This window comes from Pseudophryne corroboree, chromosome 10, assembly GCF_028390025.1.
Source record: "Pseudophryne corroboree isolate aPseCor3 chromosome 10, aPseCor3.hap2, whole genome shotgun sequence".
In the NCBI taxonomy this organism is placed as follows: Eukaryota; Metazoa; Chordata; class Amphibia; order Anura; family Myobatrachidae; genus Pseudophryne; species Pseudophryne corroboree.
Window position 1 is genome coordinate 18,026,590 of NC_086453.1, and position 72,089 is coordinate 18,098,678.

The following is a 72,089-nucleotide window of genomic DNA, read 5'->3' on the forward strand; positions in this document are numbered from 1 at the left end:
GATTTATTAATAATGATTATTAGTTATTGATTATTAAAAATTAATTGTTTATTTTGGGACCTTACATTGGGAGAAGTGGATGTTCATTGAACTCATATGATACTTATGATAGTGTCTGACATGCAATGTGTGTGAACATTCTTCTCTCCTCCTTATTTTAGATTGGTATAGAAATAAAGGTTAGGTTTTAACATTTAATCACTAATTCTCAATATATCATATTATATATTATTTATTTATTATTTCAAAAGAGTGCTCCAAAAAAGGAATTTTCTTTGAGGCTAGTCCTCACAATAGTTCTGATCATTGTTATTTCCAATTATAAAGCGCAACGGAATTTGCGGCGCTATATATACATGCACTAACTCCATTCTGCAGAACTGTGCTATGGGTGAGGTCACTAACTCCATTCTGCAGAACTGTGCTATGTGTGACGTCACTATCTCCATTCTGCATAACTGTACTATGGGTGACGTCACTAACTCCATTTTGCAGAACTGTGCTATGGGTGAGGTCACTAACTCCATTCTGCAAAACTGTGCTACAGATGAGGTCACTAACTCCATTCTGCAAAACTGTGCTATGGGTGAGGTCACTAACTCCATCCTGCAGATCTGTGCTATGTGTGACGTCACTATCTCCATTCTGCATAACTGTACTATGGGTGATGTCACTAACTCCATTCTGCAGAACTGTGCTATGGGTGACGTCACTATCTCCATTCTGCAGAACTGTACTATGGGTGACGTCACTAACTCCATTCTTCAGAACTGTGCTACGGGTGAGGTCATTAACTCAATTCTTCAGAACTGTGCTATGGGTGAGGTCACTAACTCCATTCTGCAGAACTGTGCAACGGGTGAGGTCACTTACTCCATTCTGCAGAACTGTGCGACGGGTGACGTCACTAACTCCATTCTGCAGAACTGTGCTATCGGTGAGGTCACTAACTCCATTCTGCATAAATGTGCTACGGGTGATGTCACTAACTCCATTCTGCAGAACTGTGCTATGGGTGAGGTCACTAACTCCATTCTGCAAAATTGTGCTACAGGTGAGGTCACTAACTCCATTTTGCAGAACTGTGCTACAGGTGACGACACTAATTCCATTCTGCAGAACTGTGCTGTGGGTGTGGTCACTAACTCCATTCCGCAGAACTGTGCTATGGGTGAGGTCACTAACTCCATTCTGCAAGACTGTGTTACAGATGAGGTCACTAACTCCATTCTGCAGAACTGTGCTACAGGTGAGGTCACTAACTCCATTTTGCAGAACTGTGCTATGGGTGTGGTCACTAACTCCATTCTGCAGAACTGTGCTATGGGTGTGTCCACTAACTCCATTCTGCAGAACTATGCTATGGGTGATGTCATTAACTCCATTCTGCAGAACTGTGCTACAGGTGAGGTCATTAACTCAATTCTTCAGAACTGTGCTATGGGTGAGGTCACTAACTCCATTCTGCAGAACTGTGCAACGGGTGAGGTCACTAACTCCATTCTGCAGAACTGTGCAACGGGTGACGTCACTAACTCCATTCTGCAGAACTGTGCTATCGGTGAGGTCACTGACTCTATTCTGCATAAATGTGCTACGGGTGATGTCACTAACTCCATTCTGCAGAACTGTGCTATGGGTGAGGTCACTAACTCCATTCTGCAAAATTGTGCTACAGGTGAGGTCACTAACTCCATTTTGCAGAACTGTGCTACAGGTGACGACACTAACTCCATTCTGCAGAACTGTGCTGTGGTCACTAACTCCATTCCGCAGAACTGTGCTATGGGTGAGGTCACTAACTCCATTCTGCAAGACTGTGTTACAGATGAGGTCACTAACTCCATTCTGCAGAACTGTGCTACAGGTGAGGTCACTAACTCCATTTTGCAGAACTGTGCTATGGGTGTAGTCACTAACTCCATTCTGCAGAACTGTGCTATGGGTGTGTCCACTAACTCCATTCTGCAGAACTATGCTATGGGTGATGTCATTAACTCCATTCTGCAGAACTGTGCTACAGGTGAGGTCACTAACTCCATTCTGCAGAACTGTGCTATGGGTGAGGTCACTAACTCCATTCTGCAGAACTGTGCTACAGGTGAGGTCACTAACTCCATTCGGCAGAACTGTGCTACAGGTGAGGTCACTAACTCCATTCTGCAGAACTGTGCTATGGGTGAGGTCACTAACTCCATTTTGCAGAACTGTGCTATGGGTGATGTCATTAACTCCATTCTGCAGAACTGTGCTACAGGTGAGGTCACTAACTCCATTCTGCAGAACTGTGCTATGGGTGATGTCATTAACTCCATTCTGCAGAACTGTGCTATGGGTGTGGTCACTAACTCCATTCTGTAGAACTGTGCTATATGTGACGTCACTAACTCCATTCTGCATAACTTTACTGTGGGTGACATCACTGACTACATTCTGCAGAACTGTGCTATGGGTGAGGTCACTAACTCCATTCTGCAGAACTGTGCTATAGGTGAGGTCACTAACTACATTTTGCAGAACTGTGCTATGGGTGAGGTCACTAACTCCATTCTGCAGAACTGTGCTACGGGTGAGGTCACTAACTCCATTCTGCAGAACTGTGCTACGGGTGAGGTCACTAATTCCATTCCGCAGAACTGTGCTACGGGTGAGGTCACTAACTCCATTCCGCAGAACTGTGCTATGGGTGATGTCACTAACTCCATTTTGTAGAACTGTGCTATGGGTGACGACACTAACTCCATTTTGCAGAACTGTGCTATGGGTGACGACACTAACTCCATTTTGCAGAACTGTGCTATGGGTGACGACACTAACTCTATTCTGCAGAACTGTGCTATGGGTGTGGTCACTAACTCCATTCTGCAGAACTGTGCTATGGGTGACGACACTAACTCCATTCTGTAGAACTGTGCTATGGGTGACATCACTAACTCCATTCTGCAGACCCTAAATTCTTTTTCAATACAGCTATTTAAAGTTATAGCTCATTGATTTTAAATAAATAACAGTGTCTGCCAAATCTAAGTCTCCGTGTCGTTATTTTATTTACAGTTAAAGTGTTATCACTGATTCATGCACAGACCATCCTCAGCCGTCAGGAGGTTTATGGTTTCCCAGCTGGATTTCTGCCCTTTTAGCAATGAGTTTGGGCATTTTCTGTTAGCAGACAGAACGTGAGGGTTTGTATTCATAGCTGCAGTTTATTCCCTCATCATTTCTCCGTAGCAGCGTAACATGCCAGGGATAGAATTTCTTCCCCGAGGAAACTCCACCTCCACCCATACACAGCCAGACCAGTGATTCCACTACAACGTTCCCGGAGCTCCTGTGCGGGAAAGCTGAGTCAGGGCATGGAGAGCGAAAATAAAAACATGTACCAACCAAACGTGGTGACCATGCAGCCTATGCCAATGTCCGACCAGCCCCGGCCAAAGGATTACTTGGTGTTCTCCATTTTTAACCTGGTCTGTTGCTGCATGCCCATTGGGATCGCTGCCCTCATCTTCTCCATCAAGGTAGCCTCAAAAATAATTTCTTACTTGTTTTCTGTTACCCATGTTTTTTTGGGGTTTTTTTGTTTTTGTTTTTTTCTTTTATATTTTTCTTTTTTTTTCTTTTATATTGTTATTATTTCAGCAGCCTCCTTGTGCGTCCTTAATGTTGTTTTTGTTTTCTGATGCTTCCTTACGGAGGCTTACAACCATTGATGGTATATGACAGATGACAAATGTTTCAATCATCGATGGCGTACCATCGGTAGCGCCGGGCACACGATATCCAGCAAACATCGGCACACCGGTCCGATGGCTGAGGTCTGAGCATGTACAGCGGTCAACCATCTATGGATAAAAACATCGATGGTATATGTTGATGGTTTAGACCATCCATGGTATTGCCTTCAATATCCATCAGTAGGCTAACTTAAAGATTCGCTGTAACTTGTTTACATTTGTTTTTTCAACTTTATTGTTAAATGAAATGACTAGTATATTCAGCGTCAGGCACTGACTGTGCGTATGGCGGTTCTGCTGCGTGACCCATATAACACGGTTACAGGGAGAGTGGCGTGGCACCAGGTTGCATTTTCTAAGTGTGTCACATTTATGAGAAAATGTCTGGGAGTCTGACAAGCATAAAGAAACCCTTGTTGGGGGGAGAGAAACTGTAGAGGGACGAAGGGGGGCAAGGATATACAGGCCAGCCCCTCGGAACCTCGGCAGGGCCCTAGAAGGTAAGCCTAGCAAAATAAAATATATATATATAAATAGACAGTCACATTTCGATAGGCAAATGTGTCAGATACGATGCAGCAATTACAGGGGAAGGTCTGGAAGCTTGCCATTGGTATTTATCTGCTCATAAGTGGTACTAGATCACTTTACTTGTGACTTTTCAGAAGTGCCTTTTGCACAGTGACGCCCTGATTTCCAGCGGGACAGGAGAAGTGATTCCCCGGTCAGTCAGGAGACTTGTAAGTCGGTGACAGCCGAACTCGGTATCAAACAAATGCTTTACAGCCGCTGCTGTTGTTTTTTTATAACTAGACTTTAAGTACTGTCCCTTTAACCCGGGGCACTCATGAATTACACAGGTTCTGGGGCGTGCTGGTTTTAATCAGCCACAGAACCTGTGTAATTCATGAGTGTCCCGGGTTAAAGGGACAGTATGGCAAGCCTATATATAAGGCACGGCTAGAATAGTACACGGCGTCCACTTATCAGAGGATGAAAAGATTCTGCTGGCTTCTAACGAGCAACGTTTTTCCTTCCCGTCATTCCCACAATTGCATATGTCTTGCATTATCCCGACTGCTCGTGGAACAATAGTCAGTCTGTGTCCCTGCTGGCATTTTCAGGGTGGGAGATTGTCCTGCACACACGATGACAGCAGCTCACAATGGGGACTGTGTCGGGTGAGAATGGGAAGCGATCTCCAGGAACTTACTGCAGGTGGGGAATTAAAGGGTTGACGTTTCAAGCGGTGAAAAAGAGTGGAGAAGTTGCCATAGCAACCAATCAGATTTGGGGTAGCATTTAAAAAGTACATTTTATAAAATGAGAGATAGATGCTCATTGGTTGCTATGGTAACGCCACTCTTTTTACATGCCTCCTGATGGTATTGCATGATGGATAATTGATGCTGTTTTGAAGACAAAGGGCGGTCACAGCAAATACTGATTTGATTTCGATTTCTCTTCTGTTCTTTCACTTTGCATTTTGTTGATTGATTAAAATAAACTATTAACACTTCTATTTTTTAAAGCATTCTTACTTTGCACCATTTTTTTCCACGCCTGCCTAAAACTTTTGCACACTGCTGTAAGTAGAGATGTGCGATTCAGTTCTCCAGAAATCCAAATACACCCACATTTTTTGGATCCAAACAGAACCAAAACCCGGTCTGGATCTCCCGAGGAGATCCGATCTGAGTGCCGCTCCAGATCTTCCTGCAATTCGGAATTCAGATTTTTAATCCAAATTTTGTTTTTTTGGATTGTAAAAACTACATTAGTTTAGCTGTTTTTATAGATATTTGTCGATTTTTATCAAGAATTATCAATTTTTTTATACACTTTTTTTTAACTGAACCAAAAACCGAATCCGAACCAAAACTTAGAGATAGTACAATACAGGGTTAGGTGCGCCAAATGGACAATTTCTTTTGGTGCAAAAAGGATGATGTTGTTATAATAACACTCGGACTAATTGTTTTAAATGTCAATAATGTCTTTTATTTAGGCTAAAAATATGTCTTCATTTACTGCACGCACTAAGAACTTATGCAGTTCTATGAAGGGTTGTGATTTAGAGATTGGGGAAAGGGACTGGATGGTGAAGGATGTTGGAGGGGGGGGGGGGGAGAAAGAAATATCCGTGTGCTTTGGATATATAACAAGTCTGTTGCTGTAAAGGAGTGGAGACACTCAGGTCGGTGGCGTCCCACCTCTGTAGTGCCTGTAGTCCTGTTGGAATGTCCAGAGCCTATGATCAGTATTTATGATATGTCCAATTGGAAGAGGTTCGAAACAAAAGGGGTACCCCCAGAGGGTCGGTGCGGCAAGGGATCCTAATGGTTGCTAATAGTCAGGTAGTGAGGGCTCCGGACATACCGTCCACCCCTGTGCTCTGACAGTTCACGGTGTCGTTCTTCTGAGCGCACCGTGGTTATCTGTGCGAATGGGGAAGCGGTCACCGTCTTGGAGAGGGAGAAAGACAACTGCTTCTAGCCCTGCTGGGCTGTCTGCCGTGTCGCACAGACAACCACGGTGCGCTCCACTCCTTTACAGCAACAGACTTGTTATATATCCAAAGCACACGGATATTTCTTTCTTCCCCCCCCCCCCCCCCCCCCCCCAAATACATGAGCGCTGGATAACCTTCCTTCAAAACTTAGAGATGTGCGCCGAATACTTTTTCAGGTTTTGGACTTTGGTTTTGGATCTGGATCCACATTCGTGTTCTGGATCTGGATTGGTTTTGCCAAAACCACCCTTTCGGGTTTTGGTTTTGGATCTGGATTTTTTTGAAAAACAAAACGTAAAAACAGCTAAAATCACAGAATTTTTTTTATTTTTTATTACCCAGCATTATTATTAACCTCAATAACATTAATTTCCAGTCTATTCTGAACACCTCACACCTCACAATATTTGTTTTTAGGCCAAAAGGTTGCACCGAGGTAGCTGGATAAGTAAGCTAAGCGACACAAGTGGGCGGCACAAAAACGTGTTCCATCTAGGAGAGGCACTGCAGTGGCACACAAGATGGCAGTTTTAAAAACTAAGCCCCAAAGAGCACATAATGCAAAGAAAAAAAAGAGGTGCAATATGGAAGTGTCCTTGGGCCCTCCCACCCACCCTTATGTTGTATAAACAGGACATGCACCATTTTAACAAACCAATCATTTCAGCGACAGGGTCTGCCACACGACTGTGGCTGAAATGATTGGTTTGTTTGGGCCCTCAACAAAAATAAAAACTCTGTGAGAATGAGGCTGTAAACACTGAAATGGGTGAGGAATCGGAGGATGAGGACGACATCTTGCCTCGGTAGAGCCAGTTTGTGCAAGGAGAGATTAATTGCTTCTTTCATCCCCACTGGAATCCACCATCACAGGTCCCTGTGTCGCTGAAAAGGTTACCGGCTGCACTAAACACTCTTCGGAGTACACACTGGAGGGGGGCAACTTAGGTAAAATAAAGCCAGTTTGTGCAAGGGCATCCAAATTGCTTCTTTTTCCTGCCAGTATACATACGGACTGTCGGACATGCCTACTTGGATGCTGTCACCGATATAATCCTCTACCATTCTTTTAATGGTGACAGTATCATATGCAGTGACAGTAGGCATGTCAGTAATTGTTTTCAGCTTCTTTGGTCTGGACCAGATGTCAACACTTGCTCCTGACTGCCCTGCATCACCGCCAGCGGGTGGGCTAGGAAATTTTATTCTTTTCCTCGCATGCCCAGATGCGGGAGAAAATGAAGGAGGAGCTGTTGACGGGTCATCTTCCGCTTGAGCTGACAATTTTCTCACCAGCAGGTCTTTGCACCTCTGCAGACTTGTGTCTGCCGGAAAGAGAGATACAACTTAGGTTTTAAACCTAGGATCGAGCACGGTGGCCAAAATGTAGTGCTCTGATATCAACAGATTGACCACTCTTGAATCCTGGCAAAGCGAATGAAGGGCTCCATCCACAAGTCCCACATACTTAGCGGAATTGTTCCGTCTTAGCTCTTCCTTCAATTTCTCCAGCTGCTTCTGCAAAAGCCTGATGAAGGGAATGACCTGACTCAAACTGGCAGTGTCTGAACTGACTTCACGTGTGGCAAGTTCGAAGGGTTGGAGAACCTTGCACAACATGGAAATCATTCTCCACTGTGCTTGAGTCAGGTGCATTCCCCCTCCTTTGCCTATATCGTAGGTGGATGTATAGGCTTGAATGGCCTTTTGCTGCTATTCCATTCTCTGAAGCATATAGAGTGCTGAATTCCACCTCGTTACCACTTCTTGCTTCAGATGATGGCAGGGCAGGTTCAGGAGTGTTTGCTGGTGCTCCAGTCTTCAGCACGCAGTGGCTGAATGTCGAAAGTGGCCCACACTTTTTCGGGCCACTGACAGCTTCTCTTGCACGCCCCTGTTATTTTTCAAAAAATTCTGCACCACCAAATTAATTGTATGTGCAAAACATGGGACGTGCTGGAATTTGCCCATATGTAATGCGGTATCCGTTCACATGGTCGACCATGTTATGGTCGACAGTCATTAGGTCGACCACTATTGGTCGACATTGACATGGTCGACATGGACACATGGTCGACACATGAAAATGGTCGACACATGAAAGGTCGACACATGAAAAGGTCGACATGAGTTTTTTAACTTTTTTTTCTTTTGGGGAACTTTTCCATACTTTACGATCCACGTGGACTACGATTGGAACGGTAATCTGTGCCGAGCGAAGCGGTAGCGGAGCGAAGGCACCATGTCCGAAGCATGGCGAGCGAAGCGAGCCATGCGAGGGGACGCGGTGCACTAATTGGGGTTCCCAGTCACTTTACGCAAAAAACGACACCAAAAAAAGTTAAAAAAACACATGTCGACCTTTTCATGTGTCGACCTTTCATGTGTCGACCATTTTCATGTGTCGACCATGTGTCCATGTCGACCATGTCAATGTCGACCAATGGTGGTCGACCTAATGACTGTCGACCATAACATGGTCGACCATTCATACCGGAACCATGTAATGCACGCACAATATTGGTTACATTGGGGGTCATTCCGAGTTGATCGCTAGCTGCCGTTGTTCGCAGCGCAGCGATCAGGCAAAAAAGTGGCACTTCCGCGCATGCGTATGGGACGCAATGCGCACGCGCGACGTACTTTCACAACAAACGATGCAGTTTCACATAAGGTCTAGCGACGTTTTTCAGTCGCACTGCTGATCGCTGAGTGATTGACAGGAAGTGGGTGTTTCTGGGAGGTAACTGATCGTTTTCAGGGAGTGTGCTGAAAAACGCAGGCGTGTCAGATACAAATGCAGGCATGCCTGGGGAAACGCGGGTGTGGCTGGCCGAACGCAGGGCGTGTTTGTGACGTCAAAACAGGAACTAAACAGTCTGAAGTGATCGCAAGTTTGGAGTAGGTCTGGAGCTACTCAGAAACTGCTCGAAAATATTTTGTAGCCGCTCTGCGATCCTTTCGTTCGCACTTCTGCTGAGCTAAGATACACTCCCAGAGGGCGGCGGCATAGCGTTTGCACAGCTGCTAAAAGCAGCTAGCGAGCGAACAACTCAGAATGAGGGCCCTTGTACGATATCACAAATCCCCAGGAGAGTCTAAGTGGGGTAAGCCATTGCGCAATGATGTCCCTCAGTTTCCGTAAGAGGTTGTCAGCGGTGCGCCTCTTACGGAAAGCGGTGATACATAGTGTAGCCTGTCTAGGAACGAGTTGGCGTTTGTAAAAAAGCTGGTACTGGCGCAGCTGCTGTTGTTGCTGCGGGAGGCAATACATCTACCCAGTGGGCTGTCACAGTCATATAGTCCTTAGTTTGCCCTGCTCCACTTGTCCACAGGTCCGTGGTTAAGTGGTGATAGAGTCAGTTTTCTACCTTTTAACACAAGCTATTTACTAATACCTTCAAGCCGTAATGGCCGCTAAACCACGTGCACGTGCTACGCACTCCGTACGCTATTTGCGTACAAAGACCTCGCACGTGGTACGCAAGTTACGTACACACGCTGCGCTGAGTGTACGGAATACACACAGCGAGCGTACACACAGATAATAACCTTTTAAACCTTAAACACAGAGTATGATTATACTGTAAGTCTTAGTATTGAGATACTGTAATGATATACCACTGGTTAACCTGGATATTTAAGCAAGCTGTTTGAGTGATTGAGATACTCAGAAACCCTTTGTACTAGCTAGAGAAACACAGACACCTTGCTGAGGTTCCAACACCTTTACTAACGAGATTTAGCTATGTAAAAAGGAAAAATACAGTTAACAGCTTATACACTACAGCACTAACATAAAACACCTAAACAGAATACTAGACATAAATATACAATAGCGTCTTAATCCTAAACAATAACAGTGAGAGAGAGAGAGAGAGTATGGCAAATACAGACAGAGAATAAGATGATCACAGAGAAACTTACACACGTGGGAATGAATCGCCTGCGCTATCTGGAAATCCAGCTCTCAGTTAATCAATGATGAAAACTTTGTGGAGAGAAGTGAGAGAGCTGGCCCAGGCTGGCTGCCTTATATACACAACATACAGTACACTACAAAGGGCCCTACAATCTTATTGTTCATTGGACACAGGAATGCCTCTCTGCACTGTAACAAAAGGTCATAGGTTTGTTTGAACAGGTGGGCTGTGACTATTTCAAACTGCTCAAGTGGGAGGAATCCTCAGGACTCACACCACATGTGTAATAAAACAGCAAATACTTTTAAAGTCCATAAACTACTTTTACATATAACTACACGCTGTAGCGACCGATCTCTTCCTAACCAACACCGGAATGTTTCTAATAAAATACTCTTCGGTTAGGTACTAAACACCACTGCTCAGACCCTGTCTGACCCTTCGTATCATGCAAAGAGGAATTCCCTTGTCCATGAACCAGTTACACTAAACATACTTACAGATATTATAAAAGGGAATATTACCTGCAAAACACATTATATTGGTTAAATATGTAGCGATCGAGTCGCTCGCTAGTCGCACACAAACACCGCCGTAAATACACATCCCGGAGCGCAGGCGACGCCGGAGTGTCCCCTACGCAACCTGAGGGGATGCGTACGCACAGGGGAGTCGGTGCACGAGCAGCGGGCACGTGCATTGGGGTTAGTACAAGGCAATGGTGAATCATGATATTTTTCGACTCTGACAGTCCACCCTTTGGCAGTCACCAATAACTGCCACTTCCTAAACAAAACAGAAAAATATATGTCATCATGTAAATACCTTTTTATGATTGGGTAAGGGAGGAGAGGAGAAGGTGAGAAAGATATGACCTAGTGAGATAGTAAAGCATGTGTGTATGAATCCATGTCTGAGGGGTCATGTATCATCGTGCCGTACGTGTTTTAAATCAAGCTTCGAGGTAGTGCGTAGTATACATTTGAATCCTTCTTATCCCGTATTAAGGGTCTGTGGATGGGCTGTCAAACTCTACCGAGCTCTTATCGGCTTTTGGTTGTAACAAATGGGGTGCACATTAGTTGATGATACATGAAGGGGGAGAATATGTGGATGCTAATATGTGAGAATCACCTGTCGACTATGTGAGATACTACCTGGAGGTTGTAGGGATGAAGATAAGAAACAATCGTTATAAATGCAGTCATAAACTATGTGAGTTTTAATGTACAGTCGCCGATTGAGGTCTTGCTGATGTCTTGTCTTGATGTACATGTTGTCTGATGTCTCTCGGTGCTTTTGCTGTAAGTGGCGAACAAAAGCTGTTCCAGTGTCCATAAAATTACAGTTTCTAGAGTATTGGGTTTCCCGTAGATAGTTAAAGTCACTAAAAGTATTGGGTGTCTGTGACACAGTTCATCAATGGTCTGTATAAAAGAGGTTGTCAAATTCTTCTTCCAAGCGGATGTCTTTGTACCTTGGAGGAAAACAAAGGAGAAACGGGTGAAAGAAACGGACCGTGGAATCACATTTTCATCACAATATTGTCTCTATCGTTGGGTCATAAATTAAATTAGTTGTTGTTATTACAGTGTCCTCGCTCCTCAGACTCATCACTCTGGTACTACCTTTACACTTCGTTAAAGTCCGAACGCATCTAAATATCAGACAAACCAATATGACGACTCCCAGAATACACAAAAGAAATTTCCCTACATCCATTATAATGCCTTGGGCCCATTCTCCTAAACCAGAGAACCAATTTCGCGGGTTTAACCATGATACCCAACTGGTCAGCTCATTACTCACAGCAGCGAGAGTGAGATTGTGTCTCCTTCGAAACTCCCACTTCAATTGCAAAATGTCATCCATCTTTTGGTCTATGACCTCGGCCGGGTCCTCAGTGCTGTTTGTAATATACGTGCAGCACTTTATACCATACTGAGTTGCTAGGGTAACACAATACCCACCTGTCACTGCCGTGAGGTAATTGAGAATCATCCTATGCTGAACCAGCTCTGTTTTGTAGGCTTGTAACTCTCTCCCAGTGTACCTGAACGTGTCGTCATACATTTCGGTGATATTGTCTAACAAGTTTGCTAGCGCAGATATATACCTATAATTTATCACTCCTCTGGCGGTACGAGTGATATCTAACGCGAGTAGGAATTGAATCCCGGTGGATTCATGGATCAAATCAGAGGCCGGATGCTCTGTCCTTTCTATCAGGTGCAGTTTAACGACGTGCTCGTAGTGAGTGTGAGTATAAGGAGCTTGGGCACCGCGGTGAATGTCTTTCATTTTGATATGGGATACAGTCATTACTTCAGGCAGTACTTTTCCAATGTAACACAATCCCTCTGAGTTTGGGGCAAGTCACTTATACGCCTTCCTCCCGTATATGAAATATGCATCATCAGGGAGAACATATGGGACGGAGTATGACATAACCATGTTACAAACTTTCCATGTGAAATCTCCTAACCCTTATTCTCCCATCTGTCTAGCACACGTATCCGGTTGTACGATAAGTGCACAGTATCCTCGTGATACTTCTCCAACTCGCATGGTTCTACTTCCTAGAGTGTATCTATACCGGAAAAATCTTCCACTGTCGGCTATGTGGCGTATAAGCTCTGAATCTATGGGCATTCTATCGGCTCTATGTGAAAATGTCATGGTTTGATTACTCCATGACACTTCCCAATTTCCCGGCTTTCGGGGATTGGAAATGTTAAAGCATACTAAGGACCTATCCACATGATATTGGTGGAGCTTCAAACTAGGAGGACTAGAGATATTAAACCTCTTGTCCACCGGCCTCCCACCGCTTAACTCAAGTACCTCTCCTACAGTTAAAGGGAATGGTACTAGTCCTGATTTGCTATGACCTTGAGGTACTTGAGAGCATACCCAACAGTCTGTCTGGTTTAACACTTTGCCCACTAAGGAGTGATAGTCACTCAATGGATGCCGGTCCATGTGGATATTAAAACTGGACTGACATTTCTTGATGCACCCATCCTCAACTATATTGTCACAATGCCTACAGATGCAGTTCTCTTCAGCTAACAATCCTTCACAATTCCTTCTATTGTCAATGCTACCAGATCGTTTTCTGATACTCGCCTTTACTCGGTGATTGTGTTGCTCTTGGAAATCTACGCCTCCTCCTGGTCATCATAACCCATTCCAGATCCTTTCTCGACCTCCATGGTACTCTCACCGAAACAGACTGCTCTGGTCAACAACAGGGTCAACAGGAAAATCCGGATCACAGTCTCTTGGGGCGGGTCCATCTTACAGGAGGAGAAAGAGAAATTTGTAATGGGGGTACAGAAAATAATTGAGGGGAAAGAAAAATGTTACGATGTCTTCTAGTCTTGTTGTTCTTCTTGCTCTGTCGTCATCTCAAAGGTGCTGTCTCTCAGTCTTCCAAACGAACATTTCGGTGATACAATATTCCTTCCAAATCTGCTATCTTTGTCAATGCTACCAGATCGTTTTCTGATACTCGCCTTTACTCTGTGATTGTGTTGCTCTTGGAAATCTACGCCTCCTCCTGGTCATCATAACCCATTCCAGATCCTTTCTCGACCTCCATGGTACTCTCACCGAAACAGACTGCTCTGGTCAACAACAGGGTCAACAGGAAAATCCGGATCACAGTCTCTTGGGGCGGGTCCATCTTACAGGAGGAGAAAGATAAATTTGTAATGGGGGTACAGAAAATAATTGAGGGGAAAGAAAAATGTTACGATGTCTTCTAGTCTTGTTGTTCTTCTTGCTCTGTCGTCATCTCAAAGGTGCTGTCTCTCAGTCTTCCAAACGAACATTTCGGTGATACAATATTCCTTCCAAATCTGCTATCTTTCTGTAAGGAGCAAAAAATCTTGCATTACCATTTGTCTAACTGATGTGTGACATACCATCTGTAAAGCATGAGAACATGAAAGAGAAGAACAAAAAAAACAAAAACAAACGAGAGAGAGAACAATTCATATATATGTTACAGAAAACAACAACAAAAAAAAAACATTGTCAGATCTTCCGTTCACCATCAGGCTGTCACACCAACACGTCCATTGGTATCTTTGCGCAGTCTCCCCCACCAGTATTTCCACACTCCACCCTTTTGTGCCTGGCCAGGACACACCGATGTCGGTAGGTCACACTGGGGTTAGGTAGACTTCTGCAAAGACCAAGTGGCTATGTGATGTTTGAGTTCTGCCGATGAACGTCAGAGATGGGGAAAAAGAAACATTTACAGATAAATTACAAAGTTTACCCGGCCGTTCCTGTGTCTACAAGGAACTGACCTCCCAATATTATTAACTGTAACCTCAGGTTTACTACCAGGTCTAATGATCAACTTTCCTGACTGCATATTATAGGTGCGGCCCAAACTTCTTCCTAGGTGATTCCTGATTACAATTTCGTGTATCATGACTTTGCTCATGTTTTTGTCTAGGGGGTTTATCTACCTTGTGTGTATCTTCAAAACCTACAATTTCGTGCAAAATGACCTTCCCTCTGGCAATTATAACATCTTATCACCTTTGACTTACCCACAGGGATCTGAGGCTTCTTACCTCCCTGTGCTTCCCTGTTTCTTTGGATATCATGGTCATGTCGTTGTCTAGGGGGTTGATATGACTTTTGTATATTTCTTGATCTACATTCCCGTGCAAAATGTCCCTCTTTGTGACAATGATAACAAACTATCACATTTGAATTTCTCACAGGGGTTTGGGGCTTAAGCTGGTGTGGCTTCGTTGTCAGGGCTTGTCTACTGATTGTCATTTGCTTACTGCCCTGTGACTCCAGGTGTCTTTTGATGTTCCATTCATGGTTAATAGCAGACTCTCTCAAAACTGCCACCGAGATACCTCTCCAGTTAGGAAGAGAGGTTTGTAACCTTGTTCTCAACACTCCCTGTAAACCATCCATTAATACCTTAACCGCTATATCTCTATGCTGTGCATTTCTCTCAATGTCCGTGATCCCAGTGTCTCTAGCCATTACTTGCAGTGCTCGATTGAAATAATTAGAAGTACTTTCCCCCTCTCTTTGTCTTTGTCAGGTTCGGTTTTGCTTGTGTCCCCGGAGGTAGGATGGAAGAAGTGAGGAGGCTGGATTGGGTTTCTGCGCATCAGCGCAATGGTGTTTTATTAACATAAAAGTTCACACAATAAGGCAGCAGAATAACGTGCAGGAATAAACAATAAAAAGTATGCAATGGAAATGGTGCAGCTTGAAAGCTGAGAGTCTATGGAGGAAATGGTAATGATGGATAAGTTCACTGGTGTGAGAACCAGAATGGTTTAAAACGTGGAGCCAGCAGAGATGGTAATAAACATGTAGCAAACCTGGTAGCAGATGCAGGAGACTCAGGTGGAAGTTTACAGAGCAGTTCGTTAAGCACAGGCAGCTAGCAAGCTGCTTCACAGGTGAGGTGATGGAATGCACCTGGAGAGAGTCTCTACTGCAGAGGCTGAAGCACACTGCGGTTGTAGTTAGGTGTGGAGCCAAATACAGATGCAGGGGTTGCTGATGCTTGTAGTTCCACGGAGATGTAGGAAGGTAACCAGGAACACGGAGGAACAGGTAGGTAACCAGGAACACGGAGGATCCAGGAAGGTAACCAGGAACACGGAGAATCCAGGCACATGGGTCGCAGGAGTGACACAAAGTTCAGGACAACCACAGGCTCACCCTGCAGCTCCTGATATACCCCCTGGTGTGCAGACATTGGTTGGAGTGGGAAAAGGAGGTGCGGCCAAGCTCCGGATTGGCCGCCGTACTCTGACCGATGGAGACTGTCATGGCGGCGCCCATGCCGCGGCCCGGCGGGAATGCGGCGTGCTCACACGCCCGCTGTTACAGGAGCGTTCCTAGGCCCAGGAGGACGTCTGGCGGCAGAGGAGCGGACGACAGCAGAACGTAGGGACCCCGGACGGAGTCCGCACCGACGGACAGATGTGGCTGTGGTGAGTCGATTCCTGACAGTCTTATGGAGAAGATTTTGTTCCACTCGACAACAGATGGGAAATATACTCCCAACTGTCGGTTGATCTGCTTAATACATTCCTGATTGTGGTCCTCCGTACGAGGTACTTCTGTGTCTAATTTACAATCAGTAATACATTTCGCAGAGTCAACACTGGAGGGCAAACATGCCCTCAGCACTGTCCGCCAACCTTTGTTGGTGGGTTCGACGGAGTTTCCTAGTTCTTTAATAAACCTCTGACATGCAACTAGATCTTTCCTAGGATCAGGGAATTCAGACATAATTGCTCCCAATTCTGTCCGGGACCAGGGACGGCGCATTGCACTGTCCCTGGCGGGAATGATTCCCTGAGCGTCAGTCTTCCCATTGGGGACTGTGATCACCCTAACAGGATTAAATTCAACCACATCATCTTGTGTTGGTTCTACAATATGAGATACATTTGTTTGTGCGTGATATATAACACCGTACTTACCTGTGGACACGACCTCACCTGACCCTCCGTTAGGGGGTTTGACTACTGCCTTTACCGATTGGGTCGCGTCCACCTGGATGTCTTGTATGATGGCTGCTGGAAAAGGTGCCGACATCGTGCTGGGCTCACTTTCTTGCTTGTAATCCTGAGGGAAGTTTAACATGGGGTGCAACTTGCACGGGTTAAAATTTGTACATTTATCAGTTTTCCTTCTATCTGTCAAACTGAGGGCCTGAGCTGACGGAAGGCAGCCTCAGTTGTAGGGGCTGAGATGTACCGGAACCTGGGAGGTTGTATCAGACCCCTGGACATGTAAGTAACATGAAGAGAAACCGCCCGAAGGCGTGACCACGACAACTTGAGTAAAAGTCAATGATATTTATTTATGACAAACTCCATGCATCACAGTAGCAGTAAAAAGTAACATAAAAATCAGCAGAGAAATAATAATACAGTTCCTGGGTACTACAGGGTGGCAGGGGCCACAGGGCTCTGGTGGTATGAGACAGTTCTTATTATCTGCAAGTTGGAAAGTCCTTACCAGGCTCAACTGTAGCAATGAGGAAAGCCCAGGGTCGTACCAGCTGGTGTTCCAGGGAAAGCTGGACTGCTGTAGATAAAATGCTGCTGTGGGTACTGGTTAGAACCAGACAGGTGTTGGCACGGAGTGGATACTGGCTGGAACCAGTTAAATAATAAATAAAGCTTGAGAGCGATGCAATGTAGATGAAATGTAGAATTTGAGAGCGGAGAAATAATAATACCGGTGGAGAGTGGTAAACTGCAGAAAGGACACCGGCCCTTTAAGAGAAGCTGTACACTGCTGGAAGCAGGTGATGTTGTAGCTGGAAACAGGTGAGTCCAGAATGGATCGGAGAGTCAGGCTACACCGCAGATGGAATGCTGGTGCGGGTCTCTATAGCAGAAGTCTGAAGACAGGAGCTGGAACCTGAAAGACATTCACAGAAGAGAGACAAACTGGAACTAGGTTTGACAACCAAAGCACTGACGCCTTCCTTGCTCAGGCACAACCTATTTATACCTGCAGCAAGGAAGGCATTGGCTAGGCAATTATGCAAATTAATAATACTGACAACGGATTGGTAGGAATGATCAGCTGACAGAATCCAAGATGGCTGCGCCCATGCAGACACTTGGAGGGAAGTTTGGATTGTAATCCATGTGGTCTGGAAAACAGTAATGGCGGCGGCGGCCACCGGAGACAGGAGACGCCAGGCTGACAGATGCACATCCGACCACGCGGACACAGCGGAGGCCGCGGCTGACGTAATCGCCACTCTGAATGCAGAAGCTCAGGGACGGCGGCGGAGGCCGCGGGAGACGCCATGCCAGATGTATAAGGCGTTACTGTGACTGCGTCCAGAGAGACAGGAGAGGATGCGGGAATGTGCACATCAGGATAACAGATGGGATCCGGTCCTGGAGCGCTGAGCCAGCCTTAGGAGGCATCTGATAGGTAAGAAATGGCGTCCAGATACCCGGATCGTGACAGCACCCCCCCCTTTAGGAGTGGCCCCAGGACACTTCTTTGGCTTTTGAGGAAACTTGGAATGGAATCTCCGGACCAAGGCAGGAGCATGGACATCAGAAGCATTGGTCCATGAACGTTCCTCAGGGCCATAACCCTTCCAGTCAATAAGATACTGAAGTTGACCGTAACGGTGACGTGAGTCCAGGATCTTGGCTACTTCATACTCAACGCCTCGTTGAGTTTGGACTTTCGGAGTTGGAGGAAGTGAGGAATGAAACCGATTCAAGATTAGCGGTTTCAACAGGGAAACATGGAATGTCCTGGGTATCTTTAAGAAGGGAGGCAACTGGAGTCTGTAAGCAACAGGATTGATGACTTGATCAATTTTAAAAGGACCGATGTAGCGAGGTGCAAACTTCATACTGGGAACTCTTAACCTCAAATTCTTCGTGGATAACCATACCCGATCACCCACCTTGAGAGCAGGAACTGCTCGACGCTTCTTATCCGCAAACTTCTTGTACCTGAACGATGCCTTGAGCAGAGCTGATCGTACGCTCTTCCAGATATTGGCAAACTGATGCAAGGTGATATCCACTGCGGGAACAGAAGTTGCTGGAAGCGGTTGGAACTCAGGGACTTTAGGGTGGAATCCAAAGTTGGTGAAGAATGGTGTTGAAGAAGATGAAGAATGATACTGGTTGTTATGACAGAACTCGGCCCAGGGAAGTAATTGAACCCAGTCATCTTGAGAGGAGGACACATAGATGCGGAGGAAGGACTCCAAGTCCTGATTCACCCTCTCAGTTTGACCATTGGTCTGAGGATGGTAAGCCGTGGAAAACTTTAGCTTGACTTGGAGGGCTTGACATAAACTTCGCCAGAATTTGGCTGTGAATTGAACTCCTCGATCTGAGATAATTTCTTCTGGAAGACCGTGGAGTCGAAAGATCTCTTGTATGAATACTTGAGCCAACTTGGAAGCTGACGGAAGACCGGTGAGAGGAATGAAGTGTGCCATCTTGGTGAACCGGTCAACTACCACCCAGATGGTATTAAACTTGTTGCACATGGGCAAATCTGTAATAAAATCCATCGACAAATGGGTCCATGGTCGACGGGGAACAGATAGTGGAACCAGTTGCCCTGCAGGCGACTGGCGGGATACTTTATGTTGAACACACTTTGGGCAAGATGCAATAAACTCCAAAACGTCCTTTTTCAGAGTTGGCCACCAATAGGACCTAGAGATAAACTCCAGGGTTTTTTGGATACCTGTATGTCCGGCAAAGCGGGAAGCATGGGCCCAATGCATGAGCTTCTTCCTTAGTGTCGGCTTCACAAAACTTTTCCCTGATGGGGGCGTAGAGTCCATCCCTACCGTGGAGAATGCCAACGGACTTATAATAGGATGCTTGTCTGAAGACTCTGACTCATTTTCTTGCTCCCATGAGCGGGAAAGGGCATCGGCCTTGCGATTCTGAGAGCCCGGACAGAACTGGAGTTTAAAGTCGAACCTGGAAAAGAAAAGTGCCCATCTGGCCTGACGAGGGTTGAGACATTGTGCGCCTTTCAGATATAGAAGGTTCTTGTGGTCTGTAAGGATGGTGATTGAATGAGAAGCTCCCTCCAACAGATATCTCCACTCCTCTAGAGCGAGCTTGATGGCTAGCAACTCCTGGTCGCCAATGGCATAGTTGCGCTCCGCTGGGGAGAACTTCCGTGAGAAGAAACTGCAAGGATGTAAATGGCCATCTTTAGCCCTCTGAGATAACACCGCTCCTACTCCAACGGAGGAGGCATCCACCTCTAGGATGAAAGGAGAGTCGATGTCAGGCTGTTTCAGGACAGGCGCAGAGATGAACCTCTGTTTTAAAAGATGAAAAGCTTGCATGTCTTCTTCAGACCACTTGGACGGGTTAGCACCCTTCTTGGTGAAAGCAGTAATAGGCGCCACAATGGTGGAAAAGTCTCGTATAAACTTTCGGTAATAATTGGCGAACCCTAAGAACCTCTGGACCCCTTTGAGGGTTAAGGGTACCGGCCAATTCTGGATTGCTTGTAGTTTCTCACGATCCATCTCTAGTCCGGAACCGGACACAATGTACCCTAGAAACGGAATGGACTTGACTTCAAAGACGCATTTCTCTAATTTGCAATAGAGATGATTGACACGGAGACGGGACAGAACCTCCTTTACCCAAAAACGATGTTCCTCTAAATTGTTGGCAAAAATGAGGATATCATCTAGATAGACCACGACATGACGGTATAGAATGTCTCTGAAGATCTCATTGACGAAATGCTGGAAGACAGCTGGAGCATTGCTCAATCCGAAGGGCATGACGAGGTACTCATAATGTCCGTCACGGGTGTTAAATGCGGTCTTCCACTCGTCACCCTCACGGATCCGGATGAGATTGTATGCACCTCTCAAGTCCAGCTTTGTAAAGATGGTAGCTCCGCTAACTCTGTCAAAGAGCTCAGTAATCAGGGGTAAAGGATAGCGGTTCTTGATGGTAATGTCGTTCAAACCTCTGTAGTCGATGCACGGCCGCAGACCACCATCTTTCTTTTTTACAAAAAAGAAGCCTGCGCCGGCTGGAGAAGAAGAAGGTCGAATGAACCCCTTTGCTAGGTTCTCTTTAATGTATTCCTCCATAGAATGCGTCTCGGGCAGAGACAACGGATAAGTTCGGCCTCGAGGTGGAACCTTCCCTGGAACGAGATCAATCGGGCAGTCCCATTCTCTATGAGGAGGAAGGATATCAGCAGAAGCTTTACTGAACACATCCGTGAAATCTTGATATGGAGGAGGTGGAACATCAGACGACCTGGGGGAGGAAGAACAGACAGGCAACACTTTAAACAAACATGTCTCAGCACAGGAGGGACCCCATGCCAGGATTTGCGTAGTCGTCCAATCAATTGTAGGATTGTGAAGACGGAGCCATGGAAGGCCCAGGACCACAGGATGTGTGGCTCTTGGAACCACTAAAAGTGAAATAAGTTCGGAATGAAGAACTCCTACTCTCAGACGAACTGGTAGAGTCCTTAGAGCAATAACTGTATCAAAAATTTTACTGCCATCCACGGCAGTTAAGGAAAAGTAGGAAGGAAGTCTCTCGGTGGGTAGGGACCACCGTTTAACATAGGCTTCGGTAATAAAGTTCCCAGCTGCTCCGGAATCAAGGAGGGCAATGACGTTCCGATAACGTTGAGCAATTTGGAGCGACACTGGGAGATTACAATCATGAGGAGATGGAGAGGAGATCATTACTCCTAGCCGGCCCTCTCCTGGGCGAGCTAGGGTTTGGAGTTTTCCCGGACGTTTGGGACAGGCATGAATAGTGTGAGACGGGGCTGCACAATACAGACAGAGAGACTCAGAGAGACGTCTTCGGCGCTCAGCAGGAGTTAAACGGGAACGGCCAATTTGCATGGGTTCATCTTTAGTTGGTGACAGTTGGCGAGGAGGAGGAGCAGAAGATTTTGGAGCAGATGATCTTCCACGCTCAGTTGCTCTCTCTCTGAAACGTAAGTCAACTTTTGTACAAAGTGAGATTAGCTCATCTAACTTGGAGGGTAAGTCTCTGGTAGCTAACTCATCTTTAATACGCTCGGATAAACCATGCCAGAATGCAGCATATAGGGCCTCGTCGTTCCATGCCAGTTCAGATGCCAGGATCTGGAACTGTATAAGATATTGTCCTACAGTATGTGATCCCTGGCGTAAACGGAGAATCTCAGACGAAGCTGAAGTTACCCGGCCTGGCTCGTCGAAGATGCGCCTGAATGTTGACACGAATGCAGTGTAAGAAGATAGCAGGGTGTCGGACCTCTCCCATAACGGTGATGCCCAATCAAGGGCTGAGCCACTGAGAAGAGAGATAATGTAGGCAATTTTTGTACGGTCACTGGGAAAATTGCCAGGTTGTAGCTCAAACTGAATCTCACACTGGTTGAGAAATCCCCTGCAGAATCTTGGAGATCCGTCAAATTTTGCTGGCGTTGGAAGATGAAGACGTGGAGCAGAAATGGGTAAGGTGGGTGGGGTTATAACTCGAGTCACTGTGGTTGACGCACCGGACGCTTCTGATCCACGGAGAGTTGTCTGAATCCCATCCAGCCGAGTAGAGAAATCCTGGAGACAGCGGATGATGTGGCCCTGTGCAGCCTCCTGATGTTCAAGTCGGGCTGCCAGTTCTTGCATCGGCCTGGCCGCTTGATCCTGGTCTCCGGCTGGATTCATTTGGTCAGTGCTTACTGTCACAACTGAGGGCCTGAGCTGACGGAAGGCAGCCTCAGTTGTAGGGGCTGAGATGTACCGGAACCTGGGAGGTTGTATCAGACCCCTGGACATGTAAGTAACATGAAGAGAAACCGCCCGAAGGCGTGACCACGACAACTTGAGTAAAAGTCAATGATATTTATTTATGACAAACTCCATGCATCACAGTAGCAGTAAAAAGTAACATAAAAATCAGCAGAGAAATAATAATACAGTTCCTGGGTACTACAGGGTGGCAGGGGCCACAGGGCTCTGGTGGTATGAGACAGTTCTTATTATCTGCAAGTTGGAAAGTCCTTACCAGGCTCAACTGTAGCAATGAGGAAAGCCCAGGGTCGTACCAGCTGGTGTTCCAGGGAAAGCTGGACTGCTGTAGATAAAATGCTGCTGTGGGTACTGGTTAGAACCAGACAGGTGTTGGCACGGAGTGGATACTGGCTGGAACCAGTTAAATAATAAATAAAGCTTGAGAGCGATGCAATGTAGATGAAATGTAGAATTTGAGAGCGGAGAAATAATAATACCAGTGGAGAGTGGTAAACTGCAGAAAGGACACCGGCCCTTTAAGAGAAGCTGTACACTGCTGGAAGCAGGTGATGTTGTAGCTGGAAACAGGTGAGTCCAGAATGGATCGGAGAGTCAGGCTACACCGCAGATGTAATGCTGGTGCGGGTCTCTATAGCAGAAGTCTGAAGACAGGAGCTGGAACCTGAAAGACATTCACAGAAGAGAGACAAACTGGAACTAGGTTTGACAACCAAAGCACTGACGCCTTCCTTGCTCAGGCACAACCTATTTATACCTGCAGCAAGGAAGGCATTGGCTAGGCAATTATGCAAATTAATAATACTGACAACGGATTGGTAGGAATGATCAGCTGACAGAATCCAAGATGGCTGCGCCCATGCAGACACTTGGAGGGAAGTTTGGATTGTAATCCATGTGGTCTGGAAAACAGTAATGGCGGCGCCGGCCACCGGAGACAGGAGACGCCAGGCTGACAGATGCACATCCGACCACGCGGACACAGCGGAGGCCGCGGCTGACGTAATCGCCACTCTGAATGCAGAAGCTCAGGGACGGCGGCGGAGGCCGCGGGAGACGCCATGCCAGATGTATAAGGCGTTACTGTGACTGCGTCCAGAGAGACAGGAGAGGATGCGGGAATGTGCACATCAGGATAACAGATGGGATCCGGTCCTGGAGCGCTGAGCCAGCCTTAGGAGGCATCTGATAGGTAAGAAATGGCGTCCAGATACCCGGATCGTGACACTATCATTATTATATTTGTTACAATTATTCTTATCATCAATAATACAGTTGCTAAGTGCACAATTATCATATACCAGTGTGCCATTCTCTGTAACCACTTTCTCTCTTGTTGCCATATTTTTCTTACCAAAGTGGGAGTCAGCTGTGTGAGCTAATCCTCCTTGTATTTCACTTTCCCGTTGCCATAACTGTAAACAATCATAATGTCGGATCCGCCTCTTCGCGGACTTAATTAGACATATCCTTCTCCTTAGATTTTGTAACACCTCGGGACTAAAACTGCCTACCCGTGGGAACTTTTCCCATTCATTGAAAACCTTTGTGTGTGATTCATCTCGGACCTCCTGGTCTGTATCACACGTTATATACCTTGCCGACCTTATGGGCCGGTTTACTAAATCAACCTGAACCAGGGTTGATCGCCCCCTACCTGAACAACTGGCCCCCATCTTTGTAGGTGTTGCTTTCACTACCTCTGACCTTCAAATCAGGGTCTTCAGCGAACCCTTACAAAAACCAAGATGTCCGGGGTAGGCCGACGGTGAAAGTTTACCGAGTACCTTCACACACTCGCCCACGTCGACCAATACGCCCACACACTGCCTTAGCGCTGGCGTACTCAACCCAGGGCCCCTGCGACCTGAACCTCTATTTACTGGAACATGTGGGTGTGATCCGAAGAGCACTTACCCTTCCCAGTAAATATCAGTTACTGGAGAATTTCTGAGTGACCAGCAAACCTCCCTTAAAATAAAAATTTTTTTACACAAATCACGTTAGAATGTACAAATAGCGTTTATGAACCCTCTAGCGTACGCAAACGGTACTGGGTCAAGTTACAAACTAATGCACACAATTACATGCGGTACAATCGTACTGCACATAAGCAACTAATCTTATGTGCGGAACGACCAACGGAATCGATAATTTCGACTGCGAATTCCTTCAGCCAGAGCGTAATGGCCTATATGGGTACCGCACCAACCCTCCTGGGGTTGTGCTTCTTGACTCTATCTATAGCTATACTCTAATGCTCTTATTTCAATATTTAACAAGGGATGCCTCCCAAGCCACCGCGCTGTCACTTTCACGGATGTACCTCACGAGAACTCGACTTCCGGGGCTTCCAACAAAAATGAGAAACTTATATATATATACACACTCTTTCACCTCATATACTCTTTACTTTCTTTTCTGTACAGAAAATTCCTTTCATGCAGTATCACAGGCTAGTCCCAGAGGAGTTGCAACTAGAGAAGGATTTTAAATTTTGGACACTGAGATTAACTTGCGCTATTATCGCGTTGCTTCCGTATCGCCTACTAAACTATCGTGTGATTTGTATTAAGTGGGCGTACCCATACGCTTCGTTGCGTAATATACGCTACGTGTGTCGACCCTTGCGTCGCGTACGCTTGTCCCGCCCTTTGTTAGGGACACGTGTACACAGGCCAGACACGTCCACAGTAACACAAGTAACACGTTTCTATCAATGCAAATGATATTTAACTGTAATCATTTACCGAGCACCACACAGATCTCCCTTGTATCTTAGGCAAAGCCGTGTGCGTGTTTTACAAATTACTCCCTTACGTATTAATTTTACTTTTAACTACCAATAGCAACAAATCTTTCTCAGCACGTTATCAATGATAAATGGCAAACAGGAAAGTGAGATATGTGAAAATACACAGATGAAAATGCAATTCTAAATTAATCTAATAACATACATTAATGTAAACACACACATATAATATTACATATATGTACTAATCACTATTACATCTATGAGACCTTATTCAGTGCTTCTAATTTGCATATGAATGTGCTTTTAACTATCTGTGAAGGCGATTTCTTTCACTGCTGGGAGAAAAAAAAACCAGTTGAGAAGTATCACCAGTTACACAGGTTAATTTGCATCTCAATGGCCCATCTCACAAGTAGCAGAGTTAAACAGACTCTTGAAGGGAGACAGAGAAGAAAAAAAAAAAACAACTTTGTTTTATTTGTGTATTTCCTAAATCAAAATATTCATTTTACTATTAACTTACATTAAACTCTATCTAAACTATTTATAATTAATTATGATATGGATTAAATAAATGCATTGGAAACTCATAAATGGTGATTTCTTTTTGACAATGGATGGCTTATTATTCCCAAAATGGCCGCTGCTCCTCCCCCTTCCACATCCATGAGGGTTACACAAAATGGAGGACAGACCATGCGGCTTCTTTTGTCACAAATAAAAAAATCACCATGCAAGCCCCTGATGTTATTTTAGGCCTGGGTTAAAAATAAAATTATCAAGCTATGCAGAGCAATTAAAAATACTTTTAAACCTATTTAAACAGACAAGCAATCCAATCTGCGTGTGCAGTTGGCACCACAATAGAAATTAAAACCAGATTTAAAAAGACAATAGCTTAATGTTCTTACCTTCTTCGGATTCCACCAACATCCCTACAAACCAAGAGAATCAGACGCAGACGCTCATCTGATCAGCACTACAAGATACCACCTTCCGCCCTTTGCTGATCGATAAAGTCTGCGCGTTTTCGCCTGACTGCGGATATGAGGTGGACCGGACTTGCCCCCAATTAATAGAGTCAGTTTTCTACCTTTTAACACAAGCTATTTACTAATACCTTCAAGCCGTAATGGCCGCTAAACCACGTGCACGTGCTAAGCACTCCGTACGCTATTTGCGTACAAAGACCTCGCACGTGGTACGCAAGTTACGTACACACGCTGCGCTGAGTGTACGGAATACACACAGCGAGCGTACACACAGATAATAACCTTTTAAACCTTAAACACAGAGTATGATTATACTGTAAGTCTTAGTATTGAGATACTGTAATGATATACCACTGGTTAACCTGGATATTTAAGCAAGCTGTTTGAGTGATTGAGATACTCAGAAACCCTTTGTACTAGCTAGAGAAACACAGACACCTTGCTGAGGTTCCAACACCTTTACTAACGAGATTTAGCTATGTAAAAAGGAAAAATACAGTTTTCAGCTTATACACTACAGCACTAACATAAAACACCTAAACAGAATACTAGACATAAATATACAATAGCGTCTTAATCCTAAACAATAACAATGAGAGAGAGAGAGTATGGCAAATACAGACAGAGAATAAGATGATCACAGAGAAACTTACACACGTGGGAATGAATCGCCTGCGCTATCTGGAAATCCAGCTCTCAGTTAATCAATGATGAAAACTTTGTGGAGAGAAGTGAGAGAGCTGGCCCAGGCTGGCTGCCTTATATACACAACATACAGTACACTACAAAGGGCCCTACAATCTTATTGTTCATTGGACACAGGAATGCCTCTCTGCACTGTAACAAAAGGTCTTAGGTTTGTTTGAACAGGTGGGCTGTGACTATTTCAAACTGCTCAAGTGGGAGGAATCCTCAGGACTCACACCACATGTGTAATAAAACAGCAAATACTTTTAAAGTCCATAAACTACTTTTACATATAACTACACGCTGGAGCGACCGATCTCTTCCTAACCAACACCGGAATGTTTCTAATAAAATACTCTTCGGTTAGGTACTAAACACCACCGCTCAGACCCTGTCTGACCCTTCGTATCATGCAAAGAGGAATTCCCTTGTCCATGAACCAGTTACACTAAACATACTTACAGATATTATAAAAGGGAATATTACCTACAAAACACATTATATTGGTTAAATATGTAGCGATCGAGTCGCTCGCTAGTCGAACACAAACACCGCCGTAAATACACATCCCGGAGCGCAGGCGACGCCGGAGCGTCCCCTACGCAACCTGAGGGGATGCGTACGCACGGGGGAGTCGGTGCACGAGCAGCGGGCACGTGCATTGGGGTTAGTACAAGGCAATGGTGAATCATGATATTTTTCGACTCTGACAGTGGACACTGGGTACAACCGCATTTTTCAGGACACTGAGGACACTTTTCTTAATGTCCCTGTACAGTCCGGGAATCGCTTGCCTAGTGAAGTGGAATCTAGATGGGATTTGGTACTGGGGACACAGTACGTCCATCAAGTGTCTAAATCCCACTGCACTAATGGCGGATACTGGACGCATGTCTAACACCAACATAAGTGTCAAGGCCTCAGTTATCCGCTTTGCAACAGGATGACTGCTGTGATATTTCATCTTCCTCACAAAGGACTGTTGGACAGTCAATTGCTTACTGGAAGTAGTACAAGTGGTCTTCCGACTTCCCCTCTGGGATGACGATCGATTCCCAGCAGCAACAACAGCAGCGGCAGCAAACAGCAGGTGTACCACTCAAGGATCCTCCAGAGGAATCCTGGTTAGGAAAGGACTCGTCAGTCATGCCAGTGACATGGCCTGCAGGTAGGCCTGGCGCTACCCGCTCAGCAAAGGGATGCAGTGCAGGTAGGCGCCGGACCGGACAGGCGCTCTGCTTGCCCTGCATTCCTTAACTGCACAGCCATGTCTCCCCCTGCTGCTGCCGGCTGCTGTGCCTGTCACACTGTACAGGCAGCAGTGCTGGCAGCAAGAAGCCTCCCCCTACTCCCCCTGCAGTGTCCGCAGCCTGGCCGAAAAGGGGGCGGAGCTATACGGAACTGCCTGGCGGGGCTACACAGGACCAGGCTGCAGCCTGTTCACAGGATGATGAGCGGCTCCAGCAGCCTGACTTCTTTAGATGAGTGAATGGAAAGAGAGTGAGCAAGAGAATGTGTGTGTGTGTGTGTGTGTGTGTGTGTGTGTGTGTGTGTGTGTGTGTGTGTGTGTGTGTGTGTGTGTGTGTGTATGACTGGGCAGTGTGTAAGCATCACTACTACTAGAGGGCGTTGTGTGTAAGCATCACTACTACAGGGGGCGTTGTGTGTAAGCATCACTACAACAGGGGACATTGTGTGTAAGCATCACTACTGCAGGGGGCGTTGTGTGTAAGCGTCACTACTACAGGGGGCATTGTGTGTAAGCATCACTACTACAGGGGGCGTTGTGTGTAAGCATCACTACTACAGGGGGCGTTGTGTGTAAGCGTCACTACTACAGGGGGCATTGTGTGTAAGCATCACTACTACAGGGGGCGTTGTGTGTAAGCATCACTACTACAGGGGGCGTTGTGTGTAAGCATCACTACTACAGGGGGCATTGTGTGTAAGCATCACTACTGCAGGGGCCGATGTGTGTAAGCGTCACTACTACAGGGGGCATTGTGTGTAAGCATCACTACTGCAGGGGGCGTTGAGTGTAAGCGTCACTACAACAGGGGGCATTGTGTGTCAGCATCACTACTACAGGGGGCGTTGTGTGTAAGCGTCACTACTACAGGGGGCATTGTGTGTAAGCATCACTACTACAGGGGGCGTTGTGTGTAAGCGTCACTACTACAGGGGGCATTGTGTGTAAGCATCACTACTGCAGGGGGCGTTGTGTGTAAGCGTCACTACTACAGGGGGCATTGTGTGTAAGCATCACTACTACAGGGGGCGTTGTGTGTAAGCGTCACTACTACAGGGGTCATTGTGTGTAAGCATCACTACTACAGGGGGCGTTGTGTGTAAGCGTCACTACTACAGGGGGCATTGTGTGTAAGCATCACTACTGCAGGGGGCGTTGTGTGTAAGCGTCACTACTACAGGGGGCATTGTGTGTAAGCATCACTACTGCAGGGGGCGTTGTGTGTAAGCATCACTACTACTAGGGGGCGTTGTGTGTCAGCATCACTACTACAGGGGGCATTGTGTGTAAGCATCACTACTACAGGGGGCGTTGTGTGTAAGCATCACTACTACTAGGGGGCGTTGTGTGTCAGCATCACTACTACAGGGGGCGTTGTGTGTAAGCGTCACTACTACAGGGGGCGTTGTGTGTAAGCGCCACTACTACAGGGGGCGTTGTGTGTAAGTGTCACTACTACAGGGGGCATTGTATGCGTAAGCATCACTACTACTTAGTGATGAGCGGGTTCGGTTCCTCGAGATCCGAACCCCCCCGAACTTCAGCCATTTTACACGGGTCCGAGGCAGCCTTGGATCTTCCCGCCTTGCTCGGTTAACCCGAGCGCGCCCGTACGTCATCATCCCGCTGTCGTATTCTCGCGAGATTCGTATTCTATATAAGGAGCCGCGCGTCGCCGCCATTTTCACTCGTGCTTTGGAGATGATAACGAGAGGACGTGTCTGCGTCCTCTCAGTTCTTACTTTGTACAGTGTGCTGCAAATTTCTGTGCTCTGTGTTCTGCAAATATCTGTGCTCAGTGTGCTGCAAATATCTGTGCTCAGTGTGCTGCAAATATCTACGTTCTCTGCCTGGAAAACGCTCCATATCTGTGCTGCATTGTAGGAGGACAGTGCAGAATTTTGCTGACCACCAGTTTATATAGCAGTGCGGTACAGTAGTCCACTGCTCTACCTACCTCTGTGTCGTCAAGTATACTATCCATCCATACCTGTGGTGCATTTTAGTTGTGCGCAGTATATATAGTAGGAGGACAGTGCAGAATTTTGCTGACCACCAGTATATAATATATAGCAGTACGGTACAGTAGTCCACTGCTCTACCTACCTCAGTGTCGTCAAGTATACTATCCATCCATACCTGTGGTGCATTTTAGTTGTGCGCAGTATATATAGTAGGAGGACAGTGCAGAATTTTGCTGACTACCAGTATATAATATATAGCAGTACGGTACAGTAGTCCACTGCTCTACCTACCTCTGTGTCGTCAAGTATACTATTCATCCATACCTGTGGTGCATTTTAGTTGTGCGCAGTATATATAGTAGGAGGACAGTGCAGAATTTTGCTGACCACCAGTATATAATATATAGCAGTACGGTACAGTAGTCCACTGCTCTATCTACCTCTGTGTCATCAAGTATACTATCCATCCATACCTGTGGTGCATTTTAGTTGTGTGCAGTATATATAGTAGGAGGACAGTGCAGAATGTTGCTGTGACCACCAGTATATATATAGCAGTACGGTACAGTAGTCCATTGCTCTACCTCTGTGTCGTCAAGTATACTACAAAAGTTCAGTAAAATGACCCAAAAATCAAAATTAAAAGCATGTGATGAGAAGCGTAAACTTGCCAATATGCCATTTATGACACGGAGTGGCAAGGAACGGCTGAGCCCCTGGCCTATGTTCATGGCTAGTGGTTCAGCTTCACATGAGGATGGAAGCACTCATTCTCTCGCTAGAAAACTGCAGTGCCACTCCTAGATGGGCAAGGTGTTTGTGTCGGCCACTTGGGTCGCTTAGCTTAGTCACACAGCTAACTCATTGCACCTCTTTTTTTCTTTGCATCATGTGCTGTTTGGGGCCAATTTTTTTAAGTGCCATCCTGTCTGACACTGCAGTGACACTCCTAGATGGGCCAGGTGTTTGTGTCGGCCACTTGGGTCGCTTAGCTTAGTCACACAGCTACCTCATTGCACCTCTTTTTTTCTTTGCATCATGTGCTGTTTGGGGCCAATTTTTTTAAGTGCCATCCTGTCTGACACTGCAGTGACACTCCTAGATGGGCCAGGTGTTTGTGTCGGCCGCTTGGGTCGCTTAGCTTAGTCACACAGCTACCTCATTGCACCTCTTTTTTTCTTTGCATCATGTGCTGTTTGGGGACAATTTTTTAAATCTGCCATCCTGTCTGACACTGCAGTGCCACTCCTACATGGGCCAGGTGTTTGTGTCGGCCACTTGGGTCGCTTAGCTTAGTCATCCAGCGACCTCGGTGCAAATTATAGGACTAAAAATAATATTGTGAGGTGTGAGGTGTTCAGAATAGACTGTAAATGAGTGGAAATTCTGGTTATTGAGGTTAATAATACTATGGGATCAAAATTACCCCCAAATTCTATGATTTAAGCTGTTTTTGAGGGTTTTTTGTATAAAAAAAACCGAATCCAAAACACACCCGAATCCGACAAAAAATTTTCAGGGAGGTTTTGCCAAAACGCGTCCGAATCCAAAACACGGCCGCGGAACCGAATCCAAAACCAAAACACAAAACCCGAAAAATGTCCAGTGCACATCACTACGTACTACTACAGGGGCGTTGTGTGTAAGCATCACTACTACAGGGGGCGTTGTGTGTAAGCGTCACTACTACAGGGGGCGTTGTATGCGTAAGCATCACTACTACTAGGGGACGTTGTGTGTAAGCGTCACTACTACAGGGGGCGTTGTATGCGTAAGCATCACTACTACTAGGGGACGTTGTGTGTAAGCGTCACTACTACAGGGGGCGTTGTATGCGTAAGCATCACTACTACTACAGGGGGCGTTGTGCGTAAGCATCACTACTACTAGGGGGCGTTGTGTGTAAGCGTCACTACTACTAGGGGGCGTTGTGTGTAAGCGTCACTACTACTAGGGGGCATTGTGTGTAAGCGTCACTACTACTAGGGGGTGTTGTGTGTAAGCGTCACTACTACTAGGGGGCGTTGTGTGTAAGCGTCACTACTACTAGGGGGCATTGTGTGTAAGCGTCACTACTACTAGGTGGCGTTGTGTGTAAGCGTCACTACTACTAGGGGGCATTGTGTGTAAGCGTCACTACTACTAGGGGGCATTGTGTGTAAGCGTCACTACTACTAGGGGGTGTTGTGTGCAAGCGTCACTCCTACAGGGGGCGTTGTGTGTAAGCATCACTACTACTAGGGGGCGTTGTATGTAAGCATCACTACTACAGGGGGCATTGTGTGTAAGCATTACTACTACAACAGGGGGCGTTGTGTGTAAGCATCACTACTACTAGGGGGCATTGTGTGTAAGCATCACTACTACAGGGGGCGTTGTGTGTAAGCATCACTACTACTAGGGGGCGTTGTATGTAAGCATCACTACTACAGGGGGCATTGTGTGTAAGCATTACTACTACAACAGGGGGCGTTGTGTGTAAGCATCACTACTACTAGGGGGCATTGTGTGTAAGCATCACTACTACAGGGGGCGTTGTGTGTAAGCATCACTACTACAGGGGGTGTTGTGTGTAAGCATCACTACTACTAGGGGGCGTTGTATGTAAGCATCACTACTACTAGGGGGCATTGTGTGTAAGCATCACTACTACAGGGGGCGTTGTGTGTAAGCATCACTACTACTAGGGGGGCGTTGTATGTAAGCATCACTACTACTAGGGGGCGTTGTGTGTAAGCGTCACTACTACAGGGGGCGTTGTGTGTAAGCGTCACTACTACTAGGGGGCATTGTGTGTAAGCATCACTACTACTAGGGGGCATTGTGTGTAAGCATCACTACTACAACAGGGGGCGTTGTCTGTAAGCATCACTACTACTAGGGGGGCGTTGTATGTAAGCATCACTACTACTAGGGGGCGTTGTGTGTAAGCGTCACTACTACAGGGGGCGTTGTGTGTAAGCATCACTACTACAGGGGGCGTTGTTTGTAAGCATCACTACTACTAGGGGGAGTTGTGTGTAAGCGTAACTACTCCAGGGAGTGTTGTGTGTAAGCGTCACTACTACTAGGGGGCATTGTGTGTAAGCGTAACTACTCCAGGGAGTGTTGTGTGTAAGCGTCACTACTACTAGGGGGGCGTGGTGTGTAAGCGTAACTACTACAGGGGGCGTGGTGTGTAAGCATCACTACTGCAGGGGGCGTTGTGTGTAAGCATCACTACTACTAGGGGGCGTTGTGTGTAAGCGTCACTACTACAGGGGGCGTTGTGTGTAAGCATCACTACTACAGGGGGCGTGGTGTGTAAGCATCACTACTACAGGGGGCGTGGTGTGTAAGCATCACTACTGCAGGGGGCGTTGTGTGTAAGCATCACTACTACTAGGGGGCGTTGTGTGTAAGCGTCACTACTACAGGGGGCATTGTGTGCGTAAGCGTCACTACTACTAGGGGGGCGTTGTGTGTTTAAGTGTCACTACTACAGGGGGCATGGTGTGTGTAAGCGTAACTACTACAGGGGGCATTGTGTATAAGCGTCACTGCTACAGGGGGCACTGTCCCTTTGTAAAGTATGGGAGGCGCAAATTTATAGTTTGCAGGGAGGCGCCAAACACCCTAGCACCGGCCCTGCCTGCAGCACTACTGACCTTCCTGACTGAGGAGGAAATTGACGTTGAGGGAGTTGGTGGTGTGGCTTGTAGGAGCTTGGGTACAAGAGGAAGAAGGGATTTAGGTGTCAGTGGACTGATAATGCTCTTACCGAAAGTTTCTGAAATTGACAATGACCTCTGATGAATGCACTGCAGGTGACGTATAAGGGAGGATGTTCCTAGGTGGTTATCGTCCTTACCCCTACTTATTACGGATTGACGGCTTGACACCTGTTATCCGGATTTGTGGAGAAATAATTCCACACTGAAGAGGTGGCTTTTTGGGTATTTTGCCCAGGAATGACAATGGGCTTTCTCATCCCACGGTCAACAACTGTCTCCACTGTTGACCTATTCAAACAAACCACATCACCAGCAGAATCCTCATCGTCAACTTCCTCCTTACCGCCAGCTACACCCATATCCTCCTCATCCTTGTGTACGTCTACAGTGACATCTTCAATCTCAATATCAGCAACTGGCGGTGCTTTTCCCAGCACTTGCAGGGGGCATGCAAATGGTGGAAGGAGCCTCCCCTCTCCATACAGTTTTGAGAAGGTCAGGTCTAGACATCGCAACCGCGGACACACTTGGACTCTCCTGGGGGATTTGTGATATCTCTGAATGCGAACGCACAGTTGTATTTTCCTGTACTTTAACAAGCTTAATTTTTCTAATTTTTCGAGAGGGAGGAGGGCTTCCATCCTCATGAGAAGCTGAGCCACCAGTCATGAACATAGGCCAATGCCTTAGCCTTTCCTTGCCACTTCGTGTCGTGAATGGTATATTGCCAATTTTACGTTTCTCGTCAGATCATTTCTTTTTTTTCTGATTATTATTTTTTGCTTCTTGGATTTTACACGCCCTCTAGGACATTGGGCATCGGCCTTAGCAGACGACGTTGATGGAACTGCATCGTGACTGGTGGCAGCAGCAGCTTCAGCACTAGTACTAGGAACTGGAAGTGGTTCTTGATCTTCCACTATTTTTTCCTCCAAATTGTTCTCCATTTCACAGGACAGCACCCCTTTATTATTACAGCACACAGAACAGTGCCCCTTTATTTTCACAGCGCCCCTGTATTCTTACAGCATATAGAACCAGTGTACTTTTATTTGTAAGAACTGCACCCCTGAATATTTATAGCAGACAGGGCCAGTGTAACGTTATTAAGACATCAGCACCCCTATATTTCACAGTGCCCCCGCCCCCTGTACAACACAGTGACAGCCAGGACAGCAACACCCATGTTCAGCTGCAGCACCCGGCAATAACACCAGGGACAGCCTGGACAGCACCCCTAACACAGCACATATACACCAAAGTGACTGCAGCAGCACCCCTACAGAGCACACATATATGTATCTGGCACTGTGGGGGCATATCTGGCACTGTGGGGGGCATTAATGTATCTGGCACTGTGGGGGCATATCTGGCACTGTGGGGGGGCATTAATGTATCTGGCACTGTGGGGGCATATCTGGAACTGTGGGGGCATTTATGTATCTGGAACTGTGGGGGCATTAATGTATCTGGCACTGTGGGGGGCATTAATGTATCTGGCACTGTGGGGGCATATCTGGAACTGTGGGGGCATTAATGTATCTGGCACTCTGGGGGCATATCTGGCACTGTGGGGGGCATTAATGTATCTGGCACTGTGGGGGCATATCTGGCACTGTGGGGGGCATTAATGTATCTGGCACTGTGGGGGGCATTAATGTACCTGGCACTGTGGGGACATATCTGGTACTGTGGGGGCATTAATGTATCTGGAACTGTGGGGGCATTTATGTATCTGGCACTGTGGGGGGCATTTATGTATCTGGCACTATGGGGGCATATCTGGAACTGTGGGGGCATTTATGTATCTGGCACTGTGGGGGCATTTATGTATCTGGCACTGTGGGGGGCATTAATGTATCTGGCACTGTGGGGGCATTAATGTATCTGGCACTATGGGGGCATATCTGGAACTGTGGGGGCATTTATGTATCTGGCACTGTGGGGGCATTTATGTATCTGGCATTGTGGGGGGCATTTATGTATCTGGCACTGTGGGGGCATATCTGGTACTGTGGGGGGCATTAATGTACCTGGCACTGTGGGGACATATCTGGTACTGTGGGGGCATTAATGTATCTGGAACTGTGGGGGCATTTATGTATCTGGCACTGTGGGGGGCATTTATGTATCTGTAACTGTGGGGGCATTTATGTATCTGGCATTGTGGGGGGGCATTTATGTATCTGGTACTGTGGGGGCATATCTGGCACTGTGGGAGGCATTAATGTATCTGGCACTGTGGGGGCATATCTGGAACTGTGGGGGCATTTATGTATCTGGAACTGTGGGGGCATTAATGTATCTGGCACTGTGGGGGGCATTAATGTATCTGGCACTGTGGGGGCATATCTGGAACTGTTGGGGCATTAATGTATCTGGCACTCTGGGGGCATATCTGGCACTGTGGGGGGCATTAATGTATCTGGCACTGTGGGGGCATATCTGGCACTGTGGGGGGCATTAATGTATCTGGCACTGTGGGGGGCATTAATGTACCTGGCACTGTGGGGACATATCTGGTACTGTGGGGGCATTAATGTATCTGGAACTGTGGGGGCATTTATGTATCTGGCACTGTGGGGGGCATTTATGTATCTGGCACTATGGGGGCATATCTGGAACTGTGGGGGCATTTATGTATCTGGCACTGTGGGGGCATTTATGTATCTGGCACTGTGGGGGGCATTAATGTATCTGGCACTGTGGGGGCATTAATGTATCTGGCATTGTGGGGGGCATTTATGTATCTGGCACTGTGGGGGCATATCTGGCACTGTGGGAGGCATTAATGTATCTGGCACTATGGGGGCATATCTGGAACTGTGGGGGCATTTATGTATCTGGAACTGTGGGGGCATTAATGTATCTGGCACTGTGGGGACATTAATGTATCTGGCACTGTGGGGGCATATCTGGCACTGTGTGGGCATTTATGTATCTGGCAATGTGGGGGCATATCTGGCACTGTGGGAGGCATTAATGTATCTGGCAATGTGGGGGCATATCTGGCACTGTGTGGGCATTTATGTATCTGGCAATGTGGGGGCATATCTGGCACTGTGTGGACATTTATGTATATGGCACTGTGGGGGCATTTATGTATCTGGCACTGTGGGGGCATATCTGGCACTGTGGGGGCATTTATGTATCTGGCACTGCTGGGGGGCATGTCATGTGCATCTGGCACTGCTGGGGGGCATGTCATTTGCATCTGGCACTGCTGGGGGCATGTCATGTGTATCTGGCCCTGCTGGGGGTGCATGTCATGTGCATCTGGCACTGCTGCGGGGAATGTCGTATGCATCTGGCACTGCTGCGGGGGCATGTCATGTGTAGCTGGCACTGCTGGGGGGCATGTCAAGTGTAGCTGGCACTGCTGGGGGGGCATATCATGTGTAGCTGGCACTGCTGGGGGGCATATCATGTCTATCTGGAACTTCTGGGGGGCATGTCAAGTGTAGCTGGCACGGCTGGGGTCATATCATGTAGTGTTCCCGTGTCTCAGTGCTCTACCTGGCGCAAAGTGTATAACGTGCTCTGTCTGGCACAAAGTGTATAACGCGCTCTGCCTGGCGCAAAGTGTATAACGTGCTCTGTCTGGCACAAAGTGTATAACGTGCTCTGCCTGGCGCAAAGTGTATAATGTGCTCTACCTGTCGCAGTGTGTATTGGAGGTTCTACCTGGTGCAATGTGTATTAGCTGCACTACTGTGTGGTGTAATGCGAATTGCCACTATGTGACCACGCCCCTTCCCCACGAAGCAACGGCCCTAAATTTTTGCTGCGCATTGTCCATGATTTCGCAAGGGAAGCACCAAGCATTACGGTATGCACATAATTTTGCCCTTCTAACTTAAAAATGTGCCCTCCCGAATGCAAATGTGCCCTCCCCGTGATCAGCACCCTGCCCTAAAAAAATCCTAGAGTGAACACTATCATGTGTAGCTGGCACTGCTGGGGGGCATGTCATGTGTAGCTGGCACTGCTGGGGGGCATGTCATGTGTAGCTGGCACTGCTGGGGGGCATGTCATGTCTATCTGGCACTGCTGGGGGGTATATCATGTCTATCTGGCACTGCACTACTGTAGACATTATGTGTAGCTGGCACTATACTGGAGACATTATGTGTATCTGGCACTATACTGGAGACATTATGTGTATCTGGCACTATACTGGGGGCATTATGTGTATCTGGCACTATACTGGAGACATTATGTGTATCTGGCACTATACTGGAGACATTATGTGTATCTGGCACTATACTGGAGACATTATGTGTATCTGGCACTATACTGGAGACATTGGGGTATATTTACTAAGCTCCCGATTTTGACCGAGATGCCGTTTTTTCATCAAAGTGTCATCTCGGTAAATCTCGGTCATTTACTAAACACTAATCACGGCAGTGATGAGGGCATTCGTAATTTTTTGCTAGTTCAGGTAAAAAATTACGAATGAATACACCATCGGTCAAAACGCGGCTGTTTAAGTATGAATCTCGGTCATTTACTAAGAAGTGCAAAGCAAAAAAACACAAAACACTGCCGTGAAAAATTACAACTCGTAAAAAAGTCCTAAAAAAAAAAACAGACCTGCTTTTTTTATCCGTGATTTGAGATGCATGCAGGGATCCATGAGATCCGTGCATGTATATCAGTGGGAAGGGGTGTGAAAGTGCTTATTTTTGCTAAAAAAATTGCGTGGGGTCCCCCCTCCTAAGCATAACCAGCCTCGGGCTCTTTGAGCCGATCCTGGTTGCAGAAATATGGGGAAAAAAATGACAGGGGTTCCCCCATATTTAAGCAACCAGCATCGGGCTCTGCGCCTGGTCCTGGTCCCAAAAATACGGGGGACAAAAAGAGTAGGGGTCCCCCGTATTTTTAAAACCAGCACCGGGCTCCACTAGCTGGACAGATAATGCCACAGCCGGGGGTCACTTTTATACAGCGCCCTGCGGCCGTGGCATCAAAAATCCAACTAGTCACCCCTGGCCGGGGTACCCTGGGGGAGTGGGGACCCCTTCAATCAAGGGGTCCCCCCCCCAGCCACCCAAGGGCCAGGGGTGAAGCCCGAGGCTGTCCCCCCCCATCCAATGGGCTGCGGATGGGAGGGCTGATAGCCTTTGTTGTAAAATAAAAGATATTGTTTTTAGTAGCAGTACTACAAGTCCCAGCAAGCCTCCCCCGCATGCTGGTACTTGGAGAACCACAAGTACCAGCATGCGGCGGAAAAACGGGCCCGCTGGTACCTGTAGTACTACCACTAAAAAAATACCCAAAAAAAGACAAGACACACACACCGTGAAAGTATAATTTTATTACTTACATACACACATACATACATACTTACCTATGGCCCCACGCAGGTCGGTCCTCTTGTCCAGTAGAATCCAAGGGTACCTGTTGAATAAATTATACTCACGAGATCCAGGGGTCCAGGCTCCTCGGCAAATCCAGGGTTAAGCCACGTACTTGCCAAAAATAAAAAAACGGTGTCCCGACCACGAACTGAAAGGGGACCCATGTTTGCACATGGGTCACCTTTCCCCGAATGCAAGAAACCCACTTTGCCTTCTGGCTAAGTGGGTTTCTTCAGCCAATCAGGGAGCGCCACGTTGTAGCACTCTCCTGATCAGCTGTGTGCTCTTGTCCTCACTGACAGGCAGCACACGGCAGTGTTACAATGTAGCGCCTATGCGCTACATTGTAACCAATGATGGGAACTTTCTGCTCAGCGGTGACGTCACTTTAGGTCAACCGCAGGGCAGAAAGTTCCCATCATTGGTTACAATGGAGCGCATAGGCGCTACATTGTAACACTGCCGTGTGCCGCCTGTCAGTGATGACAAGAGCACACAGCCGATCAGGAGAGTGCTACAACGTGGCACTCCCTGATTGGCTGAAGAAACCCACTTAGACATCAGTCAGAGTGGGTTTCTGGCATTCGTGGAAAGGAGTCCCATGTGAACACATGGGGCCCCTTTCAGTTCGTGGCTCGGCTTTCCGTTTTCTTATTTTATGCAAGTACGTGGATTACCCCTGGATTTCCCGAGGAGCCTGGACCCCTGGATCTCGTGAGTATAATTTCTTCAACAGGTACCCCTTGGATTCTACTGGAGAAGAGGACCGACCTGCGTGTGAACATAAGGTAAGTATGTATGTATGTTTGTGTGGATGTATGTAATAAATCTTTACTTTCACGGTGTGTGTGTCTTGTCTTTTTTTGGGTATTTTTTTAGTAGTAGTACTACAGGTACCAGCGGGCCCGTTTTTCCGTCGCATGCTGGTACTTGTGGTTCTCCAAGTACCAGCATGCGGGGGAGGCTTGCTGGGCCTTGTAGTACTGCTACTAAAAACAATATCTTTTCTTTTACAACAAAGGCTATCAGCCTCCCCATCCGCAGCCCATTGGATGGGGGGGGACAGCCTCGGGCTTCACCCCTGGCCCTTGGGTGGCTGGGGGGGGGGGACCCCTTGATTGAAGGGGTCCCCACTCCCCCAGGGTACCCCGGCCAGGGGTGACTAGTTGGATTTTTGATGCCACGGCCGCAGGGCACTATATAAAAGTGACCCCCGGCTGTGGCATTATCTGTCCAGCTAGTGGAGCCCGGTGCTGGTTTTAAAAATACGGGGGACCCCTACTCTTTTTGTCCCCCGTATTTTTGGGACCAGGACCAGGCGCAGAGCCCGATGCTGGTTGCTTAAATATGGGGGAACCCCTGTCATTTTTTCCCCCATATTTTTGCAACCAGGATCGGCTCAAAGAGCCCGAGGCTGGTTATGCTTAGGAGGGGGGACCCCACGCAATTTTTTTAATTATTTTACAGTGTTTAATAAAAAAAAAAAAAAAAATAAACCCCAGCACGGATCACACAGATCCGGCCGAGATTGATTGTAAAAAAAGTCGGCAGTGTTTTGCTAATCACTGCCGTAAAAATAGGTAAAAAACCACGAATGACATCGACATCGGAAGAAAAGAAAAACCCGAATACGACAGCTTAGTAAATCCATCGTAATCAATTCAAAAAGTTGCAGTTTTACACTGTCGATGTCATTCGTGATTGAACTTTGACCTTTTTTCGGAAATTACGAATCTTAGTAAATTTACCCCATTATGTGTATCTGGCAATATACTGGAGACATTGTGTGTATCTGGCAGTATACTGGAGACATTATGTGTATCTGGCACTATACTGGAGACATTATGTGTATCTGGCACTATACTGGAGACATTATGTGTATCTGGCACTATACTGGAGACATTATGTCTATCTGGCACTATACTGGAGACATTATGTGTATCTGGCACTATACTGGGGGCATTATGTGTATCTGGCACTATACTGGAGACATTATGTGTATCTGGCACTATACTGGAGGCATTATGTGTATCTGGCACTATACTGGAGACATTATGTGTATCTGACACTATACTGGAGACATTATGTGTATCTGGCACTATACTGGAGACATTATGTGTATCTGGCACTATACTGGAGACATTATGTGCATCTGGCACTATACTGGAGACATTATGTGTATCTGGCACTATACTGGAGACATTATGTGTATCTGGCACTATACTGGAGAAATTATGTGTATCTGGCACTATACTGGAGACATTATGTCTATCTGGCACTATACTGGAGACATTATGTGTATCTGGCACTATACTGGGGGCATTATGTGTAGCTGACACTATACTGGAGACATTATGTGTATCTGGCACTATACTGGAGACATTATGTGTAGCTGGCACTATACTGGAGACATTATGTGTATCTGGCACTATACTGGAGACATTGTGTGTAAGGAACACTACTGTGGCTGTTATGTGTAAGGCTGCTAATTGTGTGCGTAGAGGGGGTGTGAAAATATATTTATTTACAGTTTGTTAATATGAAGTTGTGAGGCCATGCCCACTTTTCCAGGAGGCCACGCCCACTTTCACAGGAGCGCGCATGCATAGAGGATGGGAGGGGGCGCTTTGAAATTTTCTAGCTCAGGGTGCTAGTAGGCCTGGAGCCGGCCCTGTACACAGAGTATATATCATTATTATACAGAAGATATTCATAGAAATAGCGGTAAGTGGCTGAGAAATGATAGTTGTCACTTACTGGCCTTAATGACGTCTTTTATTTTTTCAGACACGAGACGCTACGGCCCGGAGCGACTGGTCCACGGCAGGAAAACACTCTCGTACGACCTTACATCTGAATATTGCGTCTGTGGTGATTGGGATCATTCTGTCAGTTGTCTTTGTTGCCCTTTACGCTTACTTTGGTTTACATAAAGATTAACCCCTCCGCACCCCGTAAATGACATGAAGTGGGTGACCAGTCAGCGCTACAGAAGTCACACCCTGAAGATGTGTAAATAAAATGCTTTCAAATGCTGAATGTGTGTTCGCTGTAATTCTAAACGGAAGATTGTGAGTATGTACAGTCTGTGCGTAGTGCTAGGATATTGCAGTAAGTATTACAGGAAAAGTGAACAAGAAACCCTTGTCCCTGGGGGGATGTGTCCCTGGGGGAGAATGTAATAGGTTGCAGAATTTCTGGGACTTTTGAGTCTCCAAAAATCGCGGCAAGATTCCATTGATTTTCCCTGCAGGCTCGCCAGGTGTAATAGTAATGCCGCTACAAAACCCTTCCCCTGTGACACAAATCCAACAATGCCATAAGTCGCGACATCTCCGTGCATCTAAATCGCCACCCCCGTTACCATCCAGGAACACCCCGTAAATTTCCAATACATAGACTCTGTGCAAACCCACGATGCTCATTGTACCTGTACAACGCGCCTGCGCATTGCGGTGCATACGCATGCGCAGAAATGCCGATTTTTAGCCTGATCTCTGCGCTGCGAACAACGGCAGCTAGCGATCAACTCGGAATGACCCCCCTATATTGTATATCTTTGAGATACCATAAAGGTGAAAGATGCTGTGAAATAATTCCTTGGCAGGAGAGGACTATACTGTTGTAATATACATTTCTGGCACCCGATCTTTATGAAATGCAGAGAGGACATTTGATCCAAAAGGGTCTATTTACTAAGCCTTGGAAGGTGATAAAGTTGACGGAGACCCAGCCTGTGACATCGTAGTTAGGAGCTGATTGGCTGGTCATTTACCTCCGTCCACTTTATCTCCATCCACGGCTTAGTAAATAGACCCCTCAAAGTATACAAGACTTTCCTTTCCCTGTAAAACTGATCCCAACGAGGGAGCGTTTGTCCCACTCCATTCTATATTTATTTATTTTGCATGCAGGGTAAATACTGGCTGCTTTTGCATGTAGCCCACAATTGCTAGGCAGCTTTATTTTAGAAGGCAATTTAGATTTCAGCTAGGATTGTGCCTGAAACTGGCCCCGTCTTTTATGCTGTAAAAAATCTGGGGTGCAGTGAAAATAAATGTACACTGGCCCTGTCTTATATATTTTAAAAAATATGGGGTGCAGTGAAGATAAATGTGCACTGGCCCTGTCTTGTATGCTGTAAAATATCTGAGGTGCAGTAAAGATAAATGTACACTGGCCCTGTCTTGTATGCTGTAAAAAAAATGGGGTGCAGTGAAGATAAATGTACACTGGCCCTGTCTTGTATGCTGTAAAAATACAGGGGTGCTGCTGTTAAAATAAAAGTACACTGGTCCTGTATGCTGTAAAAATACAGGGGTGCTGTTGTAAAAATAAAAGTACACTGGCCCTGTATGCTGTCAAAATACAGGGGTGCTGCTGTTAAAATAAAAGTACACTGGCCCTGTATGCTGTAAAAATACAGGGGTGCTGTTGTTAAACTAAAAGTACACTGGCCCTGTATGCTGTAAAATACAGGGGAGCAGTGAAAATAAATGTACACTGGCCCTGTCTTGTATGCTGTAAAATTACAGTGGTGTTGTGAAAATACAGGGGTGCTGGCAACGTCCATGGTTGTGATGTCTAGGCCTGACCTTCACAACACTGTATGGGAAGAGTAGGCTCCTACCACCATTGGCACGCCCTCTGCAAGTGCTGGGAGGGGCACCGCCAGTCCAGTTGCTGATATTGAGATTGAGGATGTCACTGTAGAAGTACACCAGGATGAGGAGGATATGGGTGTAGCTGGCGCTGCGGAGGATGTTGACGATGAGAATTATGATGGTGATGTGGTTTGTTTGAATAAGGCACCAGTGGAGACAGTTGTTGGCCATGGGATGAAAAAGCCCATTGTCATGCCTGGCAAAATACCAAAAAAGCCACCTCTTCGGTCAACAGGTGTCAAGCCATCTGTTGCCTTTGTCAATCCATAATAAGTAGGGGTAAGGACGTTAACCACCTAGGAACATCCTCCCATATACGTCACCTGCAGCGCATTCATCATAAGTCATTGTCAAGTTCAGAAACTTTGGGTAATAGCGTAAGCAGTCCGCTGACACCTAAATGATGTGGTTTGTTTGAATATTATTTCTCTGTGAGGATGGGGATGTAAACACTGAAGTGGGGGCGGGAATCTGAGGATGAGGACGACATCTTTCCTCTGTAGAGCCAGTTTGTGCAAGGAGATATTAATTGCTTCTTTTTTAGTGGGGACTTATATATACCTACAGCTAGAGATAAATCTCAAACTGTATATATATCTGGCGCTAAAATAATGTATGGTAGTAATTTACCAGATGGTAATCAGTGAAAATTGTGATCTCTAGGGCTGCTGAGCAAAAACAGCTGGTTAGGCTGAACAACTAATTGAAATACAAAGGAGAAAGAAATGCTCTGCGCACCAAAAATCACTTTGAATTGATTGATTGATTAATTAAGTGCAGTCTAGCAAGGAGAATGATTGACTCAATGAAACTTGACCTTTTTTATAGTGAAAAATATTTTATAAAACAGTTAATGACACAAAACAAAGTAAATAAGACAAACAATACATATATATATATATATATATAGCAGTATAAAAACCGGAGGTATTTCACCTCTTGCAAGTGTAAATAGAAACACTGTATCTAACTTTTATAAACGTGCTGTTTAAACAGCATACACTCAGGGGCGGAAGTCCGGGAGGCAGCGGAGTCGGCTGCCGCCGGGCTCCTGACCCGCAGAGGGCGCCTCGCAGCGGCGCCTCTGACATTACACAGATTGACATGCGGACGAGCGCCCGCATGTCAATCTGAGGTCTCCCTCCCTGCTGTGTTGGAGGGACACGGAGCGCATCGCGCGTCTCCTGTGTCCCTCCCTGGCTCTCTCCCGGCCGGTCTAAGGAAGTGCCGTTCGTGAGCTCTGATTGGCTCACGAACCGGCACTTCCTGTATTAGACCGGCCGGGGGAGAGAGCCAGGGAGGGACACAGGAGACGCGCGATGCGCTCCATGTCCCTCCAACACAAGGGGGGAGCAGGCACTGGGGGCATATACCTGGCACTGGGGGGCATATACCTGGCACTGGGGGGGGGGGAGGAGACCTGGCACTGGGGGGCATATACATGGCACTGGGGGGCATATACCTGGCACTGGGGGGGAAGACCTGGCACTGGGGGGCATATACCTGGCACTGGGGGGCATATACCTGGCACTGGGGGGTATATACCTGGCACTGTGGGGCATATACCTGGCACTGGGGGGGGGAGACCTGGCACTGGGGGGGGGAAGACCTGGCACTGGGGGGCATATACCTGGCACTGGGGGGCATATACCTGGCACTGGGGGGGGGAGACCTGGCACTGGGGAGCATATACATGGCACTGTGGGGGAAGACCTGGCACTGGGGGGCATATACCTGGCACTGGGGGGGAAGACCTGGCACTGGGGGGCATATACCTGGCACTGTGGGGCATATACCTGGCACTGGGGGCATATACCTGGCACTGTGGGGGAAGACCTGGCACTGGGGCGGGGGGCATATGTGGCACTGGGGAGGGGGATATATATGTCACTGGGGGCATATACCTGGCACTGTGGGGGAAGACCTGGCACTGGGGGGCATATACCTGGCACTGGGGGGCATATACCTGGCACTGTGGGGGAAGACCTGGCACTGGGGCGGGGGGCATATGTGGCACTGGGGAGGGGGGTATATTTGGCACTGAGGGCATATACCTGGCACTGTGGGGGAAGATCTGGCACTGGGGGCATATGGGGGAATATCTGGCACTGGGGGCATATACCTGGCACTGGGCGCATATACCTGGCCCTGTGGGGGAATATCTGGCACTGGGGGCATATACCTGGCCCTGTGGGGGAATATCTGGCACTGGGGGCATATACCTGGCACTGGGTGCATATACCTGGCCCTGTGGGGGAATATCTGGCACTGGGGGCATATACCTGGCACTGTGGGGGGAAGATATGGCACTGGGGGCATATACCTGGCCCTGTGGGGGAATATCTGGCACTGGGGGCATACACCTGGCACTGTGGGGGAATATCTGGCACTGGGGGCATATACCTGGCCCTGTGGGGGAATATCTGGCATTGGGGCATATGCCTGGCACTGTGGAGGAATATCTGGCACTGGGGGCATATAGCTGGCACTGAGGGGGCATAGGTGGCACTGTGGTGGAATATTTGGCACGGGGGGGGAGCAGGCACTGAGGGGGCATATGTGGCACTGGGGGGGGTATATTTGGCACTGGGGGCATGTACCTGGCACTGGAGGCATATACCTGACACTGTGGGGGAATATCTGGCACTGGGGGCATATGTGGCACTGGGAGCACGGCCCTAGCAACACGCACTACCCCCTAGCAATGAGCATGACACCCAGTGCATGAACCCCCTGGCAACGAGCATGACACCCTGAGCATGAAAACCCCTGGCACCGTGCATGGAACCGCTGGCAACGAGCATGACACCCAGTGCATGAAACCCCTGGCAACGAGCATGACACCCTGAGCATGAAAACCCCTGGCACCGTGCATGGAACCAAGAGCATGAAACCGCTGGCAACGAACATGACACCCAGTGCATGAAACCCCTGGCAACTAGCATGACAACCTGAGCATGAAAACCCCTGGCACCGTGCATGGAACCAAGAGCATGAAACCCCTGGCAACGAGCAGGTAATTTAAAAGTAATTAGAAGCCTTACTGTAGAACTTAATGTATAATGGGCATTACGGTAGGTGGCATAATGTATCACGGACATTGCGTGTGTGTCATAATGTGTCGGGCATTACGGTGTATGGTATACTATATCGCGGGCATTGTGATATGTGGTATAATGTCTCAGGCTCATTGTGGTGTGTGTTATACTGTGTCAAAGACATTGTATGTGCTATAATGTATCAAGGGCATTGCAGTGTGTAGCATAATGTATAACGAGCATTGTGATTCCTGTCATAATGTGTCACAGGCATTACGGTGTGTGGTATAATGTATCAGGGGCATTGCAGTGTGTAGCATAATGTATAACGGGCATTGCGATTCCTGTCATAATGTGTCACAGGCATTACGGTGTGTGGTATAATGTATCAGGGGCATTGCAGTGTGTAGCATAATGTATAACGGGCATTGCGGTTCCTGTCATAATGTGTCGGGGGCATTACGGTGTGTGGCATAATGTGTCGGGGGCATTATGGTGTGTAGCATAATGTATAACGGGCATTACGATTCCTGTCATAATGTGTCGGGGGCATTACGGTGTGTGGCATAATGTGTCGGGGGCATTATGGTGTGTGCATATTGTGTCATGTGCATTCTTGTGTGTGGCATAATGTCTAAGGGCCATTGCAGTATGTGGCATAATGTATACTGGGCATTACTATAAGGAGGAAAAATTACAAATAATGTAAGGGGCATGAATCAGGATTAATTTTCTTTCCCGCCTGGGCGTGCAGGTTGGAAAACTGGGGTATAACGCAGTCTTTTCCTGCAATGTTACACCCCTTTATGGTAAGCCATGCCCATCCCAATGAAGCCACACACTCTATACTGCCAATTATGGAGGGGGGGGGGGCGAATAATTTTTTGGCTTGGGGGAGAAAAATTTCTAGTTACGTCACTGAACTGACTCATTCCTGTAAGCCGCCACTACAGCGCAAACCCCAGGAGAGTACGCTGGTGCGCGCCTGCTGTGGGAGGTAGGAGAGGAGCTGCTGCTACCGTTGCCCCGCTGCTGTGGGGAAGGGGGGGACGGGACGGATGGACACACGTGCGAGGCGGAGTTTAAGAGCTGGTACCACGCTTGCCTTGGATTACACTTCTTATTGCGCTCTGCCTCTGGTAATTGGGGAGGAGAGAAGAGCCTTCTTTCACTACACAAGGTATCCATCTATGCTCCCTTTCTCCCTGTATAAGTGCACTGCCAGTATACGGTATGTATGTTTGTATATATAGATAGAGGTAGGGGTCTGGCACAGCCACATAATAGACTAATACATTGGGTGCCCTCACAGCAAAGTAGTTTAGCAAAATAGAGGTGGTGCGGCACTCCAATGATTTGCACACTGACACCAATTGAAGTAGTGCAACGTTTCAATGCCCGTTTAATGAATCTGCATTTTTGTCATATATACAATGACCCCCATTCTGCCTCATCCCGTCCTCCAGACCTCTGTTACTCCATCGGCACACCCCCCCCCCCCATTTGCCAAGTCCTTCTGCCCGCCCGCGACCATCCCTCCCCATCTTCCTCCCATAATTAATTGTCCTCCCACAGGGAATACATATGTTTTACCGACAGACGGGATGCCGTCTGTCAGCATCCTGACAGCAGCATCCCGTCCGTCAGAATTCTGGCAGGGGGCGTGCGCAATGAAGGCCCTTGCTTGTTGCGCTCGCAACGCAGTGGTCTCGGTGGTTCCCATCCCACTCTATTGGTGTTGTGGACACCCACGAATGGGAATAAGACCTGTGAGACGGTATTCTGGTGTCTGTATCCTGACCGCTAGGAATCCCGACAGCCAGCAAAATGATTGCCTCCCCTCCCGCAGTATCGGTCACATAATAGACTCACTTTCAGCTCCAGGCCCATGTGGACCCCAAACTGGCACTGGTCTGCAGGGATGTATCATTAGCACAAGGTTAAAAATGCAGCCAAACCTCCAAAAATGCAGTTTTCAGAGGTTTGGCGGCTTACTACTTATCCACCAAGCCTAGACCCCAGGGCTTGGATGCGGTGGGCAACACCATCTTTAGATGGGCTTCTATCACATTTCCCATTGGACCCCTCCCAGCACCCCCTAGTGGGGCGCATCAGCCCACGCATGCACAGATAGGACTCCGGATCATACACCGGGAAGTTCTACTGTATCATGGCAAAGAATAGCTCTCACCGCAAGAGCTGTCCTTTGGAAATTTCTTCATGCATACGCCATTATGCTTGCAAAGAATGGCAGGATATATATATATAAATATATATATAGCCTGCAGGATCAATATTGGTGTGGTGTGTATGTATATATATATATATATATATATATATATAATTTTATTTTTTTGCCTCTATATAGGGGGGCACCTGTATTTATATTGCCTCCGGGCGTCTAGGACGAACTTACGCCACTGCATACACTGTATCTAAAATGCTGATCGGATATCTTAAGTGAAAGAGGCTCTATACAAAGAGCAACAATCGATTCTAACACTGGCGTCCCAGTGTGGAATCAAATAAAATGTCCACAGATGGCTCCACAATAAAATTATTAGAAGCAAAGCAAGTAATAATAGTTACCCTCGTGCTGATTCCTGAGATGTAATGCAGAGTCCTGTATGCATTTGCACGGGGAGAATGTAAAGATTGGTAGTTGCTGCCACAATGGTAATTAAAAGACAGACTTGTTGGAATATTTATTCTCCGTAATAATAGCCGTCAGTTGACCGTCAGATGATGACATGTAGGGAGTTTCCCAGCAAGGGACCTGATCCGTATGGCTATCGGTAACAGCATGGAACGGCAAAACCGCTGATGGCTGGCGCCGCACTGGTGTCACAGCGGAGATCCGTCTATATCCAGCTTGTCGCAGCGGGATTCTGATGTAGAAGTGCCGTTAGCAGCTGGACTCCCTTTAACCTCACTGCGGAGGTATAATTACTGTAGGTCACTTGGCTTAGATGTGGACGGAACCGGAATAGCAGGACCGAGATGGTAGGAGCCCGTCTGTGGAGTAACTGATATCCACTGCACTGCACTCGTAGAAAGGGGCGTCAACGCGTTTCGTCTCCTAGCAACGGAGACTTCCTCAAGACTCTTTTTTAGTGGGGGCCCAAGCAAGCCAATCATTTCAGCCACAGTCGTGTGGCAGACCCTGTCGCTGAAATGATTGGTTTGTTAAAGTGTGCATTTCCTGTTTATACAACATAAGGGTGGGTGGGAGGGCCCAAGGACAATTCCATCTTGCACGTCTTTTCTTTGCCACATCATTGCAGGGGTGCTGCTTTATATGGGGTGCTGCTCCTCTGCCCTATCAGTTCAGGGGTGCTGCCCCACTGCCGTTTAAATCCAGGGGTGCTGTTGCCTATCTGCTGTGCTGTGTAATTCTCCGGGGGTGATGCCGTATAATTCCAGAGGTGCTGCTGTACTTGATCCTAGGTTTAAATGAAAGCCTAGAGCAGATATGAAACAAGCTTCAACATTACAAACAGATTTATGAAAACATAGCCGCAAGGGTGGAGATGGAAATTACTATTTTGACAAAGTGTTTTTTTAAAAAGTGGGGAAAGACCACATTTGTGGACAAAGTCAGTGTGACTCAGAAGAGACTGAATCATAATCCAGCGCAACTGCCACAGAGGTAAAAGTGAGATTTTCTGCTGGAGCATTAGAGAGAGGTTCTTCTCAATTACTTCATGTTAGGGTCTCACTCAAATGAATGGCTCCAATTAGTCAACCTTAATTTTGATTTATTATTGATGTTCCACATTTTGGGACTATTTATTTAGAAGATGCGCATTTGTTGTACAGGGATCTTCTTTTCCTAAGGGCTGCGTAGGCTTATCGCAAAACCTTGTGGTGTTAGAAGAACAGAGTTACAGTGATCTTGCATTGCATCAGCTTTCCATTGCACTGCAGCACTAGATGGGCCAGGAGCTCATGTGAGGCACAAACAGTTACTGAATAAGGCCCAGTATGGAGTCTCATGGTGGCTTACAGCCAGGAAGTTTTCTGGCTTGCCAGGCTGAGGCATGCTGTGGGCACAGGGGTTAGCATTGCTTCCTCCCACAGTCCTACTTATAGTATGAAATGATTTTCGACTGTAGAGTGGTAAGCTCCACTAGGACAGGGGCTGAATAACAAAAAATTCACTGCGCAGTTCTGCTTAGTAGTGTATTGGACCCACCCGAACTCAACTTGCCCCATCCGGGGCTGCTGTGGGGGCTCAGGAGGGGCTGCTAAAACATCTAAGGGGCTGCTTTATTTAAAAATTAAATATGAAAAAAATAAACAAGACACACAGGTATGCTCAAATGCGTGTAACTAGGACACACAGGTATGCTCACATGCGTGCAACTGGGAGCTGTGAAAAACAAAAATAAGGCATCTACCACAAAATATGTAAATAAAAATGCAATAAAAAAAATGGGAAAAAAAAGAAACCCACAAGATTTTCACAAAATAAGTCTCCAGACTCCGTTGCTTGGTTGAAATCCTTTCCATTCCACACCAATATAGGAGTGGAGGTGAAAGCCTGTGTGTTGTTCAGGGGCGTCAGAACGTTTTTAGGTTGGGGGGGCAAAATATAATCTGAGTTTGGCGCCCCTAGCTTCCCAGCACACTGTGACAGTGGGTGACATGAAAGGCATATGTGTCGGTGCATCATTATAATTATTACCATTACCAGCAACATGGTAAGCACGGGATCTGGTTTGGATCCCGGCAGTCGAAATACCTACGTCGGAATCCCGACACTGCTCGGAATGATGGTGTTGGCATCCCGAATAGGATCACAATCCCGGCGCCGGATCCTGGACGTCTGTGTGCTGAGCAAGCGGAGAGGTAAGCCGTGAAGGGTGGAAGTGGGGGGGTGGTAGGGTTAGGGTTAGGGTGCGGGAAGGGGGCGTTAGGGTTAGGAGGCGGGGAGGGGGGGTTAGGTTTAGGCTGTGGGAAGGGGGGGATTAGGGTTATGCACCCCCGGGGAGGGTTAGGCTGTGGGGTGGGGAGGGTAGGGCTCTAAGGGGGAGGGTTAGGCACTAAAGAGGGGCGGGGGGGGTTAGGGTTCGACTGCGGTGAGGGAGGGTTAGGCTGCAGGGATTGGCGGGTTAGGGTGAGGCTGCAGGTAGGGAGGGTTAGGGTTAGGCTGCGGGGATTGGAGGGTTAGTGTGTGGCTGCAGGTAGGGAGGGTTAGGGTTAGGCTGCAGGGATTGGCGGGTTAGGGTGAGGCTGCAGGTAGGGAGGGTTAGGCTGCGGGAGGGGAGGGTTAGGGTTAGGCTGCAGGAAGGGAGGGTTAGGGTTAGGCTGCGGGGATTGGAGGGTTAGGGTGAGGCTGCAGGGATTGGCGGGTTAGGGTGAGGCTGCAGGAAGGGAGGGTTAGGGTTAGGCTGCGGGGATTGGAGGGTTAGTGTGAGGCTGCAGGTAGGGAGGGTTAGGGTTAGGCTGCGGGGATTGGAGGGTTAGTGTGAGGCTGCAGGTAGGGAGGGTTAGGGTTAGGCTGTGGGGATTGGAGGGTTAGGGTGAGGCTGCAGGTAGGGAGGGTTAGGCTGCGGGTGGGGAGGGTTAGGGTTAGGCTGCGGGGATTGGAGGGTTAGGGTGAGGCTGCAGGTAGGGAGGGTTAGGCTGCGGGTGGGGAGGGTTAGGGTTAGGCTGCGGGGATTGGAGGGTTAGTGTGAGGCTGCAGGTAGGGAGGGTTAGGGTTAGGCTGCGGGGATTGGAGGGTTAGTGTGAGGCTGCAGGTAGGGAGGGTTAGGCTGCGGGGATTGGAGGGTTAGGGTGAGGCTGCAGGTAGGGAGGGTTAGGCTGCGGGTGGGGAGGGTTAGGGTTAGGCTGCGGGGATTGGAGGGTTAGGGTGAGGCTGCAGGTAGGGAGGGTTAGGGGGGGTAGAGGGAGAGGGTTAGGACACATAACTCCCAGGTGTTGGATTCTGTGCATGGGGATGCAGCTTTAGGTGTTCTGACAGTGTGCAGGCAGTTGAATAATAGATACTGTACCCTGGCTGGTCTCTGTGACAGTTCAGCCCCACATACAGTACATAAGTTAATATCTCATAGTGCTTGGTAAGCACTGGCTGCTTTCTGGTATATTGCCAAACTTGCAAAAGCGGGTACCTTGCAGTGGGCGTCCTCTCCTCAGTTTTTGCACTGGGGACGTCATGAGATCAGACGTCACGGTCAGACCCCAACCAGAAGCAGCAGTGTGTCAGCCCCAGCGGAGGAGGTCAGAGGAGAGAGGAGGGGATGGAAGGAAACAGAAGCCCCCGGACTGCCTCCTTCCTCTTTGTCATGTCCTGCAGCCGGCTGTGTACTTGGAGTACTGTAATGGGTCAGTGTGACTCATTATTACTACTGCTCATACTACTGCTGTGGGCCCCTTTGTTGCTTATCCAACCACACCGCTCCCCGGGTATCCAACCGCAGCGCTCCCCGGGTATCCAACCACACCGCTCCCCGGGTATCCAACCACACCGCTCCCCGGGTATCCAACCGCAGCGCTCCCAGTGCCGGCATGAGCAGGGGCAGAGGCGCTGGTACACAGGAGCACCATCAGCGGGAGGCAGATGCCAGGCAGAGAGAGAGGAGGGGAGGCGGATGTTGGGCAGAAAGAGGGGGGACAGATGTTGGGCAGAAAGAGGGGGGACAGATGCTGGGCAGAGAGAGGGGGGACAGATGTTACAGAGAGGGGGGCAGATGATGGGCAGAGAGAGGGGGGACAGATGTTACAGAGAGGGGGACAGATGCTGGGCAGAGAGAGGGGGGACAGATGCTACAGAGAGGGGGCAGATGCTGGGCAGAGAGAGGGGGGACAGATGCTACAGAGAGGGGGGCAGATGCTGGGCAGAGAGAGGGGGGGACAGATGCTACAGAGAGGGGGCAGATGATGGGCAGAGAGAGGGGGGACAGATGTTACAGAGAGGGGGCAGATGATGGGCAGAGAGAGGGAGACAGATGCTACAGAGAGGGGGGCAGATGCTGGGCAGAGAGAGGGGGGGACAGATGCTACAGAGAGGGGGCAGATGATGGGCAGAGAGAGGGGGGACAGATGCTACAGAGAGGGGGCAGATGCTGGGCAGAGAGAGGGGGGGACAGATGCTACAGAGAGGGGGCAGATGATGGGCAGAGAGAGGGGGGACAGATGCTACAGAGAGGGGGCAGATGATGGGCAGAGAGAGGGGGGACAGATGCTACAGAGAGGGGGCAGATGATGGGCAGAGAGAGGGGGGACAGATGTTACAGAGAGGGGGCAGATGATGGGCAGAGAGAGGGAGACAGATGCTACAGAGAGGGGGGCAGATGCTGGGCAGAGAGAGGGGGGGACAGATGCTACAGAGAGGGGGCAGATGATGGGCAGAGAGAGGGGGGACAGATGCTACAGAGAGGGGGCAGATGCTGGGCAGAGAGAGGGGGGGACAGATGCTACAGAGAGGGGGCAGATGATGGGCAGAGAGAGGGGGGACAGATGCTACAGAGAGGGGGCAGATGATGGGCAGAGAGAGGGGGGACAGATGCTACAGAGAGGGGGCAGATGCTGGGCAGAGAGAGGGGGGACAGATGCTACAGAGAGGGGGGCAGATGCTGGGCAGAGAGAGGGGGGGACAGATGCTACAGAGAGGGGGCAGATGATGGGCAGAGAGAGGGGGGACAGATGTTACAGAGAGGGGGCAGATGATGGGCAGAGAGAGGGAGACAGATGCTACAGAGAGGGGGGCAGATGCTGGGCAGAGAGAGGGGGGGACAGATGCTACAGAGAGGGGGCAGATGATGGGCAGAGAGAGGGGGGACAGATGCTACAGAGAGGGGGCAGATGCTGGGCAGAGAGAGGGGGGGACAGATGCTACAGAGAGGGGGCAGATGATGGGCAGAGAGAGGGGGGACAGATGCTACAGAGAGGGGGCAGATGATGGGCAGAGAGAGGGGGGACAGATGCTACAGAGAGGGGGCAGATGATGGGCAGAGAGAGGGGGGACAGATGTTGCGGAGAGGGGGGCAGATGCTGGGCAGAGAGATGGGGGGACAGACGCTGTGGAGAGAGGGGGCAGATGATGACCAGAAAGAGGGGGCATATGCTGGGCAGAGAGAAGGGGGGACAGATGCTGCGAAGAGAGGGGCAGATGATGGGCAGAGAGAGGGTGCAGATGCTGGGCAGAGAGAGGGGGGGACAGATGCTGGGCAGAGAGAGGGGGGGACAGCTGCTACAGAGAGGGGGCAGATGCTGGGCAGAGAGAGGGGGGGACAGATGCTACAGAGAGGGGGCAGATGCTGGGCAGAGAGAGGGGGGACAGATGCTACAGAGAGGGGGGCAGATGCTGGGCAGAGAGAGGGGGGGACAGATGTTACAGAGAGGGGGGCAGATGCTGGGCAGAGAGAGGGGGGACAGATGTTACAGAGAGGGGGGCAGATGCTGGGCAGAGAGAGGGGGGATAGATGCTACAGAGAGGGGGCAGATGCTGGGCAGAGAGAGGGGGGACAGATGCTACCGAGAGGGGGGCAGATGCTGGGCAGAGAGAGGGGGGACAGATGCTACAGAGAGGGGGCAGATGCTGGGCAGAGAGAGGGGGGACAGATGCTACAGAGAGGGGGCAGATGCTGGACAGAGAGAGGGGGGACAGATGCTACAGAGATGGGGCAGATGCTGGGCAGAGAGAGGGGGGACAGATGCTACAGAGAGGGGGGCAGATGCTGGGCAGAGAGAGGGGGGACAGATGTTACAGAGAGGGTGACAGATGCTGGGCAGAGAGAGGGGGGACAGATGCTACAGAGAGGGGGGCAGATGCTGGGCAGAGAGAGGGGGGACAGATGCTACAGAGAGGGGGCAGATGCTGGGCAGAGAGAGGGGGGACAGATGCTACAGAGAGGGGGGCAGATGCTGGGCAGAGAGAGGGGGGACAGATGTTACAGAGAGGGGGACAGATGCTGGGCAGAGAGAGGGGGGACAGATGCTACAGAGAGGGGGGCAGATGCTGGGCAGAGAGAGGGGGGGACAGATGCTACAGAGAGGGGGGCAGATGCTGGACAGAGAGAGGGGGGGCAGATGCTACAGAGAGGGGGCAGATGCTGGGCAGAGAGAGGGGGGACAGATGCTACAGAGAGGGGGCAGATGCTGGGCAGAGAGAGGGGGGACAGATGCTACAGAGAGTGGCAGATGATGGGCAGAGAGAGGGGGGACAGATGCTACAGAGAGGGGGCAGATGATGGGCAGAGAGAGGGGGGGACAGATGCTGCGGAGAGGGGGGCAGATGCTGGGCAGAGAGAGGGGGGGACAGATGCTTGGCAGAGAGATGGGGGGACAGTTGCTGCGGAGAGGGGGGCAGATGATGGGCAGAGAGAGGGGGGACAGATGTTACAGAGAGGGGGGGAGATGATGGGCAGAGAGAGGGGGGACAGATGTTAGAGAGAGGGGGGCAGATGATGGGCAGAGAGAGGGAGACAGATGTTACAGAGAGGGGGGCAGATGCTGGTCAGAGAGAGGGGGGCAGATGATGGGCAGAGAGAGGGGCAGATGCTGGGCAGAGAGAGGGGGGACAGATGCTGGTCAGAGAGAGGGGGGACAGATGTTACAGAGAGGGGGGCAGATGCTGGTCAGAGAGAGGGGGGACAGATGCTACAGAGAGGGGGCAGATGATGGGCAGAGAGAGGGATACAGCTGCTACAGAGAGGGGGGCAGATGCTGGGCAGAGAGAGGGGGGACAGATGCTACAGGGAGGGGGGCAGATGCTGGTCAGAGAGAGGGGGGCAGATGCTGGGCAGAGAGAGGGAGGATAGATGTTGCGGAGAGGGGGGCAGATGCTGGGCAGAGAGATGGGGGGACAGACGCTGTGGAGAGGGGAGGCAGATGCTGGGCAGAGAGAGGGGGGACAGATGCTGCGAAGAGAGGGGCAGATGATGGGCAGAGAGAGGGGGCAGATGCTGGGCAGAGAGAGGGGGGGACAGATGCTGGGCAGAGAGAGGGGGGGACAGATGCTGCGGAGAAGGGGCAGATGATGGGCAGAGAGAGGGAGGACAGATGCTACAGAGAGGGGGGCAGATGCTGGGCAGAGAGAGGGGGGGACAGATGCTACAGAGAGGGGGGCAGATGCTGGGCAGAGAGAGGGGGGACAGATGCTACAGAGAGGGGGCAGATGCTGGGCAGAGAGAGGGGGGACAGATGCTACAGAGAGGGGGCAGATGATGGGCAGAGAGAGGGGGGACAGATGCTACAGAGAGGGGGCAGATGATGGGCAGAGAGAGGGGAGGCAGATGCTGGGCAGAGAGAGGGGGGACAGATGCTACAGAGAGGGGGGCAGATGCTGGTCAGAGAGAGGGGGGCAGATGATGGGCAGAGAGAGGGAGGATAGATGTTGCGGAGAGGGGGGCAGATGCTGGGCAGAGAGATGGGGGGACAGACGCTGTGGAGAGGGGGCAGATGATGACCAGAAAGAGGGGGCAGATGCTGGGCAGAGAGAAGGGGTGACAGACGCTGTGGAGAGGGGAGGCAGATGCTGGGCAGAGAGAGGGGGGACAGATGCTGCGAAGAGAGGGGCAGATGATGGGCAGAGAGAGGGGGCAGATGCTGGGCAGAGAGAGGGGGGGACAGATGCTGGGCAGAGAGAGGGGGGACAGATGCTACAGAGAGGGGGCAGATGCTGGGCAGAGAGAGGGGGGACAGATGCTACAGAGAGGGGGACAGATGCTGGGCAGAGAGAGGGGGGACAGATGCTACAGAGAGGGGGGCAGATGCTGGGCAGAGAGAGGGGGGGACAGATGCTACAGAGAGGGGGGCAGATGCTGGACAGAGAGAGGGGGGACAGATGCTACAGAGAGGGGGCAGATGCTGGGCAGAGAGAGGGGGGACAGATGCTACAGAGAGGGGGCAGATGCTGGGCAGAGAGAGGGGGGACAGATGCTACAGAGAGGGGGCAGATGATGGGCAGAGAGAGGGGGGACAGATGCTACAGAGAGGGGGCAGATGATGGGCAGAGAGAGGGGGGGACAGATGCTGCGGAGAGGGGGGCAGATGCTGGGCAGAGAGAGGGGGGGACAGATGCTTGGCAGAGAGATGGGGGGACAGTTGCTGCGGAGAGGGGGGCAGATGATGGGCAGAGAGAGGGGGGACAGATGTTACAGAGAGGGGGGGAGATGATGGGCAGAGAGAGGGGGGACAGATGTTACAGAGAGGGGGGCAGATGATGGGCAGAGAGAGGGAGACAGATGTTACAGAGAGGGGGGCAGATGCTGGTCAGAGAGAGGGGGGACAGATGCTACAGAGAGGGGGCAGATGATGGGCAGAGAGAGGGATACAGCTGCTACAGAGAGGGGGGCAGATGCTGGGCAGAGAGAGGGGGGACAGATGCTACAGGGAGGGGGGCAGATGCTGGTCAGAGAGAGGGGGGCAGATGCTGGGCAGAGAGAGGGAGGATAGATGTTGCGGAGAGGGGGGCAGATGCTGGGCAGAGAGATGGGGGGACAGACGCTGTGGAGAGGGGAGGCAGATGCTGGGCAGAGAGAGGGGGGACAGATGCTGCGAAGAGAGGGGCAGATGATGGGCAGAGAGAGGGGGCAGATGCTGGGCAGAGAGAGGGGGGGACAGATGCTGGGCAGAGAGAGGGGGGGACAGATGCTGCGGAGAAGGGGCAGATGATGGGCAGAGAGAGGGAGGACAGATGCTACAGAGAGGGGGGCAGATGCTGGGCAGAGAGAGGGGGGGACAGATGCTACAGAGAGGGGGGCAGATGCTGGGCAGAGAGAGGGGGGACAGATGCTACAGAGAGGGGGCAGATGCTGGGCAGAGAGAGGGGGGACAGATGCTACAGAGAGGGGGCAGATGATGGGCAGAGAGAAGGGGGACAGATGCTACAGAGAGGGGGCAGATGATGGGCAGAGAGAGGGGAGGCAGATGCTGGGCAGAGAGAGGGGGGACAGATGCTACAGAGAGGGGGGCAGATGCTGGTCAGAGAGAGGGGGGCAGATGATGGGCAGAGAGAGGGAGGATAGATGTTGCGGAGAGGGGGGCAGATGCTGGGCAGAGAGATGGGGGGACAGACGCTGTGGAGAGGGGGCAGATGATGACTAGAAAGAGGGGGCAGATGCTGGGCAGAGAGAGGGGGGACAGATGCTACAGAGAGGGGGGCAGATGCTGGGCAGAGAGAGGGGGGACAGATGCTACAGAGAGGGGGCAGATACTGGGCAGAGAGAGGGGGGACAGATGCTACAGAGAGGGGGCAGATGATGGGCAGAGAGAGGGGGGACAGATGCTACAGAGAGGGGGCAGATGATGGGCAGAGAGAGGGGGGACAGATGCTACAGAGAGGGGGCAGATGATGGGCAGAGAGAGGGAGACAGATGCTACAGAGAGGGGGGCAGATGATGGGCAGAGAGAGGGGAGGCAGATGCTGGGCAGAGAGAGGGGCAGATGCTGGGCAGAGAAAGGGGGGACAGATGCTACAGAGAGGGGGGCAGATGCTGGTCAGAGAGAGGGGGGCAGATGCTGGGCAGAGAGAGGGGGACAGATGCTGGGCAGAGAGAGGGAGGATAGATGTTGCGGAGAGGGGGGCAGATGCTGGGCAGAGAGATGGGGGGACAGACGCTGTGGAGAGGGGAGGCAGATGCTGGGCAGAGAGAGGGGGGACAGATGCTGCGAAGAGAGGGGCAGATGATGGGCAGAGAGAGGGGGCAGATGCTGGGCAGAGAGAGGGGGGGACAGATGCTGGGCAGAGAGAGGGGGGGACAGATGCTACAGAGAGGGGGCAGATGCTGGGCAGAGAGAGGGGGGACAGATGCTACAGAGAGGGGGGCAGATGCTGGGCAGAGAGAGGGGGGGACAGATGCTACAGAGAGGGGGGCAGATGCTGGGCAGAGAGAGGGGGGACAGATGCTACAGAGAGGGGGCAGATGCTGGGCAGAGAGAGGGGGGACAGATGCTACAGAGAGGGGGCAGATGCTGGGCAGAGAGAGGGGGGACAGATGCTACAGAGAGGGGGGCAGATGCTGGGCAGAGAGAGGGGGGACAGATGTTACAGAGAGGGGGACAGATGCTGGGCAGAGAGAGGGGGGACAGATGCTACAGAGAGGGGGGCAGATGCTGGGCAGAGAGAGGGGGGACAGATGCTACAGAGAGGGGGCAGATGCTGGGCAGAGAGAGGGGGGACAGATGCTACAGAGAGGGGGGCAGATGCTGGGCAGAGAGAGGGGGGACAGATGCTACAGAGAGGGGGGCAGATGCTGGGCAGAGAGAGGGGGGACAGATGCTACAGAGAGGGGGGCAGATGCTGGGCAGAGAGAGGGGGGACAGATGTTACAGAGAGGGGGACAGATGCTGGGCAGAGAGAGGGGGGACAGATGCTACAGAGAGGGGGGCAGATGCTGGGCAGAGAGAGGGGGGGACAGATGCTACAGAGAGGGGGGCAGATGCTGGGCAGAGAGAGGGGGGACAGATGTTACAGAGAGGGGGGCAAATGCTGGGCAGAGAGAGGGGGGACAGATGCTACAGAGAGGGGGGCAGATGCTGGGCAGAGAGAGGGGGGACAGATGCTACAGAGAGGGGGGCAGATGCTGGGCAGAGAGAGGGGGGGACAGATGCTACAGAGAGGGGGACAGATGCTGGGCAGAGAGAGGGGGGACAGATGCTACAGAGAGGGGGCAGATGATGGGCAGAGAGAGGGGGGACAGATGCTACAGAGAGGGGGGCAGATGCTGGGCAGAGAGAGGGGGGGACAGATGCTACAGAGAGGGGGCAGATGATGGGCAGAGAGAGGGGGGACAGATGCTACAGAGAGGGGGACAGATGCTGGGCAGAGAGAGGGGGGGACAGATGCTACAGAGAGGGGGGCAGATGCTGGGCAGAGAGAGGGGGGGACAGATGCTACAGAGAGGGGGCAGATGATGGGCAGAGAGAGGGGGGGACAGATGCTACAGAGAGGGGGCAGATGATGGGCAGAGAGAGGGGGGACAGATGCTACAGAGAGGGGGACAGATGCTGGGCAGAGAGAGGGGGGGACAGATGCTACAGAGAGGGGGGCAGATGCTGGGCAGAGAGAGGGGGGGACAGATGCTACAGAGAGGGGGCAGATGATGGGCAGAGAGAGGGGGGACAGATGCTACAGAGAGGGGGCAGATGATGGGCAGAGAGAGGGGGGACAGATGCTGCGGAGAGGGGGCAGATGATGGGCAGAGAGAGGGGGGACAGATGCTGCGGAGAGGGGGCCAGATGCTGGGCAGAGAGAGGGGGGACAGATGCTACAGAGAGGGGGCAGATGATGGGCAGAGAGAGGGGGGACAGATGCTACAGAGAGGGGGCAGATGATGGGCAGAGAGAGGGGGGACAGATGCTACAGAGAGGGGGCAGATGATGGGCAGAGAGAGGGGGGACAGATGCTACAGAGAGGGGGCAGATGATGGGCAGAGAGAGGGGGGACAGATGCTGCGGAGAGGGGGCAGATGCTGGGCAGAGAGAGGGGGGGACAGATGCTACAGAGAGGGGGGCAGATGCTGGGCAGAGAGAGGGGGGACAGATGTTACAGAGAGGGGGCCAGATGCTGGGCAGAGAGAGGGGGGGACAGATGCTTGGCAGAGAGATGGGGGGACAGTTGCTGCGGAGAGGGGGGCAGATGATGGGCAGAAAGAGGGGGGCAGATGATGGGCAGAAAGAGGGGGGCAGATGATGGGCAGAGAGGGGGGGACAGATGCTACAGAGAGGGGGGCAGATGCTGGGCAGAGAGAGGGGGGACAGATGCTACAGAGAGGGGGCAGATGATGGGCAGAGAGAGGGGGGACAGATGCTACAGAGAGGGGGGCAGATGCTGGGCAGAGAGAGGGGGGACAGATGCTACAGAGAGGGGGACAGATGCTGGGCAGAGAGAGGGGGGGACAGATGCTACAGAGAGGGGGGCAGATGCTGGGCAGAGAGAGGGGGGGACAGATGCTACAGAGAGGGGGCAGATGATGGGCAGAGAGAGGGGGGGACAGATGCTACAGAGAGGGGGCAGATGATGGGCAGAGAGAGGGGGGACAGATGCTACAGAGAGGGGGACAGATGCTGGGCAGAGAGAGGGGGGGACAGATGCTACAGAGAGGGGGGCAGATGCTGGGCAGAGAGAGGGGGGGACAGATGCTACAGAGAGGGGGCAGATGATGGGCAGAGAGAGGGGGGACAGATGCTACAGAGAGGGGTCAGATGATGGGCAGAGAGAGGGGGGACAGATGCTGCGGAGAGGGGGCAGATGATGGGCAGAGAGAGGGGGGACAGATGCTGCGGAGAGGGGGCCAGATGCTGGGCAGAGAGAGGGGGGACAGATGCTACAGAGAGGGGGCAGATGATGGGCAGAGAGAGGGGGGACAGATGCTACAGAGAGGGGGCAGATGATGGGCAGAGAGAGGGGGGACAGATGCTACAGAGAGGGGGCAGATGATGGGCAGAGAGAGGGGGGACAGATGCTGCGGAGAGGGGGCAGATGCTGGGCAGAGAGAGGGGGGGACAGATGCTACAGAGAGGGGGGCAGATGCTGGGCAGAGAGAGGGGGGACAGATGTTACAGAGAGGGGGCCAGATGCTGGGCAGAGAGAGGGGGGGACAGATGCTTGGCAGAGAGATGGGGGGACAGTTGCTGCGGAGAGGGGGGCAGATGATGGGCAGAAAGAGGGGGGCAGATGATGGGCAGAAAGAGGGGGGCAGATGATGGGCAGAGAGGGGGGGACAGATGCTACAGAGAGGGGGGCAGATGCTGGGCAGAGAGAGGGGGGACAGATGCTACAGAGAGGGGGCAGATGATGGGCAGAGAGAGGGGGGACAGATGCTACAGAGAGGGGGGCAGATGCTGGGCAGAGAGAGGGGGGACAGATGCTACAGAGAGGGGGCAGATGATGGGCAGAGAGAGGGGGGACAGATGCTACAGAGAGGGGGGCAGGTGCTGGGCAGAGAGAGGGGGGACAGATGCTACAGAGAGGGGGGCAGATGCTGGGCAGAGAGAGGGGGGACAGATGCTACAGAGAGGGGGCAGATGCTGGGCAGAGAGAGGGGGGACAGATGTTACAGAGAGGGGGACAGATGCTGGGCAGAGAGAGGGGGACAGATGCTACAGAGAGGGGGGCAGATGATGGGCAGAGAGAGGGGGGACAGATGCTGCGGAGAAGGGGCAGATGATGGGCAGAGAGAGGGGGGACAGATGTTACAGAGAGGGGGGACAGATGCTGGGCAGAGAGAGGGGGGGACAGATGTTACAGAGAGGGGGGCAGATGCTGGGCAGAGAGAGGGGGGACAGATGCTACAGAGAGGGGGGACAGATGCTGGGCAGAGAGAGGGGGGGACAGATGTTACAGAGAGGGGGGCAGATGCTGGGCAGAGAGAGGGGGGACAGATGTTACAGAGAGGGGGGCAGATGCTGGGCAGAGAGAGGGGGGACAGATGCTACAGAGAGGGGGGCAGATGCTGGGCAGAGAGAGGGGGGACAGATGTTACAGAGAGGGGGGCAGATGCTGGGCAGAGAGAGGGGGGACAGATGCTACAGAGAGGGGGACAGATGCTGGGCAGAGAGGGGGGGACAGATGTTACAGAGAGGGGGACAGATGCTGGGCAGAGAGGGGGGGACAGATGTTACAGAGAGGGGGCAGATGCTGGGCAGAGAGAGGGGGGGACAGATGCTGCGGAGAGGGGGGCAGATGCTGGGCAGAGAGAGGGGGGGACAGATGCTTGGCAGAGAGATGGGGGGACAGTTGCTGTGGAGAGGGGGGCAGATGATGGGCAGAAAGAGGGAGGCAGATGATGGGCAGAAAGAGGGGGGACAGATGCTACAGAGAGGGAGCAGATGCTGGACAGAGAGAGAACCATGTAGCAGTCAGACAGAGAGAGAGAGAGACAGCAGCTGCATAGAGAGGGTGGCAGAGACAGGCAGGAGCTATGGAGACAGAGGAGGCAGGTTGAATACTCACATTTAGACAGAGACCATGCTGTGACATCCTCCGTGTTCCAGGGGTCAGAGGAGCATGTGGCACCAGCTCCTCCAATCAGGGGCTCTTCTAATCAGCATGTGCCGAGCTCCTCCAATCACTGCATGGCACATGTCCTTCTGACCCTATTGCTGATACCAGGGAGGGGAGGAGACGAGAGGCACCGCAGTGAGTTGCAGGGACTTCCCCCACTGCTGCTCTCACATTGAGTACGGTCTAACCCCTCCTCCCATCCCTGTGCTGCCGGCGCCGTTGCCTGTCATGCAGTGTGACAGGCGCAGCGGCAGCCGGCAGCAGCAGAGTCTGCAAAGCAGGGAGAGCGCCTCCCTGCTTTGCTGACTCTGAGCGGCTAGCGCCGGACCTGGGCGCCTCTCTCATGTTTGGGGGGAGCAAGCTGCCCCCTTGCCCCCCCTATTCCGACGCCCCTTGTGTTGTTCCTGATTGAGTGTGCCTCTCTAATTTTTAATAGAGATGAGCGGGTTCGGTTCCTCGAGATCGGAAACCCCCCGAACTTCAGCCATTTTACACGGTTCCGAGGCAGCCTCGGATCTTCCCGCCTTGCTCGGTTAACCAGAATGCGCCCGAACGTCATCATCCCGCTGTCGGATTCTCGCGAGATTCGTATTCTATATAAGGAGCCGCGCATCGCCACCATTTTCACTCGTGCTTTGGAGATTGAACGGAGAGGACGTGGCTGCGTTCTCTCCCTGAAAAGCTCCGTAATCTGTGCTCAGTGTGCTGCAAATATCTGTGCTCAGTGTGCTGCAAATATCTGTGCTCAGTGTGCTGCAAATATCTGTGCTCAGTGTGCTGAAAATATCTACGTTCTCTGCCTGAAAACACTCCATATCTGTGCTCAGTGTGCTTCAAATATCTGATCAGTGTGCTGCATTGTGGGGACTGGGGACCACCAGTATATAATAATTATAGTAGTACAGTACAGTAGGCCATTGCTGTATCTTGCAGCTCTGTGTCACTGAGTGCACGTATCCATTCCATATCTGTGCGGCATTTTTGTGAGCAGTATATATAGTATTACAGTGCAGCATTTTGGTGACCCAACAGTATATAGTTGTGTACAGTAGGCCATTGCTGTATCTTGCAGCTCTGTGTCACTGCACGTATCCATTCCATATCTGTGCGGCATTTTTGTGAGTAGTATAATGCCGCACAGTTATAGAATGGATACGTGCAGTGACACAGCTGCAAGATACAGCAATGTCCTACTGTACACAACTATGGGGGTCATTCCGAGTTGTTCGCTCGTTATATTTTTCTCGCAATGGAGCGATTAGTCGCTAATGCGCATGCGCAATGTCCGCAGTGCGACTGCGCCAAGTAAATTTGCTATGCAGTTAGGTATTTTACTCACGGCATTACAAGGTTTTTTCTTCGTTCTGGTGATCATAATGTGATTGACAGGAAGTGGGTGTTTCTGGGAGGAAACTGGCCGTTTTATGGGTGTGTGCGAAAAAACGCTACCGTTTCTGGGAAAAACGCGGGAGTGGCTGGAGAAACGGAGAAGTGTCTGGCCGAACGCTGGGAGTGTTTGTGACGTCAAACCAGGAACGAAACTGACTGAACTGATCGCAGTTGCCGAGTAAGTGTGGAGCTACTCAGAAACTGCTAAGAAGTGTCTATTCGCAATTTTGCTAATCTTTCGTTCGCAATTTTGATAAGCTAAGATTCACTCCCAGTAGGCGGCGGCTTAGCGTGTGCAAAGCTGCTAAAAGCAGCTTGCGAGCGAACAACTCGGAATGAGGGCCTATATACTGTTGGGTCACCAAAATGCTGCACTGTAATACTACAGTATATATAGTATTACAGTGCAGCATTTTGGTGACCAACAGTATACATATATAGTACAGTACAGTAGGCCATTGCTATTAATATATTGCTGGCATATAATTCCACACATTAAAAAATGGAGAACAAAAATGTGGAGAGTAAAATAGGGAAAGATCAAGATCCACTTCCACCTCGTGCTGAAGCTGCTGCCACTAGTCATGGCCGAGACGATGAAATGCCATCAACGTCGTCTGCCAAGGCCGATGCCCAATGTCATAGTAGAAAAATGTAAAATACAAAAAACAAAAGTTCAGTAAAATGACCCAAAAATCTAAATTAAAAGCGTCTGAGGAGAAGCGTAAACTTGCCAATATGCCATTTACGACACGGAGTGGCAAGGAACGGCTGAGGCCCTGGCCTATGTTCATGGCTAGTGGTTCAGCTTCACATGAGGATGGAAGCACTCATCCTCCCGCTAGAAAAATTAAAAGACTTAAGCTGGCAAAAGCACAGCAAAGAACTGTGCGTTCTTCGAAATCACAAATCCCCAAGGAGAGTCCAATTGTGTCGGTTGCGATGCCTGACCTTCCCAACACTGGACGGGAAGAGCTTGCGCCTTCCACCATTTGCACGCCCACTGCAAGTGCTGGAAGGAGCACCCACAGTCCAGTTCCTGATAGTCAAATTGAAGATGTCACTGTTGAAGTACACCAGGATGAGGATATGGGTGTTGCTGGCGCTGAGGAGGAAATTGACAAGGAGGATTCTGATGGTGAGGTGGTTTGTTTTAGTCAGGCACCCGGGGAGACACCTGTTGTCCGTGGGACGAATATGGCCATTGACATGCCTGGTCAAATTACAAAAAAATTCACCTCTTCGGTGTGGACAACAGGTGTCAAGCCGTGTGTTGCCTTTGTCAAGCTGTAATAAGTAGGGGTAAGGACGTTAACCACCTAGGAACATCCTCCCTTATACGTCACCTGGAGCGCATTCATCAGAAGTCATTGACAAGTTCAAAAACTTTGGGTGACAGCAGAAGCAGTCCACTGACAACTAAATCCCTTCCTCTTGTAACCAAGCTCCTGCAAACCACACCACCAACTCCCTCAGTGTCAATTTCCTCATTAGACAGGAAAACCAGTAGTCCTGCAGGCCATGTCACTGGCAAATCTGACGAGTCCTCTCCTGCCTGGGATTCCTCCGATGCATCCTTGAGTGTAACGCCTACTGCTGCTGGCGCTGCTGTTGTTGCTGCTGGGAGTCGATCGTCATCCCAGAGGGGAAGTCGGAAGACCACTTGTACTACTTCCAGTAAGCAATTGACTGTCCAACAGTCCTTTGCGAGGAAGATGAAATATCACAGCAGTCATCCTGCTGCAAAGTGGATAATTTAGGTCTTGGCAGCTGCGTTGGTGTTAAACGTGTGTCCGGTATCCACCGTTAATTCACAGGGAATTAGAGAATTGTTTGAGGTACTGTGTCCCCGGTACCAAATACCATCTAGGTTCCATTTCTCTAGGCAGGCGATACCGAGAATGTACACAGACGTCAGAAAAAGACTCACCAGTGTCCTAAAATATGCAGTTGTACCCAATGTCCACTTAACCACGGACATGTGGACAAGTGGAGCAGGGCAGACTCAGGACTATATGACTGTGACAGCCCACTTGGTAGATGTATTGCCTCCCGCAGCAAGAACAGCAGCGGTGGCACCAGTAGCATCATCTCACAAACGCCAACTCGTTCCTAGGCAGGCTACGCTATGTATCACCGCTTTTCATAAGAGGCACACAGCTGACAACCTCTTACGGCAACTGAGGAACATCATCGCAGAATGGCTTACCCCAATTGGACTCTCCTGGGGATTTGTGACATCGGACAACGCCACCAATATTGTGCGTGCATTATATGTGGGCAAATTCCAGCACGTCCCATGTTTTGCACATACATTGAATTTGGTGGTGCAGAATTTTTTAAAAAACGACAGGGGCGTGCAAGAGATGCTGTCGGTGGCCCGAAGAATTGCGGGCCACTTTCGGCATTCAGCCACCGCGTGCCGAAGACTGGAGCACCAGCAAACACTCCTGAACCTGCCCCGCCATCAGCTGAAGCAAGAGGTGGTAACGAGGTGGAATTCAACCCTCTATATGCTTCAGAGGATGGAGGAGCAACAAAAGGCCATTCAAGCCTATACATCTACCTACAATATAGGCAAAGGAGGGGGAATGCACCTGACTCAAGCGCAGTGGAGAATGATTTCAACGTTGTGCAAGGTTCTGCAACCCTTTGAACTTGCCACACGTGAAGTCAGTTCAGACACTGCCAGCCTGAGTCAGGTCATTCCCCTCATCAGGCTTTTGCAGAAGAAGCTGGAAAGATTGAAGGAGGAGCTAAAACGGAGCGATTCCGCTAGGCATGTGGGACTTGTGGATGGATCCCTTAATTCGCTTAACCAGGATTCACGGGTGGTCAATCTGTTGAAATCAGAGGACTACATTTTGGCCACCATGCTCGATCCTAGGTTTAAAGCCTACGTTGTATCTCTCTTTCCGGCAGACACAAGTCTGCAGATGTTCAAAGACCTGCTGGTGAGACACTTGACAACTCAAGCGGAACGTGACCCGTCAACAGCTCCTCCTTCACATTCTCCCGCAACTGGGGCTGCGAGGAAAAGACTAAGAATTCCGAGCCCACCCGCTGGCGGTGATGCAGGGCAGTCTGGAGCGAGTGCTGACATCTGGTCCGGACTGAAGGACCTGCCAACGATTACTGACATGTCGTCTACTGTCACTGCATATGATTCTGTCACCATTAAAAGAATGGTGGAGGATTATATGAGTGACCGCATCTAAGTAGGCACGTCAGACGTAAGTATACTGGCAGGAAAAAGAGGCAATTTGGAGGCCCTTGCACAAACTGGCTTTATTTTACCTAAGTTGCCCCCCCCTCCAGTGTGTACTCCGAAAGAGTGTTTAGTGCAGCCGGTCACCTTGTCAGCAATCGGTGTACGAGGTTACTTCCAGAAAATGTGGAGAAGATGATGTTCATCAAAATTAATTATAATCAATTCCTCCGTGGAGACATTCACCATCAATTGCCTCCAGAAAGTACACAGGGACCTGAGATGGTGGATTCCAGTGGGGACGAATTAATACTCTGTGAGGAGGGGGATGTACACAGTGAAAGGGGTGAGGAATTGGACGACAAGGAGGAGGTGGACATCTTGCCTCTGTAGAGATTGATTGCTTCTTTTTTGGTGGGGGCCCAAACCAACCAGTAATTTCAGCCACAGTCGTGTGGCAGACCCTGTCACTGAAATGATGGGTTTGTTAAAGTGTGCATGTCCTGTTTATACAACATAAGGGTGGGTGGGAGGGCCCAAGGACAATTCCATCTTGCACCTCTTTTTTCTTTCATTTATCTTTGCATCATGTGCTGTTTGGGGACAATTTTTTTGAAGGGCCATCCTGCCTGACACTGCAGTGCCACTCCTAGATGGGCCAGGTGTTTGTGTCGGCCACTTGTGTCGCTTAGCTTAGCCATCCAGCGACCTCGGTGCAAATTTTAGGACTAAAAATAATATTGTGAGGTGTGAGGTGTTCAGAATAGACTGGAAATGAGTCGAAATTATGGTTATTGAGGTTAATAATACTATGGGATCAAAATGACCCCCAAATTCTATGATTTAAGCTGTTTTTTAGTGTTTTTTTTTAAAAAACACCCGAATCCAAAACACACCCGAATCCGACAAAAAAATTTCAGGGAGGTTTTGCCAAAACGCGTCCGAATCCAAAACACGGCAGCGGAACCGAATCCAAAACCAAAACACAAAACCCGAAAAATGTCCAGTGCACATCTCTAATTTTTAATCACCTACTTGACTCTGTCCTCTTCCTCTTGACTCTTCTCATAATGTGAAAAGTCATCAAATATGGAGGTGGTATGTTTGTAGCCAGCTATGATTCGGAGAACTTGGCGAGCTTTTTCCAGGGGGACCACCTGTCGCTGATATGATGGGTTTATTAAAGTGTGCATGTCCTGTTTATACAACATAAGGGTGGGTGGGAGGGCCCAAGGACAATTCCATCTTGCACCTCTTTTTTTTTTCTTTGCATCATGTGCTGCTGTTTGGGGCCTAGTTTTTAAAACTGCCATCCTGTCTGACACTGCAGTGCCACTCCTAGATGTGCCAGGTGTTTGTGCCGCCCACTTGTGTCGCTTAGCTTAGTCATCCAGCTACCTCGGTGCAGCCTTTTGGCCTAAAAACAATATTGTGAGGTGTGAGGTGTTCAGAATAGGCTGGAAATGAGTGGAAATGAATGATGTTGAGGTTAATAATACCGTAGGATCAAAATTACCCCCAAATTCTGTGATTTTAGCTGTTTTTATGTTTTTTTCAAAAATCATCCAGATCCAAAACCAAAACCTGATAGGGTGGTCCAGACCCAAAATACGAGCGGAGATCCAGATCGAAAAAACAAAACACAGAACCCGAAAAGTGTCCGCCGCACATCTCTAGATTTTATGAGACTGTTCGATTTTATTTTAGATTTATTCCAGACTCTCTAACATGACTCATTCTATGCCGGTAAACAGAACGCTCCGCAGCGCATCGCGCCACTTCAAATACTGTTGCAGTTACCAGGTCGTAATTATGTCACTGATGTTTTCTGTTTGTTTGTTTGTTTGTTTGTTTTGTTTTTAAAATCCATGTAATCAATGTATAAATTCAGGATGAGCAACTGCAATAGTTACAGAGGAGAGAAGTTCGGAATCAGAGCATACACTGCAGTGGTGCAGTATCACTTACAGACTTTCCCCACACACAGATAATATGCTGCGCATAAGGGGGGGGAGCGACAGGGGCGGTCGTCCCAGGGCCCACACACATTAGGGGCTCACAAACACTCTCCCACTGAATCGGACACCACCGACACTGAAGACGGAGCACAGCGTTCAGCTGTGCCTCCGTTGTCCCCGGTATACGGCCGCCGAGATGCAGCTGCACTCTCGCTGGATTCCAATCACTTTCTCCGCAGCGGGCACTGGGATTATTATGGCGCACAGGAGCTGAAAGTGAGGCAGCGCCATTGTACTCTCAGCTCCATCCTCAGCGGTGCAGGCTGTGAGATAGTGGCGGGCGGCTTTGTCTTCATGGGGTTCCCAGGCTGGACCCCCCTATCACTACCCTATCCCTGAGATGCAGCGGCTTTGAGGCATAGCGCCGGTGTGTGGACCTGCAGCAGCCAGGGCACGCTGCAGACAGAGCTGATACAGAATATTAATCATGTGAGTTGTTTTGTGAGATATAAGCTCAGCTGCCTCTGAGACTGTATCACTTATTATAATTATAAATGACGTTTTACCAATCCATTTAGACAGACAGTGCTTGTGAAGCTGTGCCACCCTACTAAGGGTTTCTGTGTTCTTGATAAAACCCCTTCCTTCCAGCTAGATTATATATTATAAATTATACTTTATTTTTATAAGATCGACATTATATCACTTTTATTGATAAGAGCCCCCACAAATTTGTTGCCCAGGGGCCCCCACAGACCTTAGGGGGTAATTCAAACCTGATCGTTGTTGTGCTAATTCGCAAAGGTGGCTGATTATCGATCGACTGCGCATGCGTACAGATCGTAATGCGCAGGCGCGAGGCAAAACTGCAAAAAAAATCCAGCGACTTTTTTTATCGCTAGCCGTACGCAGGCTGATTGACAGGAAGCGGGCGTTTGTGGGTGGTAACTGCTCGTTTTCTGGGAGTGTCAGGAAAAACCCAAGCGTTCCCAAGCGTTTTCAGGGAGGGTGTGTGACGTCAGCTCCGGCCCCGATCAGCCTGTGTGTATCGTACTGTAGGAGTAAGTCCTGGGCTGCACAAAGGCTGCACAGACTGGAAAAATAATTCGATGGTGAGTGAGTTGTGAACAGATTTGCAGCTGACCGGCGTTCGCAGAGATTTTCGCACGGCGTAGGCTTGCGCGGGGTGGTTATTCCCTCTGTCTGGGTGGCGGCTATCTGATCGCAATACTCTGCAAATTGACAGAGGAGCCATCAGATCTGAATTAGGTCCCTTATCCGGCCCTGACTGCGATCACAAACTATTACTCCACAGGTGATGATAGCCATTTGGTGACCAGTGAGATCTGACTCACATTAGGCCATTTTGGAAAAGGGCATAGAGGTCAGCACTATTTTAATTAAAAAAAAGAACAGTTGGAGTTGCAGAGAGAGGAGAGCTGGATAGTACAGATACAGGGATAAGCAGCTGAGAGGGCGAGACTGCAACAAGCAGGCTGGCTGAGACTTGTGGTTCCCTGCAGAAAGTCCAACTGAAGTGAGAGCTTTACTTAGTGTTTGGAGGGAATAGCGTCCTGACTCAGAACCGTACACTGGAAACCTTTTATAAGTCCACAAGCATCCATTGTTGAGGATCAGACACAGTGGGGCATATGTATCAAAGCTTGGAGATG

General features: G+C 49.6%; 1 long non-coding RNA gene across 1 annotated transcript; it reads left to right on the top strand.

The window, feature by feature from the left end:
• Positions 1-3,083: 3,083 nt before the first annotated feature.
• LOC134966890 (uncharacterized) lies at positions 3,084-42,244 on the top strand. The gene is made up of 2 exons (XR_010188722.1): positions 3,084-3,518; positions 41,993-42,244. It is a non-coding gene; the product is annotated as an uncharacterized LOC134966890 (long non-coding RNA).
• Positions 42,245-72,089: the final 29,845 nt, after the last annotated feature.